We start from the raw sequence: 60,948 nt of genomic DNA on the forward strand, positions 1-60,948 counted from the left end.
ATCGTAAATTAAAAACATCTCCCACAGGAATTGCGTTGCCCGTAGGCGCATTGTCTTTTCAGCGAGTCACGCATGCGCGCCAAGCAGGCGAAAGTTGCCACGAGGCTTTCATGTGTCTCGTCTCGAACTGAGGACGTTGCCTTGCGTGGTAGTGAAGAATAAGCGGTGCTTACTATGCTTATGCATGTACATACAAAGTACTTTTCGGATGTGTAGATACGTGTGTGTGTGAATTTGTGTGCGTAAGTGCGTGTGTGTATGTGTGAGTGAGTGAGTGAGAGATGGAGAGAGAGAGTGGAGTGCTTGTTTTAAGCATATGTGTACTCGAGGTCTTCGATTTGTGTAAATCTAGTTCAGGAATGTTCTTTTCGAATCCAAAGTATGTGCGAAAAATATCAGCATAATGTCCAGATTAGATACAATTTTAGTCCAGAATATATCCTTATCCACAATGAAATAAAAACATCCAGAAAATCACGTGAAGTCATGTCCGAAACATGTCCAAAAGTCATCCACATAATGTCCAAAACACATCCAAAAATGATCCACAGAATGTCCAAAACATGTCTTTCCTGGATATCATATGGACGTACCCTGGACGGACATATGGGTATCCAGGGGACATCCTATGGATGTCTACTGGACATTCTGGTACATCCTATGGATATTCAGAATTTCGGCATGGATATCCAGAGGACGTCCATTAGACGTCTCCTGGATATGTGTGTGCTGTATGGGACAGCTCCAAAAATTTATAGTTTTCTTTCTGAGAGGTCACACAATATAAACTTTATGAGTAAAATTTGCCCCTAACTTTTAAAGTATTTTTTTTAACAGAATGTAAAAGTTTATAACAAAATACAATAACTATGAATCTCAGTACAACTAACTGAACAAAATGTTAGAAAAATAATGTCACTCATACGGTGGACCGAGTAGCCAAGTCTCCCCATTTATATAATTATAATATTAATAATAATGAATTTGTATTAAAATTGGTTTATTTTTAATAACTAATAGTTATTACTGTAAAATAACAATTAGAACCGGGGTAATAATTATTGTCATTATTATTTCTACTAATCAATTAATTAATGGCCTGCCCCTCTACAAATATTTCTGTCGACGCCTCTGCTGATAACGGATGAGCCCCCGACCCCCGAAAGAAAATCCTGGCTACGGGCCTGTAAGCAGATGTAATTGCATAATTTGGACTATCATAGGTAGCACTTTTTCGGAAGGAGAGGAATCTAGAAAACGGCTTGGTGGCTGGCGTCAGGCAAATGTCCAACGGTGCTAACTATATTTTTACTTCGTGTTTGTATGTTACTACAGGGTGGTCCGTAAGTATGGAGACTCCTATTTAGAATAGGAACGGTGGGACACGAATAAAGCATACCATCTTGAAGCACACCATCTTGGAAATATGATAGTGGGCTGGAATTTTAAGAGAAGCGCATTTTCATGCAACCTTAATCTTCAGGTGATGTTTACAAGATGACGTCTCCACCGACAACATTCAGTTTTAAACAGCTTCAGGATTAAAGTTTTAAATGGACGTTTCCATTCTTGTGGATTACCCTGTATTACATTACACGTTAGACGAGACTGGAATGAAAACGAGACCTTCCTCTCGTGAATGTTTCCAACTAGAGTCGAAAGAAGCAAAATTATTGTGTGGCGGCGATTGGCCTAATCGCCGCTACCTCTATATTGTTTACTAAACACTTATTGCGTAGTCGTAACATCGTCGCCTTGTAACCAAGGGTTCCGGGTTCGATACCCGGTGGAGGCACATTGCACACTGGTTCGGTTAGCTTATCAGTGCATAAAGTGGACTTAGAACAACATTTCAACTGTACACATATGAACGAGAACGAATGGGGAATTAATAAACTGAATGAAAAAGCAACGAAATGCTCACGCCCTGCACAGGATTCGAACTTAGAACCCACTAGGCTTCAACTCTGTGCCATGCAAGCTAACTCGGTCATGATGCCGAAACCCGCCTCGTTCAATAACGTCATCCACTCACGATACAATGCTGGGCCAGAATTATTAAAATTCTGCGCATCTCTCACAATTTGCAGGACATTAAAGGGGGAACGGTCCATTGAAGAGGAAGAATTCGTGCCATCATGGATGCACCTGAAAGCACGTGTCCCAATTGGCTGTCGAGAATTCTCCAAGGCCGAATCGTGACAACGAGTTACACTTACATAAAGAGACGTGGCGCCTCATTGTTTGTGCGTGCTGTGGGAAAAAAGTATTCCTGAAAACAGCTTTGGTGTTGCCAATTCAGAAACTCTCCCACCGGTTTTTTAAGTACGGATGCTTTTCTCGCTTGTGACAACGAGCCGAGTCGAAAGCAGCAACAGACACGACATGAACAAAAGAGCGAGTGACGTAGCTGCTTGTGGAGAGAGTGTTATACGAACGGGATCAAGGAGGTATCTGGCATAACGACAATGTGTCGGATGATATGAAGACTGGTTGGCAAAGCGCGAAAAGAAAAACCTCCTCGCGATTGCTATTCGCGCTCAATTTTCTTCACCATAGCTCCTCGCTCAATCAGTTCCGTGGACGCTCGTTCCTCGCTCAATCAGTTTCATGGAATTTCATTCCTCGCTCAATCAGTTCCGAGGATGCTCGCTCAATGAGTTCCGCGGACGCTCGCTTCTCGCTCAATTAGTTCCGCGGACACTAGCTCTTCTCTCAATCAGTTCCAAGGACGCTCGCTTCTCGCTCAATCAGTTCCGTGGCCGCTCGTTTCTCGCTCAATCAGTTCCGTGGACGCTCGTTTCTCGCTCAATCAGTTCCAAGGGCCCTAGCTTCTCGCTCAATCAGTTCCAAGGGGCCTAGCTTCTCGCTCAATCAGTTCCGTGGACCCTAGCTTCTCGCTCAATCAGTTCCGTGGACGCTCGTTTCTCGCTCAATCAGTTCCAAGGGCCCTAGCTTCTCGCTCAATCAGTTCCGTGGACGCTCGTTTCTCGCTCAATCAGTTCCAAGGGCCCTAGCTTCTCGCTCAATCAGTTCCAAGGGCCCTAGCTTCTCGCTCAATCAGTTCCAAGGGCCCTAGCTTCTCGCTCAATCAGTTCCAAGGGGCCTAGCTTCTCGCTCAATCAGTTCCGTGGACCCTAGCTTCTTGCTCAATCAGTTCCGTGGACGCTCGTTTCTCGCTCAATCAGTTCCAAGGGCCCTAGCTTCTCGCTCAATCAGTTCCGTGGACCCTAGCTTCTCGCTCAATCAGTTCCGTGGACGCTCGTTTCTCGCTCAATCAGTTCCAAGGGCCCTAGCTTCTCGCTCAATCAGTTCCGTGGACGCTCGTTTCTCGCTCAATCAGTTCCAAGGGCCCTAGCTCCTCGCTCAATCAGTTCCAAGGGCCCTAGCTTCTCGCTCAATCAGTTCCAAGGGCCCTAGCTTCTCGCTCAATCAGTTCCAAGGGCCCTAGCTTCTCGCTCAATCAGTTCCAAGGGCCCTAGCTTCTCGCTCAATCAGTTCCGTGGACGCTCGTTTCTCGCTCAATCAGTTCCAAGGGCCCTAGCTTCTTGCTCAATCAGTTCCGTGGACGCTCGTTTCTCGCTCAATCAGTTCCAAGGGCCCTAGCTTCTCGCTCAATCAGTTCCAAGGGGCCTAGCTTCTCGCTCAATCAGTTCCAAGGGCCCTAGCTTCTCGCTCAATCAGTTCCAAGGGCCCTAGCTTCTCGCTCAATCAGTTCCGTGGACGCTCGTTTCTCGCTCAATCAGTTCCAAGGGCCCTAGCTTCTTGCTCAATCAGTTCCGTGGACGCTCGTTTCTCGCTCAATCAGTTCCAAGGGCCCTAGCTTCTCGCTCAATCAGTTCCGTGGACGCTTGTTTCTCGCTCAATCAGTTCCAAGGGCCCTAGCTTCTCGCTCAATCAGTTCCAAGGGCCCTAGCTTCTCGCTCAATCAGTTCCAAGGGGCCTAGCTTCTCGCTCAATCAGTTCCGTGGACCCTAGCTTCTCGCTCAATCAGTTCCGTGGACGCTCGTTTCTCGCTCAATCAGTTCCAAGGGCCCTAGCTTCTCGCTCAATCAGTTCCAAGAACGCTCTCTTCTCGCTCAATCAGTTCCAAACACTTTCGCTCAGTTTCGCGGACGCTTGCTCAATCGATTTGCGATTATCCTTCAGCGAGCGCTGAATCCGTTTCTGGCGGTACCTTTTGCTCAACCGGTTTCGTGATAATTTATCTTGCCCCTATCAGCTCCGCGGTTATACCTTTCGGTTCGATTCTTTCCGCGATGATGCTCCTCGCGCATGATCAGTTTTTCGATGATTCCTTAGCGCTCAATCAGTTTCCTGAGAGTTGGCTTCGCGCTTAATCAGTTTTCCGATGTTTTTTTTTAGCGCTCAACCAGTCTCCAAAGGTTACCATCGAGCCCAATCTATTTCGCGATGCTTTCCTTTACTCTCATTAAGGGGATTATCCAGAATTTTCCATCTGGGGGTGTAAGTTCGTGCTAAGGGGGCTGTAAGGATAGATTTAGAGTCGAAATGACCATAAATTGAGCGTTGTGAAAACTTTAGAGGGGTGGGTGGGTTATGGATGCGTGGATATTTCACTGTTCTCCTCTTGTACCTTTCGTGTTTATTCGACAACGTTAAAAAACAGACAACTTAGAACAAAGGGACACAACGACGTAAGCTTTCGCGAAGAGTGTAGTTTAGGAAGGAGGAGGAAAGAATTTGCAAAAAAAGAACAGTAATACGAGACGCTGTGGAGATGATACGAGAAGAGCCCGAGGGCCTGCGGTGGGAAGTCCACCACTGGATGAAGGCCAACCAGCTCCGGCGTCGCCCGTTGCCGTAGGAACCCAAGAAGTAGGGGCTTCAGGGGAAAGGAAGTTTATATAAGAGACCTGGAGTCACTTCCAGTCCATCAATTGGCACGCTGCTGGAAGGAACGACAATGAAGACTCTGGTAAGTTGACATTGTTGCTTGTGCTTTGTTGGAAGTGATTGTTGGCGGAAAAGCTTCCATCGACATTGCCAAAAAGTGTGTAACGGTGCAAAGGTCGATGGCACTTATGTGCAAGTCTTCACGTTACAACATGGTGCTTTCTCCAGCTATTGTTAGATTGAAAGCACGCCAGTGTGTAACGGTGCGTGAAATTTGGGATACGTGTGCCGGCATTTCCTCATTGTGAAGTATGGCGTTTTATGACAAAGGATCTGAAAGATTGGCTTATCCATAGCCGGAAGATTATGCGCTTGGTAACAGTAAACCATTATTGGAAGTGATCCATTGTTGTGTGTGTTTTGGGATTCAGTTATTGGCAGAAACGTTGACTTAATATAAATTTTGTGGGGTCAAGGTAATTTTGGTTTGGGGGGGGGGCGGGGCAAGATCAGCATAAACAATACTTCATGCATGTAAATATACATAAAATGTGCTCTTACACGTGAATTTTGGGGGGCAGTAAGTGCCTTGCCCCCCAAAGTCTGCGCCTATAGTTATTGGTGATTTGAATGAAAGAAGATACGCCAAGATTCGTCGTAGTGCTTGCGTAGTCTAAACACGTCCCGGATTCGAGTCCTGTCCGTAGCAGGCCCGTAGCTAGAATTTTATTTGGGGGGACGGTCTCATCGCTTTTCAGTAGCCGCCATATACAGGCTAAAAAGGGTGTACGGTGGTAGAAAGAAACACCGAGATTAATTTCTCAGTATATTACAACTTTTTATGCAAGATGTTTAATCCTGCTAAGGAAGTAAAATTAATTACTATTCAAAATATATACTTGTGTGATTTCGCGGGGGACTCCAGCCCCCCGAGCCCTCCCTCTGGCTACGTGCCTGGTCATAGGTATGGGTGTTCGTTTGTGAGTGTTCCCCAAGTCACCGTGCATAGTCACAGAAAAGTGACGTAAAGATTGTTTTCTTTTTTATTACAAGTGCCGGAGGAACTAGCACACATACAAGTACGTGAGTGAGTGTGTGTTTTAAGTCAACTTTATGCACAGTAAGGCCAATTGGGACCGGACCTACAGTTTATAGTGGAATCCGGACCATTATGTGCCTCCACCGGGTATCGAACCGGGGAGCCTTGATTACAAGGCAACAATGTTGCCACTACGCTATACGGGAGGCTACCACACATACAATAACAACGCTCGAACCATGAACATTCTGAAAATCGTGTGCAAGCATGGAAGAAGAAGTCCCGGATTCGATTCCCAGTGGAAATGCAAAGTTTCAGTCTTAATCAAGAATTGTGAGGTTAATTGGGAAACTAGTTGAAAGTAATAGAATTGGACTAAGGTCTCGAAAGTAATATACATAACAGCGTCAATGGGACTCTATGCCCTTACCACATGCCATTCCACGAAGAAAACCTGCTTGAAATCGTTTGCAATACAAAGACTTGAAACAAAATGAAACTAAAACGTAACAGTTACTACAAAACGTGTAAGAGCAATGGGAAACTTGAATGGTTGTCTTTGTTTGTCTTTTGTTGTTGAAAAACAAAATCCAAGGAGATTCATCACCATCCCCAAAAGTGATTCCCCACTGTTTGCTTAAGTCCACTTTATGCTAGTTAATCGGAAGATCCGAACCGCTGTGCATTTTGTATACACCAGGACACTTTGATTACAATACAAGACGAAAGCGTTATCGTGGAAGTGAGATTGTAAAGTCAACGAGACGAGACCAATATTAACTATTGAGAGACTCGTCTCATTCGGGACTTGTAAATGTGATGTATTATAATCTATGGGGATTGCCAATCCGAGACATTAACATTAGTGCCTATATGAATAAAATAAACTAGTTGAAATCCAATAGTTTGATCCTTGTCAACCATCTTAAAGTAAACAAAAACAATAGACCATCGCTTTATATCAGTTCATGCTGCGGTGGAGAATTTCATGATAAAGAGAAACCAAAAAAGTAAACTAGAATACAGCCCATTCTCGTTTACTGTTGGGTGTTCTGGTAGCTGTTAAAAAAATCCATAAAAACACCGAAACAACCCAAAAGCAAACCAGAAAACTTCCCGTTTTTGTTTACTGTTGGGCGCTTTGGATGCTGTTTAAAAAATATACAGAGCACTCAAACCACCCAAACTAGAATACTTTCAGTTTTAGTTTACTGTTAGGTGGTTTGGATGCTGTTTAAAAAAAAAATCGTTGAAGAGCATCCAAACCACCCAAACGTAAACTAGAATATTTTCCATTCTGGTTTCCTGTTGGGTGCTTTGGATGCTCTTCATGGAATTCCCCCCTCAGAGGCAACATAATATAAAGCTATGCTTTTTTTTTTGTAACAAATAATGTAGATTTGAGATGGTTGACAAGGATCATAACTATTTGTGTGTTAGTAGGCATCTGTGAACCATCGTGGGCTGGGTTCAATGATGTCTGAAATTTCACAAAAACTGAAAATTGTTTTAGTTTATATTGTAACTTTGTACAGATATACTATAGGGGTATTGCTTAATGTTTTAAATCTTGTGTATTTCTCCAAGGATATTATAATAGTGCGGCAATACTTACGGACTTGAAAAAGTCACACCCATCCAACAAAACAAAAAAACTGTGCTATACTCAAATTTACCAAGGTGTGGTAATGCGTCACGTTTTATTCGGAGAAATCTGATTGTTACGTGCACTCAAGGGCTTTCACTCAGACGGATGTTGAGACGACGAACAAAAATTGTTAGAGCTACGATTCCAGCACCACAGTTCAAGTGAGTCTTATAGATTACTGGTTTTTTTATACTCATGAGCCCTCGAGTCTTGTCACCGCTGTGTTCTGGCTTTGTAGAGCCCTAGAGTATAATCTAGGTTTTATGAAAATCTTTTCGATGTTTTCCTCTGCTTTGTCGCCATTGTTGGTTTGTTCAAGCCTACTTTGTGCTCAGACGGGCTAGTCGAGACTGGATCTACCAGTTTAAAAAGCAATCCGAGCAACTGCCTCCAGGGATCGAACCTTTGAACCTCTTATTACAAGGTTACTGACAGCTTTACTAAGCTATCAGGGACGTCCTCTATTGCCATCGTTCAGTAACTATTTGACAAGTCCATGTGTACTGTACCGTGCCGTGAAGCGACATGAGATTGTGGAGGTGATGGGATCAGTACCACGCTGCGGTCGCCTTTCCCCCTGTCCCCCCTTCCAATTGATTAGAACAGTGTTTCTCAATTGCCGAATCGCGCCCCAGTACCGGGCCGGAAGATGCTCTTCTGAAATAGTTTTCCCTCCAACATCATTAACATCAGAATACTTGTAATTTTCTCTGAGCATAATAATAGATTTGGTTGATTGATTGATTAATTTGGTATCTTAAGTCCACTTTATGCACAGTAAGGCTAATCGGGACTAGACCTACAGTTTAAAGTGGGATCTGAACCACTGTGTGCCTCCACCGGGTATCGAACACGGAACCCCTTGTGATTACAAGCCGACGATGATACCACTGCGACATCGGGAAGGCCCTCATAATAATAAGAGTTATCAATTTTCTAATTATTATATAAGTATTGAAATTTCTCGGTGCTCACAAGGAAACATGCCAATGATTTGATGTGATTTGATTTTTGTAATTTAGCTTAGCTTTTCTGTCACTTTCGGCTAATCGCGACGATGAGGATGAGTGATGGTATGATTTAATTGACACTCACAAAGAACACACATGCTCAGGTCGGGATTCGAACCTGGGTCTGCTGCCTTCGTAGCGTGGTATGTTAACCTCTCCGCGAGAGATCGGCAAAACATGCCAACGAAAATCAGCACTTAACGAAACTAATATAATAATGTTGGCCTGAGATAACTACAACATTTCATTAAATCTAGTGGCTGACAACTAATTTGAAGCTAATTGTACAGGGTGTCTCATAAGTAATAGCGCAAACTGACACAGATGAAAGTACACGATAATAGCAGCAAAAAAGTCTCAGTAAACATGGGTCTGCAAACGAGCCGTTTTCGAGATAATCGCGAATGTGTGATTTCAAGCCGCCACTGACTTCATTGTTTGTAAACGTCGTCCTAGTTGGTAAAATGCTAATAATGTGTGCGAATGTGTGGTTACAAGCCGTCATTGATTGCATTTTGTAAACACCGAGTGCTTTACTCCTTGCGCGGTCCGAGGTTTGCTTCTTGTTTACAAAACAGAACATTTCCGAGAGGTGGCGTTGTATGGATACAATCAGTACACAGTCTAATCGTACTGTGGGAGTCACGTCAGTTGTGCTGAACTGCGTAGTGAAAATGGAACCTTACAGCAACGAAGTACATTTTACCAAATAGGACGACGTTTACAAACACTGAAGCCAGTGGCGGCTTGTAATCACACATTCGCGATTATCTCGAAAACGGCTCGTGTACAGACCCATGTTTACCGAGACTTTTTGCTTCTATTATCGTCTACTTTCAGCTGTGTCAGTTTGCGCTAATACTTTTGAGACACCCTGTATATTTGCCAACAAACCTAGACATAATTGAACAATTGCATTTTATGATTATGCCATAATATATTTATTAACATTTAATTTCAAGCGAGCATGGGAATGAATGCCAGTCATTTATGTACACACACCCAACATACCCCTACCACCCCCAAAATTTCTTCAAAACCCCCTAATATTCTTCACAAAGGACCTAATTGGGTCATTTTGGCTCTAAATTAACAATCGCGCTCAGCCCAGTTGGGAATTTCTAGACCAAACCGCTGATGAATGTACATCAAGTTAAAAAGAGTAAAAAGGTATTTGGGAGTAAAATTGTTTGGATCGGGTCATCGACTTTTAAAAAAATAATTTACCGAACCGCGGTCTCATGAAGGCGGAGAACCACTCGATTAGAGGCTGGGTGAGCCCTAGAACCACACTATTCCGATACGAGGCGGCAAAATCTGACAGACTTGTGATCGATTTGAGACATTTTCAGTGACAATAAAAGAAAGAACATCCAATGTTTCTTGCGTAAGCATGCCGACGGACAAATTGCAGTCGCAATAGTAATAAAACTGGCTAGAGACTTTCTAACGGAGCGGTAGGCGTCTGTGCAATTCAAGACGCAGCAGCAAGATGACACTCAACCTCGTTCGTTGCATCTCTTGTCGTTTTCCGGTTGCAACGACGACAGGTCAACATCTTTAAAACATGCAAGTCGAGTGCTAAAATGGAAGGAAAATATTTTTCTTACTCTTGCTGTGAAAGTGTATGGCGAGCCGGTTCTCCTAGCTACACGATCGATCATCGACGACTTTGTGTTCTAGTGGCGGATTAAATTCCTTTACTTATGGGGGAGAGGGGTGTCACAAAAATATTGGGTTAGACCGTAAAGAAACTTTTTATGTTTATTCAAAAAGGTCAAGCAACCTTTTTTCTCCGGGTGAATTTAAATTCTGTCCAGGGACTCTTTTTTCCAGAACAGTCCAGGAACTTCCTTTCAATGAAACAATACACAACTTCGACCCAATTCAAATCAGGGGTGCCCACAGAGGGGATTCATGACGCACCTGCGTCATGGGAATTTGGGAGGGGGGTGAACAAAATTGTATAGTTTACACACAAAATGGGGGCATCGTTTCGTTTGATTGACTTGATATTGATTATTGGTTATGGTTAATATGTGCAGTTTTTCTACCTACCTGTGGGTGATCGGTGCGATGGGGTTACAATGAAACATCACCTCCTATGCCTCTAGAATCGATTTGGAAGGTTTGGAACTGTTAAGAATAAGGTTCAATACACTAACAATGACGTGAGCCTGAGGAAATTATCAACAAGTTGTCTGTAACGACTGTGCAACGTCAGTAGTTATCATCATTTATGTAAAATTCTATTTCTATCAATGTCAAAGTAATATACAACATATATATCGCAAACTGACACAGGTGAAAGTACACAATAATAGAAGCAAAAAAGTCTCAGTAAACATGGGTCTGCAAACGAGCCGTTTTCGAGATAATCGCGAATGTGTGATTAGAAGCCGCCACTGACTTCATTGTTTGTAAACGTCGTCCTAGTTGGTAAAATGCTAATTATACAGTACGAAAAGTCATTGGAGATCTCATTGCTTTTATTGAACATTCTACTTACATCCTGTTTGATTGCAAAGCCACCTCTCGGAAATGTTCTGTTTTGTAAACAAAGAGCAAACCTCGGACCGCGCAAGGAGTAAAGCACTCGGTGTTTACAAAATGCCATCAATGACGGCTTGTAACCACACATTCGCAATTATCTCGAAAATGGCTCGTTTGAAGACCCATGTTTACTGAGACTTTTTTGCTTGTATTATCGTGTACATTCACCTGCGTCAGTTTGCACTATTACTTATGAGACACCCTGTATATTGTAAACAATGCCTTAAGTAAACATATATTGCTTAAATATCTCTGTATTATATTGTTGCGCAAATTTGGTGTGATCAAAATTATTTTGAGTTAATCATTCGGCATAAACGGAGGTCGATGGAATGTTTTAGCTTTTGGGGGGATGGTCCTTGGGGGGAATGGGCACCCCTGATTCAAATTGTGCGAGATAAAAGGTTCCAGTCCTACAGCTGAACCCAATAGATCCAATTACAATTCATGGGTTCCTGGAGCTTGAACAACTTTTATATTATATTTAAAAACCGTTTCAAGCCAATGAATGTTATGGTGGCTGTTTTGTCTATTTTAGCCGTAAGTGGCTATTTCGACAAGAACTGCTTTTTGAGTGACTAATCTGTCGATGTTCTTGCCTGGCTATTTTGAGAAATTTTACTGAATATCAGTTCTCATCCTGGTTATAAGGCCTTATCTTCCGTTACCTTGCTAATAACTAGCGATAGGATTTTTATGACTTAAAAATCACCAAAATATGCAAGATAGAATATGCCCTCATGACCTAAAATTTTACAAAATATCCACTATAATTTCAAAAATATGTCCTTATAACTGAACTGTTTTGAAACATCAATATCTAAATGCTGAGATAGTTTCACATATGTACTATTTTTTAGTTCACTTTACGGGCCCTGAGTTGAAGTGCACAATGAATACTTTCTGTAAATTTTCAATAAAAATGAAAAGATTTTGCTGCAGTACAAAAGAAACGTCGAGTGAACATGCGAGTAAGAACGAATCCGCTTCGAAAATGACTGTATATTTCTTGAAAAAGCAAAACTATGCTGAATATGACCGAAAATCCATCAAACTATGCTCCATCACGTAGAAATGGCCAAATATGCCATCACCCTTACCAAAGAGAATATGCTAAATCACGAAAATCCTAGTCCTACTAATAACGATGTGATTACGGACAGTGTGAACAACATAGGACACTGAAAAGGATTGGAGATTTCAAAATATATCATGACAGCTTGTTACAACAATCAGTTGGCTAAGTTGTGAGAATTCTCTAAATGTACAATGATTAAATATTTTGTTTTCTTTAGCGCGGCACTTTTTTTTTTCTAAAATAGAATATAATGAGAGTCAAATTATTGGGTAGGTTCGATCCCCTCAAGCCCATATAAGTTGGCGTCACTGGGTGTCTTATTGCTAGACTGAGGTACACTCACCTCAATTAGTACTCCGTCAGTTTGTCTCTTTATACAACACTAGCTGATTAGCCGGCGTTGCCCGGGTATTTATTTATCCCAATCTTGTATTAGACAGGAAAATAATGAATTCTAACTATAGTGTAAAATGTAACTAATTTTAAATGTGATCGTGAATGTCACCAATTAGCTTAGCGACTCCGAAAACTATGGATTCGACACTAATCTAGGTCATTTGTGGCATTTTATTTTTCACCCCCTCTCACCCCCCCCCCCCATGCTGATAGGTGATGAACTTGGAGTTGAACCGCATTGGGAGTGTCACGAAAACTATGGATTCCATTCGCAAAATAGCCTGAATGTTAGACAACCCGAGAAACACCATCGTTGTGCGGATTGCACAGTGTCACGGATGTCTGTTTGTGCGGAATTTAATATCGGTGGTTCTCGATTATTTTTACATGTCACCCCTTCCCACCCAACCCCTAGGTGTGCCAGGGGTGTCTTACCCCCCCAAGTATCTATTTCCAGCTTGCAAGTGATACGTGTACCAAGTTTGGTTGAAATTGCTCCAGGCGTCCGAGAGTTATATGCCGGAACAAACAAGTATACACACCCACACACCCACATGCATCCATTTATATATATATATATATATATATAAATAATATAAAAAAAGGAGATAGATAGATATTTGCAGATGATACAATTCATCTTACAAGTGTATCAATATACGCCGTATAAAACAAACCTTCATACTAACTTCATTGACCCTGTACATTTCTGTCTTATGACCGGCGTCCGGAAGTAATTTAGAATGAAAATCGCAAACGTTCTCTCAATTTGAGTCTCGCATAATTTGCATTAGGAAAATAAGTCTTTGGATGGGGAAACAGGAAAAATTGTTAAAATTTCGGCTTCTCGGAGAAGTAAGTATGCTTCAAGACCTATGCAGTAGGGTTGGTTGTACTTTGTATGTTTGGAGAATTTTGCTCGCAAAAATTCGTTTGAAAAACGCAAGAATTTATTTGCGATTGTGTTATGTTCACATCTTTCCTTAATGGTTTCTAACCTGTTTACATTGACTGTGTTCCTATTTTTTGAACAGGTGTTTGATGTTCTACATGAATTTCATAGGTCGCACGCTGGTACCTGTGCGTTTATTACTAGTTTTATAGAACTGGAGAGTAATATAACGCACACATTACTTTTTCGTTACTTGCTATAGTAACACGTTACCGAAATTACATGAGTAACTGTCAGGAGCGTATATTCCAGGCTATCTGCGAAGCCTGAAGCCTAGAAAGTAAAATACTGAAGAAAAATCAATTAAAAACTGAGATTAAACCTAATTTCAATAAGAAGATAATGACGATTCTGAAGTTGGCAACACTGAATTCTTAGGAGTTGGCAACAGTTGAGCTAGTCCAGATCTTGGATTCAGCACACGCCACTGGTAACTGTAAAGGTACTGCATTATTTGGCGTTACTGTGATACATTCAGAACTGGGGGATTTATTTTGCCAGAACGAAACATGCTTTGTTGTGTTGTTTTCGACATGTGCATGGAAAGTTACACAGGGAAAACATTGAAAACAGGCGACACTTGTGTAAACAGTTAAATGTTCTTGTTGTACGAAAATGCGTTACTTATGGAACCAGCGTAATGCTAACTTTTGGAAGCAAAGCCACAGAAACGCCTTACTTTTGGAAGCATTGCAAGAATTCGATAAAGTATACGTAAGTCAGTCTGCTGTGCTGACTCAACGTCATTTTTATTCAGTTCGACTCCTTGCAAGTCGATTCACTTTTGACCGTTGCATAAAAGAGTGCAACGTAATTGCTTCTGAAATGTCAACACTCGGATTAAGAATCTCTTCTTTCCTCTGCTCTGTCTGCAAAACTAGGCAGGTGGGGCAAATTCTAGCGCGGTTGCAGCCTATTGCCTACATACGCTTATTTTCGTTGTCTTTGCATAGTTTCTCATTTGAGATAACTCGTTACTTGGGACGCATGTTCCTTTTGATAGCTCTGTATTTAGGGTTTCACGATATTTGGGACAGTACTTTTCTTTGGACACGCGTTACAGGGGACAGCTCTTTCCTTTGGACAAACGTTACAGGGGCCAGCTCTTTTCTTTAGAGAGGGGGTATAGGAGACAGCTCTTTTCTTTAGACACGCATTACAGGGGACAGCTCTTTCCTTTGGACAAACGTTACAGGGGACAGCTCTTTTCTTTAGAGAGGGGGTATAGGAGACAGCTCTTTTCTTTAGACACGCGTTACAGGGGACAGCTCTTTCCTTTGGACAAACGTTACAGGGGACAGCTCTTTCCTTTGGACAAACGTTACAGGGGCCAGCTCTTTTCTTTGGACACGCGTTACAGTTGACAGCTCTTTCCTTTGGACAGGGGGTATAGGAGACAGCTCTTTTCTTTAGACATGCGTTACAGGGGACAGCTCTTTCCTTTGGACAAACGTTACAGGGGGCAGCTCTTTCCTTTGGGCACACGTTACAGCGGGCAGCTCTTTTCTTTGGACAGGCGTTACAGGGGACAGCTCATTTCTTTGGACACGCGTTACAGGGGACAGCTCTTTTCTTTGGACACGCGTTACAGGGGACAGTTCTTTCTTTGGACAGGCGTTACAGGGGGCAGCTCTTTCTTTGGGCACGCGTTACAGGGGACAGCTCTTTCTTTGGACACGCGTTACAGTGGACAGCTCTTTCTTTGGACACGCGTTACAGGGGACAGCTCTTTCCTTTGGACACGCGTTACAGGAGACAGCTCTTTTCTTTGGACACGCGTTACAGGAGACAGCTCTTTCCTTTGGACACGCGTTACAGAAGACAGCTCTTTTCTTTGGACATGCTTTAAAGGGGACTGCTCTTTCCATTGGACACGCGTTGCAGGAGACAGCTCTTTTCTTTGGACACGAGTTACAGTGGACAGCTCTTTTCTTTGGACAGACGTTACAGTTGACAGCTCTTTCTTTGGACATGCGTTACAGGGGACAGCTCTTTTCTTTGGACACGCGTTACAGGAGACAGCTCTTTCCTTTGGACAAACGTTACAGGGGCCAGCTCTTTTCTTTGGACACGCGTTACAGTTGACAGCTCTTTCCTTTGGACAGGGGGTATAGGAGACAGCTCTTTTCTTTAGACATGCGTTACAGGGGACAGTTCTTCCTTTGGACAGGCGTTACAGGGGGCAGCTCTTTCTTTGGGCACGCGTTACAGGGGACAGCTCTTTCTTTGGACACGCGTTACAGGGGGCAGCTCATTTCTTTGGACACGCGTTACAGGGGGCAGCTCTTCTCTTTGGACACGCGTTACAGGGGACAGCTCTTTCCTTTGGACACGCGTTACAGGAGACAGCTGTTTTCTTTGGTCACGTGTTACAGTGGACAGCTCTTTTCTTTGGACATGCGTTACAGGGGACAGCTGTTTTCTTTGGACAGACGTTACAGTTGACAGCTCTTTCTTTGGACATGCGTTACAGGGGACAGCTCTTTTCTTTGGACACGCGTTACAGGAGACAGCTCTTTCCTTTGGACACGCGTTACAGGAAACAGCTCTTTTCTTTGGACATGCTTTAAAGGGGACTGCTCTTTCCATTGGACACGCGTTACAGGAGACAGCTCTATTCTTTGGACACATGTTACAGTGGACAGCTCTTTTCTTTGGACATGCGTTACAGAAGCAGCTCTTTGGACACGCGTTACAGGGGACAGCTCTTTCCTTTGGACACGCGTTACAGGAGACAGCTCTTTTCTTTGGACACGTGTTACAGTGGACAGCTCTTTTCTTTGGACATGCGTTACAGGGGACAGCTGTTTTCTTTGGTCACGTGTTACAGTGGACAGCTCTTTTCTTTGGACATGCGTTACAGCGGACAGCTCTTCCCTTTTAACGCAACCTAGCCAAATTAATTTAACATGGACATGAGAATGAAAATCATTGGGAGGAGGGAAAAGTTGTGAGGAGGGTGGGGGGGAGGGATACAGATATGTACACTGGGTTTTTTGTACGGTATTTACTGCTGTAAAGTTTGACTGATTCATTGATTTTTTTATATATTACATCGATTTTCTTCCAATTTTGGCTAATCGCGAAGTTGAGGATGAGTGGTAAGATGAAGTTGATGATTGGACACACATGAACAACCACAACACAAGTCCCGAGAGGATTATACTGACGCCAGAGCTTTCTTACCCTGCAAAATGCAGTCCAGGGTGTACTGAGAGGAAAATAGGTTAACATTTGTGTGCCCTCACAAAGTGTTACCCCCTCTCCTTGCTCCCCAAATATGGTGTTGGAATAGGCCAAGTCAACAGCACCTTAGTTAGCAGTTGCAGTCACCATCCACATTTGTTGTAAATATTCCTATTGAGCTCTTAAAATGCTAACCACTGTACCACGGAGGCCTTCACAAATCTATTAAGAGTTCGTTTTACATATTGGCCCCGTCTAGTTCACTGCAGTTTTTGACACTATGTGTAGTGCAGGTGGATCCAGGTGTCAGGATGGTGCAAGGAAATGACGTTCGACCAAGTAGATGTTCAAGGTCAGAAGATTCTACAAATGCCTGCCTGCTATACTTTAAACGTGCATTTCATTCAGTGGTCGGAAGTAGCTAGCTACAAAGTTTGTAACTGTAGCGGCGCTACATTTTGAAAATTGTAGCTACATTTCATCTCAGCATTTTGGGGTAAATTTTGAATGTGGCAAAGCATCAAAAGAATTCGACATTAACGCTTAATTTTGCAGCAGGTTCATAAAGACAAAATCTATTACTCAGAAAATCTAGTTATCCATCATGTTCACGACAATTATTATCCTTGAAAGAGTCAGTGAGATATAGTTCTTGTTCAAAATACTGCATTCATATCAGTTTATTAAAATTTTCTCAAGGAAAATATGTTGATATATTAACACAAATGTAGGATTGTGGTAGGGAGACTGACAGTCGGGAGATCGGTCTAGGCCCTTCAACACAAAAAATCCTACCAAATTTTATTTGCGTAAAGTTGAAATCATTAATTTTTGCAACACCCTAATTGCAATACTCATATATCGAATTTGAATTGATATGCCACTTAAATAGGTACAGTGGGATTGTCCATCACCATGTTCGTCCACTTTATTTGACCCAATAAGAGCTTCAAGAATTAAAAGAAAACTCAAAAGAAGCTGTTGACAACTTCTGCGCCAGCGTACATAAATATCCATCGCTTAAAAACACACAGGATGTAAATGAAAAATTAATGAAAATAGTCATGGACAATTTGCACAGTAGTACTCATAGATCCCACTGTACGTTATTCTGAAACCATAGAGTAAAAATAATTTAATGAAGTAACACTGCTATTAACATTATCGAATGATGGGAATCATGATAATAAATAACTGAATCTATTTTCCAGTAAGTACAACTGTCGCACTAGGACCCTAGGGATCCTTCTGAATAAATGGTTGTTTTAAGTTTTTTTACGCGTAAGTAGCGCAAAAGTAGCCTAGCAGAGCGTAGTGAACAGGAGTAGCGTAGCGAGCTACTTTTTGGAAGAGTAGATGTAGCTGTAGCGAAGCTACTTTTAAATTGTAGCGTTCTGATCACTAATTTCATTAGTTAGCACGCACTACGTGACCATACCGCTTCAGAACGTAGGGCAAACGGTGCAGACACCAAATCAACCAACTAGATGCGAGAGTGCAGAGAGAGTCGAAATGTGCAACGAACTAGACGGAGCTATTTTGAATTGGCTCTACGTAGCCCATTACAGCAAAGTGCGTGCGGTGTGGCAAGACAGAAGGTTAAGAGCCGAATGTAGGGCAGTGAGACGAAGTGACGCACTTTTATTGTCTTTCCCGCGGTTATTAGATAATCCACACTTTATCATGTCACCGGGAGACGGAAGAACAGACCTCGGCGACGTAATAACTGGAACAAGTACAGTCGAGATAAAAAGTTCCCATCAGCACTTTTCCATACCTTCCATTATCAATCAAGATAATCTATATGCAGGATAAATATGAAACATAATAACTTTTCGCACATACCTGTGGTTTCTAACCTGATTCGTTCTGTAGCCTGGAAATTGTAAATTTTGAGAGCGCTAAGTATATTTTCCAAAATTTAGTTAAGGACCGCACTGAAACACAGCCATTGTAACTGCCCCTAGTGTGTGTAGTTTAATGGAACAATGATTTTGATATTAAACAAGAAAATCTACAAATTTAACATAATCGAGGGATCCCGAAATCGAATCGACAAATTTAACATAATCGAGGGATCCCGAATTCGATACCAGGTGGAAGCACTGTATGTCCAGTCCCGTTAGGCTAAATAAAATTGACATTAATACAAACTTTGTAATTTGTTTCGCTCAACACCATTTTGTTTACAGTGCAGAGTTTTGAAAAATATCACCCAAATTTTAACCGCGCTAAACTTGGGAAAATCGGTTTGTCGGTTGTCGTCTTGCAATATTGACAGATATCACTGAAATGCAATACTTGATCATGTCTCTAAGTTATCTGACGGTGTAGAGGTTTCAGTTCAAACCTTTGATATTTGCGGCAGTTTAGTGTGGTTACAAATCTGGATCTGGCCACACTTCTTCTCACCTCTTCTAAACATATACTATATTTTTAAGTACTATGATATCGTAGCCCAAGTAATGCTCTAAAACTTGTGCCAGTTCCGTTAAGCTCCAAAATTTGATCGACAGATTTTTGAAAAAGAAAACAAAAAAAAAGAAAGAAAGAAAAAAAAAAAAAAAAGAAGGTGGAAATATACTGAGTATATAATTTTTCTGTCTCGAAGTGAATGCATATTACCTTTTCCGGTGTTAAGAAACCGCCGTAGTGAATCAATTTGCACACTTGAAAAGTATATTTAAAATATAGTTATATTATTTTGGTATTGACGAGAGATGCAACTGCAACGCCTCTCTTGGTAAGTATGAGAAATAGAGAAGCAATTAACAAAAGCTTTGTAGATCTTGTAAGAGGTAACCGAATTTTCAGAGAAGAAAGTTAAAAGAAAATAACAACGATTTTAGGGAGAGAAAATATCTATTCAGCACCTTAGCTGGTGATTAGGCCGGGACTCGAACCATTAACCGTCGGTAGCAAGATCATGAGCCAAATAATGAACGTCCGTGTGAAATGGTGATGACGTCATTACAGTTCAAAGTTATAATGGGTCGTTGAACAACCGTCATGTTTTCAACTCTTGCGTAACACTTTTTTTTCACAATACTCAAATTGTTGGTGTGAGTGGTGTTATTTTCCAACATAACCGCACCGATATAGATTTGAAGTGTACCGACAGGTAGACTTATTAGCATCTTGATATTGTGTACAATTGGTGACAAGAATAGGCAAATTGTCCATGACTATTTTCGTTCTTCTTTCCTTCTTCATTCTATGCATTTTTAAGGAATGAAATTGTCCCGGAACAGAAGTTGCCTCTTAAGATATCGAGCTCATTTCAAAAGACATGCACCACATATTCATGCATGTGAGATTTCATGAAATTTATCAAAATTGCAGGGAAATTTGAAGATACCAAGAACACATATTAAAGTCAAACTGGTTCTTTAGTAACGTAATTTATCCCCAAACCGAACCGAAATAAAATTAAATATTGGGTCTAGAGAGTTCAGTTTGGGAACACATTAATTCCTTCCAATTATTATCCAACTTCTAAAATTATTGTAATAAGTCAGGATATATAGGCCTAATTTTATTAAATAATTTCTTCTTTCATATATATTTACGGAAAGTGTACAATTTGGTATCCTAATCTTCATTATTGCCTTCTTCACCTTCATCCCTTCAATAAATCCTAAGTAATTATTATTAATAGTAATTCAAATACTACTACTAATTGTAATAATAATAGTTAATCAAGTTTTATAACAGTGATTTCAATGTTTCTAAGATGAAGTGAAAACTGGTTCAAAAAGAGGGGAATTTTGCATCTTTAAAGTGGAATTGTGCTTTCCGGTTGCGGCAACATTGCTCGGAATTTGAGATTCCGAGACGAATAATATGATAAAGGAAGTCTGCATTCCCGATGTCACGTAGTCGGACAAGTATTAAAGATGTCTTCGTGCTACCGGTGCAAAGACGAAAAGAAAAGCATTTGTCGCTAGACGAGAATTTAGTGATTCGCACAGCTTCAAAGCGACAACCGAGACAGGAAAGTCAATTCCCATGACGGATTCCTTTCCAAAAAGTCTTTGAGCTGCTCAGTGAGAAAGTCTTGAAGCGGAAAAATGGTACAAGATTACGTGGTGAATGAAAGGAACGTGCGGAAGTACATGTAATGGGAATGGTTACCCACAAAAATTCCATCTCTCTATTTTCTTCGCTTTATTGGCTAAAAAAATATATTACCTCCTTCCTTGTGTAATTCGTTGCATTTTGTTATGAACTCTACTATACATAAGAAGAGAGAAAATTAGACGTAACCGCAACATGTCCAAGAGAGTAAACCAATTTTTTTTAAAAAAATGTTCAATTTGGTTTTCAGAACCTCAAATATCAATCATTGTTTCCGATAATATTATTGATATGAATTCAGTAGAACAGACAAGAGCCAATCCATTTATCACGGGTGTTACATTTTCCATCCATTTTTGTTACTTACATTCTTTCTCAATTGTAACACAAACACAAGTAGTACAGTGGGATCCATGAGTTATACCGTGCAAATTGTCCATCACCATGTTCGTGCACTTTATTTGACCCAATAAGAGCTTCAAGAATTGCAAGAAAACTCAAAAAAAGCTGTTGACAACTGCTACACCAGCATACATAAAAATCCATCGCTTAAAAACACAGGATGTAGGAGAAGAATTAATGAAAATAGTCATGGACAATTTGCACGGCAATACTCATGGATACCACTGTAGCCTAAGTTCTAAAAGGAGGTCCGCAACAGTCGGATAACCGTCTACGTTGTTCGTGTGCGTTTGTATGGCAGGTGAGGGGGTATAATTTTTTTGTTTTTGTTTTTAAGTTCACTTTTTGCACAGAAAAGCTAATCGGGACTGGACCTACAGTTTAAAGTGTGATCCTAACCACTATGTGTCTCCACCCGGTATCGATCTCGTGACAGATACAGATAAGGAACGACAAAATGCTATGATTAGAAAATGACTACGCGAATGATACTCATAATCATATTGAATATTCATCCTATCCCTGTGAAGGTTCCTTCTCCACCTAGAAGCATAGCGTTTTCCAAATTCTAAATTTTCAAACTGTTATTTTCAAGTTTGCACTTAACTGATTTCTATTTGTAAAATTGGTTTTGGGTTAGTATCACAAGATATTATATACGTTTTTTAACATTTAATTAACTATAAAATAAATAAAATAAATTTCTTGTTTATTTTTGAAAAAATAAATCAAAAAAACACATTTTATTCATTTTTTTCCCAACACCCAAAAGAAAAAATATTTTTTTAAATAAATAATGAACCTAAAATTACTATCAAAATATATGTTTTTTTAAATGATAAAAATATATACTAATATCGCCAAACATAAAAATTATAAAAAGTTAATAATTGAGTACATTTTTAAAATATATATAAAATTGAGTCGTAAAATTTACGAGCGTCTTGTGTTTACGTTTCTCACGGAAGATTTTCTATTCCAGGGTTAAATCCAATATGGGGGTCGATGCAGGCCATGAAAAGTTTGGTTCTCAGAAATCGAGTTGTGTAGTACACCTTTGCTATTGTTCATAATACCTGTTCGCAACTTTACTACGTCAATGAAAAGTTTATTGCTTGTTTCAAATATTTCTTTCCGCCGATAATAAACTCTTGATTAAAAAGCTTTATATTTATATTTTATATTTATAGATGGCAGCACAGTATATAATGATAATGTAATTTGTTTCAAGAATCTTTAAGAGTCAGAGACTGCTTATTAGTAACGCAGATTTCTTGCACTAACTAAATCTTGAAAGATCTTGGGGGAAATACAGCTTGGAAGTAAATTAGTTAGTAATAATTTAGAACTTAAGTATAATTGTTATAAATGAATAGTTCCTTAACGAATTGACAACCGAAAAATGGAACAGATGTTTATAAACCCTAGTATCATAACCTATCAGTTTCTCTTTGAAATTTTTAATTATTCCACACAGTAATTGGTCAAAGACAATTAAATCAAGTCTTCGTAGCAATTCAAGCTTCGACAAATGGTGCAGTTTTGGTGAAAAAAAAATGACAGTCAATAAGTGTTGACAACACTATGAGGGAAAATTTCCCGCAGAAAATAAAAATTGTCCGTTTGTTGAAACCCTTTGTGTGGACAAATTGATTTCAAAATCGAATGGAAATATTTGTGTTACAAATGTGGAACTCCCGGAAAAGAATGAAAATTGATCTTTGCTGTCAAGTTACAATAAATCACCCAGAAAAACAGCACGACTTGTACTTTTATGCAGTATAAATAACATATACAGTGTGTCAAGGCACAAACATTCACAGAATAACAACTTTTCTTTAAAACGTTTTCTTCTTTAGCGACTCATTTCAAAGCTATACGAACCCACGAGAATTTTATCCTGAAAATAAACAACCAAGCAGCATAGTCTCACAGTTGCCACTAATGGATTGGATTTGAACTTGCTGTAAAGAAAATATAGCACTTATCTGTAAATAACCAGTTGATATCCAATTAGGGTGCCCGGATAAGTTTCACACTTAAGCAAAATTCCTTTAGGTGTTATTTGTACAAGTACTATACCGAAGGCTCGAACGAGATGGACAGTCTCGAACATTGAGTCTCGATTTTACAAAGTCCATCTCGGTCTCTACAAGTCTGGAAGGGTGTTAACTTCAGTGAAACATTTCTGTGAACTTTTTCTGGCCATGAAGCATTTGGTTTAATGTGAGCAGAGACTAAAGTGACGTCATACAACAAAAAAATGCAAATATACTAGTTATCGATCTCGCTCGCAAAGGGGAAGTAATCTAAATTATAAATTCTCCAAGATCGACAGTGTTCTCAGCTTTTTCCTCTCCATTGTTCGATATAGAGTGCCTGCCGTGAGACACCTGCCTAAGAGAGATCTGCTTGTAAATCTGCATATTAATACTCGAGAAACTCGTAGATACATTGCAGATATGAAATTGCTATATAAGAAGATCATAAATGGAAACTAAGATGCAGCATCCCACTCCACGAACTCTCACTCAGAGTGCCTAGACATAAAACACGGAGCAAGGAAACTTTCCACACTACAACTCCCAGGATCTCACTCATTCAACGTTCACTATTCCATAGGCTAACGAATCAGTTCAATATAATCTCAAACCAAATACCGTGCGTCCATTTCGATCTGCAGCCGAGAGATCGGGAGAAGCGTGGCGGGCGGCGCTGACGGAGATGCCGACATTTGCGGCCTGAAATGCCCGCTTATTTTTATGGACATATGTAGACATTTATATAAATATTGCAAAACGAGCACTAACCTGTGTTATAAGAGTATGGTTTTAATTTTAGTAGCTTAGTGGCTGTATGTGCTGATGATTTTGACACTCCCATCTCCTGTGAAACACGGCGTAGAGGTTTGTTTGGATAACTTTCTAACGCTGCCCCAATTTCATCGAGTTCATCGAGGAAGCTCACGAAAACCATTGACTTTTAATGGTTTCGTCGGCAGCGTAATCTTGATACAGTGTTGCACATTCGAAACCTCCAAACGATCCCCATCGACACAAAACTCTTTCAAGGATATAAACTTAAGCAGGACGTTGCTGGTCAAAACTATGATTAAAATGTTTTATTATCTGTGACTCTTATCGTCACTTCTAAAGCGTATTTTTTTGTGTATATAATTGCAGAAGTTGGATGAATTACAGATGATGAATTATAACCCAGGTTAGTGCTCGTTTTGCAATATTTATATAAATGTCTGGATATGTCCGTAAAAATGAGCGAGCATTACAGGCCGCAAATGTCGGCATCTCCGCCAGCGCCGCCCGCCACGCTTCTCCCGATCTCTCGGCTGCAGATCGAAATGGACGCACGGTAGATATATTCACTTCATATTCATGTTTTATCAGCAACATAGAAAAAATTGTACATAAGTAATGCTTTTGTGAAACTGATCTTTTTACCTTGGTACTTTTTTGGCTTGTTTTATTTTTGTTTATTTTATGTTATCCGTTCTTTTGTTTTTAATCTTAGTCTATTGTTTTACTGTTGTTTCTTTCTGGTTTAAAATGGCTTCTGCTGTACTGGAAATTTCAATAAATAAATAAATAAATAATAATAAATAATCAAAATACAGCTGTCAACCTCCGTGGCGGAGTGGTTAGCACAGCGCGCTACCACGCCAGTTGGCCCGGGTTCGAATCCCGGCCTGTGCAAGGGTGTTCTTTGTGAGTAGCAATCAAATTCATATTTTCGCTCATCCTCACCGTCGCGCTTAGCCAAAAGCGACAGAAAAGCTACGCTAAATAAGAAAAATCAAACCAACACCTCTTTACAGTTTCGATGTAGCCACAACGCATAAAAAATGTCTTCCCCGTTTAGTAACTGCGAGTCAGAACACACATCTCCGAACAGAGCGTTGCGCCACTGTAAATTTTATCGTCTATTGGAATTGCAGTGAATATCAGCCATGTAATTCAAATACTACAAAAAACCGGTAAAACAACGCGTTTCTCCCTTAAATTATGCAACACACAACGTAACATAATCTCACCCACTTTTACTTCCAATAATGTCAACCGGATGCTGATTGCTGCGAATCCAATATAGATGAGAATTACGAAAAAAAAAAGTAATTTTATTTTAACACAGGAAACAACGGTAGAATTATGTGAACATGTATATATCTACACAGTGGCGTGCCCAAGGGGAGGGGTTGGTGGGGGTTATATCCTCTCAATTTGGCCCAGTATTCCTAGGAAAAAAGAACGTGAAACGTAGGAAAATTTATCCCCCCCTTTCGAAAATCCTGGGCACGCCACTGTAGCTACACACACAGACATAATAACGTATCTAACAGTATTAGTAACGCAATGTTCACCGTCGCGTTTCTACAACTGGGGTCGAAGGTTCGAATCCTGAATATGGCATAGATGTTAAATTGTGTTTCTTCCTTAATGTATCATATCACTTGTTCATCGTCGCGATTAACCTAGAGCTAGAACACGGAGTTAAATGACCACGCGAGACAAGAGACAGAGATCAGCATTTTAAAACCAGACAAGATCCTTCGAGTCTTGGCATAGAACGCGACAGAAAACTCGCAAATATAAAATGTCAAGAATCGCTGTTCCCCTCACGCAATGTGGCTACGTCCACCATTCAGCGTTGCCATGTCCAATCGTCGACCCTCCCTCCAAACTGAAAGCGAACCAAACGCACGACCTTAAAATTAGGCAGGTGGCAGAAGTTCGCGCTGTTGCAACGTCGGAGCACAACCCCGTGTGTTCGGAGGTTTAAGAGAATGAAATATGTCATTGTAGAGTTGGTCTTTGTAATCCATGTGATACAAACCGACACTATTTGCTCGAAAGGTCGGGGATGACACAAAAGTGCACCGGAGAGCGGTCGGCTTTGCTTTTCCCACCAGCGCAATTCTGCCCAGACGCCTATTTCCTGCTGACGATGTGACAACGTTCACCGAACAATGTGGACCCTCTACCCAATGGGAGTAGTCCATTGTCGCCCCTGCCCTCTATTAACAAATACTGACATCAGTTTTATCTCAGGTGTATTGCAAGAGATGTGCTGTGAAATATGGCAACAGCGCAAATTCTTCCATGCGCCAAGTTTTGTGTGCCCGACTATAGTTCGAATCCCACGGACGGGATGCCATATCCTTGCCTTTTCGTCAGGCTTTCCATGCAAATGGTTACGGATGTTCGTCTAACGTCATCTTCGCAACTAACCTAATGGGAAAAACCACGACGCGCTGTCCAATTGCACCAACCAATGAACGATTCAGCAGACAAATACAAGAATTGGCACTTTACGCATCGAGGGTCCTCAAACATCTGGGTTGAGAGTTGTTGAGAATGTGGCCAAGGACAAAATCTTTAATTTGCATTCCGAGACAATCTTGACATCCTGTTATTAGCGAGTGTATGATTGCAAAAATGAGTTTCACATTGCAGGCACCCGGCGATCAGGGGCATACTCACTAAGCCAGAGGGGCCTGGACAATAATGCATCTGGGTATGATTGATTGATTTGGTTCATTTTACTTCGCTCTTCTGCAACTTTTGGCTAATCGTTAAGATGAAGAAGAGTGATGACGTGATGATATTAACGAAGGGTTCGCAAAGAACACCTATGGCTAGGTCTGGTGTCGAACCCAGGGCTCCTGGCGTCGCAGCGCGCTGTGCTAGCCACTCCGACACGTCGGTCGGCACCAGGGTATGAAACCAATAAAGTATTAACGTTACAGATGACCGACAATGTACATTGGCCAGCAGTTATGCAAGCGCGTCCAGTTCTAGAATGACGTCACCAGGTATATGCACGAGTGCTCTGTGTGTTTACCCCTTTCATCAATTTCTTCTATCATTCATTCTGTCGCGTCGGCCTTCGTGGCGGAGTGGTTAGCATAGTGCGCTTTGACGACAGAGGTCCCGGGTTCGAATCCCGACATTGTCACGTGTGTTCTTTGTGAGTGTCCCTTCATCAATTTCAATATATCAGCACTCATCCTCATCTTCGCGTTCAGCCAAAAGTGGCAGAAGAGTGACATAAAATAAACAAAATCGATAATTCAATCACCCTGTTACGATTAACACAATGAGGTGGAAAAGATGCAATTTTAAAGAAACGATTTAGTCATGATTGTAAATTAAAAAAAAACAACTTCTGGGTTCAATTACAGTACAGGTTTTCCCCCTCCCCCAATCTTTTTAGCTTATTTCCTCTGCGCATTGCCTTTCAACCAAGCACGGTAAGGAGATTTGTGTAACTTTTCGCCTCCAGTTGTGGGAGTTTCAAGGTGGGTAAAGCGGTGTTGCTAGACGTCTGACTCTTGTCCGGTTGTACACGACACCTTTTGCTGTTCACATGCACCCTTCGCTCGCATTTCAGGGAGAGTCAGGGAATCGGAGACCCATTCGCTTGCTACGTGGCGGCAAACATTAGGCTTCGCCGTGCTCGACCTTGTTGGGGGTGCCACCTGTTTCGAAAACGACTTGGAACGAATTATTTCGCGGAATATCACGAGAATTTTCCCTCACCACGGCAACTGGGCCAAGCCGATTGGTTCAGCGGTTCATGTGACCTTCCCTGGCTTTCGACGGAGAAGACTAAAATAGAATTTTGATATCCAAGCAGGATATCTAGTCTTCTGTGATTATAATTACGCCTTATTCTTCGGATGCTCAATTGTTCGCTTCTCCGGGTGCTGATTTGCAATTTGCAAGAGAAAACCCGAGGGGTCACCTTCAATGGTTTTTATTCAACTCCTTTGATGTCATAGCAACACGTATCGCGCTGAGAAGAACAATGAGCGTGGTCACTGACGCTTTTTTTGGATGAGGCTACAATTGACGGAAATTGCAATGTAATAACTTGGATAGGCCTCCGAAAGGAAAAGAACTGGGATTGATCACGTGGTCTCTGGTTTCGACACCATCCATCGGTAACCGCAATGTATTTTGACGTCCTGGGAAGCAGGAGCGGTCAAGGTCACGTGGTGTTTGCGTCAGGGAAAAGTCTGAACTGTTCCGAAATGCAAAACCCGTTTCGTTCGGAAGGTCAACTGCTTTCTGACCGCTTGACGGAGAAAGATTTTTATATAAAGACTTCCTATTCATTTAATGCACTGTGTGTGTCTGCGAGCAGTCATTTCCTCGAGCACTTCAGCATGAGGTCTTTGGTAAGTCTTGAAAGTTCTGTTTGGTACACGTGAAATATCTGGAGCGTCACATTCCAAAGTTTACATGTTTGTGTGCGTGCGTGTCTGTTGGTGTAATGGTAACTTCGTCGCCTTGCAATCAAAGGGTCCGAGGTTCAATACTCAGTTGAAGCACATAGGACATAGTGATTCGGAACCCACTTTAAACTGTAGGTTCAGTCCCGATTAGCCTATCTATGCATAAAATTGACTTAAAACAAGAACTCAAGAATGTATGTATGTATCAGTCTCTGGAATGTAACTCATTTTCAATTACTCTTTTCGAAATTAATCATATTTACAGTTACTCTTGTGGAAATTCATGTAATTTACAGTTACTGTTTTGGAAATTCATGTAATTTACAGTTACTATTTTGGAAATTCATATAATTAACAGTTACTATTTTGGAAATTCATCTAATTTACAGTTACTATTTTGGAAATTCATGTAATTTACAGTTACTATTTTGGAAATTCATCTAATTTACAGTTACTATTTTGGAAATTCATGTAAGTTACAGTTACTATTTTGGAAATTCATCTAATTTACAGTTACTATTTTGGAAATTCATATAATTAACAGTTACTATTTTGGAAATTCATGTAATTTACAGTTACTATTTTGGAAATTCATCTAATTTACAGTTACTATTTTTGAAATTCATCTAATTTACAGTTACTATTTTGGAAATGCGTCTCATTTACAGTTACCCTTTTCCAAATGCATCTCGTTTACAGTTACTCTTTTCGAAATTAATCTAATTTACAATTACTCTTTTGGAAAACAACTAAGTCATTGCAGTTAATCTTTTGAAAATCAACTCACTTTCAGTTACTCTTTTGGTTGGTTGAATGATTGATTTGGTTTATTTTAGTTCACTTTTCTGCCACTTTTGGCGAACCACGATGGAGATGAGTGATGATATGATGAAATTGATGAAGAGACAATCATAAAGAACCAGGGCCCCGTGGCGTCGTGCTTACCACTCCGCCACCGAGGTCAGTCTCCCTTCATGAATTTTATGTACTTTTCGCTCATCGTCGCGATTATCCAAAAGGGACATAACATCGACGCTAAATATCCAAAGTGCCAAATTATTGTGTTACTGGTCAGTTCGCAAGTTGAAATCACCTTTTGGAATATCTAATCAATTGTTTAACTTCAAAATTTTTCGAGGCATCGGAAGACACCAAGCAAATTAGTTTCCTAGAACGAAAGAACTACATAAACCAAGTAGTATTCTTACTACTTTTATAGTCTACTTCCTCTTCGTGCAACAAACGATTTACGTATGTACCAGTGTGTCAATTAAATCTTCGGGTTTTCCTACCGTGCGTGCAAAAAGTCTCTCCGTAGTTCTTTCAAGGAAATCTAGCAACAGCAACTTGTCCTTGACAAGGTAATTACCCACATTACACTCTAAAATGTGTATTTGTACACTTACTCCGTACATGTACCAAAAACATTACGTTCATACAAGGAGGAAATTCCATAGTAAAAAACTAAACGTTTTCAAACTCTGACCTTGTGAATTCCTCAAACTAACCACACGGATATTTTTAATTTTACTTTACAAGGTTAGTATTAACATGTATTTAACCAGTTATAGAGATTTAGGCTGTAATTATTCTTAAATAATAATAAAAATTAGATACTCTTATGACATAGCTCGGAAAGCATTAGAAAATATACATTTGCTTATACTGGGGTCGGCGTTATTCTCACCCTCCTCAATAGCATAAAACCACGGGCTAATTTCAGGAAGATGTTCGTCTGATTGGCTGCTTTGAGCGCCTCCTGTGACGCGCAGGGAAGGCTATGCAGCACGTGGCCAATCGTCGGCTACTTCCCCTAGTGACGTAACAAGCTAGGTGAAAGGGGGTGGGGTTCACGCCGGAAACTATAGCCTTTCTGGTATAACTAATATTTCTGTGAGATGAACAGAAAAACAGTAGAACTTCTGATTTGTAAACAATGATAAAATATCAAGCTTTCATAAATTTAACAGTAAAAATAACCAGTGCCGTTCTTATGTTCTAATTAGTGCCATTAAAATGTCTCTGACAGAATATTTGTAGTACATATCACATATTTTCATACAAACATTCAGTGGCGGTGGTTAGCCACTTTTCCCACCCACACTATGACTTTTTAATGAAAACCCTTGTCTACCAATCAGTGATGTGCGTTTACGCGTAAACAACGATAGTCTACATTCTACACGTAGACTATTTTATACACGTAGATGACGTAATCTATGTAAACAACATGGCGAAAGGTGATAACTTAGCAAAGGCCGCCGTGGAAGTAAAACAAAATTATACTGCGTATCAGTTGGGATGTGTGAGGAGAACTTTCCATACACTCCCTTCCAAATTCGAACAATTTCTCACCTAAGAAATAACCTTACATAGGATTCTAGTATTTTATGGGAAAAAGACTAATGTTGCCTCACGACTGCCATCTGTTGTTCTTTTTGCATACTATATATCTTCTTCCATAGTTGATGATAGAAGAGAAGAGAAATTTTATTGTAAATAGGATTATTTTCAGTTCGTTAGGAACCAATATAGTTGAAAATGTCACTTTCCTTTTATGAAAGCCTTGAAAATTAATTTTAATGTACTTTAGATTGCCTACGTAGTCTATGTAAACTACAACCCAATGTAATCTAAGCGTAGATTACGTGTAGACAACGCACGTAGACATAAACTTATAGTGTACGATGGCACATCACTGCTACCAATAGAAAGCAAACTGTCCTTGCCCTCCAAGTTTTGGCACCCAATTGCCGCCATTGTAAACATTATATAGTCCGTTATGAATCGTTAGGTTGGTCACATATAGCCCGACTAACTTTAAATACTTCTAAAATTTTGACATTTTGTTTCACTTTTAACGGAATTGGCCCTAAGCTAATTGTCGACATCTTTAAAGACAGCGACGTGCCTCCCCGATGGCGTTGTGGTGATAACGTCGCCGCCTTGTAATCAAGGGATGGAGGCACATAGTGGTTCCTATCCCAATTTAAACTCTAGGTCCAGTCCCGATTAGTCTATCTGTGCATAAAGTGGACTTTAAAAATCAAACGTTTGCTCCGGTAATGTCGATATTTTACTACGATTGAAAACCTACTAGTGATGACGTCGCACAAAAAGTCCCTGAGTAGCAAGTGTTGGCCTAGGCCAGTACACGATCTTGGAACCGGCGGTGGCAACATCGTGAGTCGATCACTCTGCCATCTGGAGGGCGGCGCTAACTACTGAAACAAGATATCATCCTTCCTTTACTAACATCATGGACACTCCTGGTCTCATAACTTCTTGACGAACTACTACAGAACGAAAGGTTGGAACGTTAGCTGCAGCAGAGCTGAGTCACGGTTTCCTCCTCTGTGACATTTCGCAAGACGTTTCAAAAGCGTCTGATAGCGCCACTCGTGATTTGGAATCAACGAAGTGTGAATGTCCACTCTCTTGCTTCTTTCGACCAATAGAAATCGCAGACGCTCGGTACAAGGGGAAAACCGGTTGTTAGCACTATCAAAAGAAAAAAACTGTTTCTTGAGCTTGCATCATCTCAATTATACGACATATTTACAAACAAAAGTTACCACAAATCTAGGGTTTTCCTAGCTGCAAATTGAAATCAAATGTCAGTTTCACACGCACATCTGACGTTCTTGAAAAACAAAGCTTCAAGTTAAGTTTTTCCAAGATGAAATATATAGGTGAAGCCGTAAAATAAATTTAAAGAATACCATTATGACGTCACTTCAGGTCCCTGGATTTTTATGAAGAATAATATAGTTTTGACAGTTTGATGGAATTAATTTCACGCAAATGTGATTCATCATCGTATTGAGATTCGTTCGACTTAGTAATTTTTCTGTCGCTGCCCTTTTTTAAATTCTAGAAGTAGGGAAATTTTGCTCCTCATCTAAATTCAACTGGCAACATTGCCTAGGCATGATGGTTAGTCCATATGCGCTCCTAATTGTAATAGAGAAGGTTTCAAAGTTGCTGTGTGATCATGTAGGCGTCAGTGTGATGACCGCGTTTGTGAAACGATTTACACATACTATTTCGTGTATATTACGCGAAAACGTCTGGTTGAATCATCTTGTAATGATGTAAAAATCTAACAATGGATTGTCAATTGGCACAAAAGTAAATTACGACATGCTTCCTTTAACGCTAAACAATACAGTAAAAGGAAAGAAAGTATAGTATAGGCACTATCTATATGAGGGACATATATTAACACAGAAAGCTCAATGAAGCACACAAATATAACACTCGAATTAAATATATTCTAAAACCATACTTCACCAGACTGACGCTACTTTGATAAGCGCCGGAACAGATGACAATTAAAATATTCAACCATTTCCCAAATGATACAAGAACAGGTTAAAAACCAAATTGTAAAAAGAAGTTAATAAAGCAGGAATATTATTAACTAAGTGAAGATTTATGACACTGTATTGGACCCTCAAAATACCAATGTACAGTAGGATCCATGAGCATTACCGTGCAAATTGTCCATGACTATTTTCATTAATTTTTCTCTTAGATTCTATGTGTTTTTAAGCGATGAATTTTTATGTACGCTGGTGAAGAAGTTGTCAACAGCTTGTTCTGAGTTTTTATTTCATTCTTGAAGCTCTTATTGGGTCAAATAAAGTGCACGAACAAGGTGATGGACAATTTGCAAGGTAATACTCATAGATCCCACTGTATAACTGGAGTTATAAAGAGATCACATATAAAGATAAGCTTTAACTCTTCCCTAAGTTGTGTAAAAAAGTAACAATAAAACGTCATTTATCTTGTTAATAAACAGATCGGCTTCTCGCTTCAATGCGTACCTTGAAACTTGAAATTTCAGTCTTTCGAGGTAACAAGAAACAGTTGTTTTTTTCTAGTAACAACTAGAAACAACTGTGGATATTTTCTCGAGTAAGTAGTAACGAAATCAAGATGTACTTTAAGTTTTCACATGGAAGGATTTGTTCCGCAGTCAGATGTTTGAAATATCTTGAAACTAAATGTTCTCTTGAAACAGTGGACGAGTTGATGATTAGTAAAGTTGAGATAAAAATATTATGTCGCCACAATCGCAAGTTCGCAACTGTACGTGTGCGCCGTGTATTTATTTTATAACACTCAGGACATCAGAGTGTATACAGGGTGGGCACAAAGTCGCTTTCCCCAATAAATACAATGATACTAATTTTGGGGGAAGCTACTTTATGCCCACCCTGTATATGACAATATTCTTCAGTCATCATGGATATGCCACAGCTTATTGATTCAACAGTAATTAACACAATTACGGATTTCTAAAATAAAATGTTAAACTTTATTCGTAAAGTACAGAACTTTACTTTTAGGCTAATCGGGACTGGATCTACAGTTTCAAGTGGGATTCGAATCAATGCGCCTTCATCGGCGATCGAACACGAAACCCCTTGTCTACATCCTTACCACTACGCCTTAAGTGAAGCCCATATTATACCTTTCGAAGAGTCAGAATCGAAGAAACAAATAGAGTGAGATTTGTAAAGATGGAAGTGCGATAGAAAGAATTAAATGAGAGACAGCAGGAAAGGAGAATGAGGCAAAGAGAAACAGAGGGAAAGAATGCGAAAGAGAACCGGTGAGAACAAAAGGTGACAGAAAAAGAAAAATAGGAAGAAAGGAGAGAGAATGAGAGAGAGAGAGAGAGAGAGAGAGAGAGAGAGAGAGATACTCCTGCGACATATTAAGCCTTACAAATTTCTGTAAGTTTTAAGTACGATAAATCACCTAATAATATTTCGCAAGCAAAAAAAAATAATAAAAAAAGCAATCTATAATACAGGGATTTTGAACGTACGTAACTATTGTATAAAAAGCAATAGGGACAGGAAACTTAAGCTGGTATTAACTTTGTCCATGTGGATATTTTGAAACATTTAACAGGAAATTCGTGTTCTATATGGACGTTCAGTATGCGGAAAAAGTTACCAAGGTGTAAATAAGTTATTGTACAAGAAACGCTTTGTGGAACCCTTTGTGAAACTTGTTAAAGAAATATAAAGATTGTAACTATTCGTGGAAAGAGTAATCATAATTTCAATTTCAACAGACTTATATAATGATTTTTCCAACTGACGTTCAAGTATGCAATAAAAATTGATAATTATAAGGAACTGTACATAACTCTGATTTTTTGGTTAATTGGTCACTTTTAGTTACGTCAGAACGAATATGACCGAACGTGACCGAACGTTTCCGAAAGTGTATGATTGCTTCACCCAGCGGCTGCTCAAGGGGTAGAGCCGCCGTGCCATGGCACTACCCTCAGAAAAAAACGCATACCTCGCCAAGTATTGTTAAATGAATACATTGATAGTTTATAGACAAGGAGATTCGAATCTTGCAATCGGTCAAGCTGACGTGACGACTGCCCCAACCTCTTCACTGCAACGCCAGCTGTTTCGTTCGTACCCTCGTGAGGCAACAGTCCGTGCCGCCCATGAGCTGGCCTAACCCATCGACCTAACCAAGTTGATACACGTGCAGAGGGTTGAAGAAGTCTCCGCGAGGAACATTTCCACCATGAGCCGAGAACAAAGTAGCAGGGGGCGGGGTTAGCCCATAAGAAACCGTGCCCGTCTTCGCCTGGCACTGCGAGGGAACTTTCGCAGTGTTGACACAGTTGCCACCTTCAGAGAGAAGTCGCTAAATACGACTGATTTGTAAGACGGGAAGTAATTTCTGCCTACTTTTGGAGAAACGAACCTAGTATTTTTCCAAAGTTAAATGAACATTTTTGATAATAGATAGATGCACCAAGAGCCAGACTTTTTTAAAAATATCCTATGATGATGCGAGTTTCCTTTGGCATTTCGACAATTTCTTTTCATAACAAAGATATTTTCGACATCCAGTTAGAATACGTGTGCATGGGGGAGGAGAAGGTGATAGGATTTGTTTTTCCTTTCCTCTTGTAATTGTTATATTTTTAGGGTAGTGTCCTGTAGTGTATAAATATAGGTTAGTGAGTGAAGATGAATCGGATTAGTACGTTATTACTTAAACACACGTTGTTTTCCACGTTACCAAACGAGGATAAACATCTTGGACAGTGGCGCAACCTCAAGGAGGGGGCGGGAGGGGGGACATTGCGGAGTTTTTTTTTTTTCGATTTCTTGATCACGTTGGCACTACCCATCATAGTTGACCCCGGCCACCACTGGCTTCACCTGTTGTGTACACATCTTGGCGCACGTCATCATGAGATTATTAGGAAAGAGAAAAGTGCAAATTCGGTTTACACTGGGAATTGTGTAGCATTGACTCCAACATATTTTCATGTTTAGAACACTTGATAAAGGTTTTCACTGTACTAAGCGCAAAGTCGTACAACCTTGAACCTAAATTCGACTTGTGTAAAGAGCCTCTTTAGAATAATAGGTTGCGCAAGGTCTTCTGTTTGTGTTTCCCAGGACAGTCATGTCCGCCCGCCTCATTACTCCCTTCGTATAATTATTTTTTTCTCTCACGAGTTCGTAATGCTGAAAGAGATTGCTTATTAGCATTTGGTCTTTCCATACAGTTCGTCTAAATGTTCAAGAAAAATAGATAACAACACGCGTCTGTACAGTGGGATCCATGAGTATTACCATGCAAATTGTCCATCACCATGCACGTTATTTGACCCAATAAGAGCTTCAAGAATTAAAAGAAAACTCAAAACAAGCTGTTGACAACTTCTGCACCAGCATACATAAAAATCCATCGCTTAAAAACTCTAGGATGTAAGAGAAAAATTAATGAAAATAGTCATGGACAATTTGCTGAGCAAAACTATTGAATCCCACTGTACATATTAATACGTGTTTATTTTAATCTTCAAATTTTCATTATTGAACATACTGGTAGGTAAAATACTTGTAATTTACCGAGGTGTCAAATCTGATTGTCCAGGTCTTGTTGCAGTGTTCAAGAATTGAAAAGTTGGTAACAGGGATGAATTCAGTGGGTCAACCGGGAAGTGAGAATCCCCTCTGAAAATTTCAATAGAGCTAAGGAAGCTCAATAGCTAAGAAATCTGGCAACTATGTTCACTTTGGCTTTATTTCATTCACTTTAAGGGAGAGGGGGAAAATTTCCCCTAGGTCCTTCTCTCTGAGGCAGCTGGGAGCACTGTTACCAACTTAGTTCTTTTGGAGCCAGATATGGCTCTTTCGTTCACTCGTTTGGCTTTGAACTGTGGCACGCGCCCCTTGCCCCACTATGATGTCATCACTATCCCCGGCCCACATAGACCAACTTTTGCCATGCGTATACATTTTGCACGTGACGTAATATTGTTATATTGGATGCGTCGTCCTTACCCATTTACCTCCCCAGCTACTTTTATATAGCGCCTTCACTGAGGTGGAGATGACAGTGTTGTTATCCGGTAATCCCTTATTTTAGATTCATACAACCATCGGTGGATTATTGAGATGGGTGATGCCGTCAGATATAGACGGTGAAAGAATAGATAGTCATTACTTTAAAGTTACCGGTAATAGTCCACCCCCTTGACAACTAAAATTACCATGGGAGACACTTTATCCAGCCTTCGTAAATCTAGCTCCTTGAAAGTCAACTTTAGCTCAATTTAAGGTGAAATTTAGCTCTTTTATGCGCATCAGGTTTGGCAACACTGCCAGGGTGGCCGTAGGAGAGGAGAAATGCATTAAGCTTATGGGATTTCTTTTTTTTTTATTCGTTTTCTTGGGGATATCAAACTTCCGATGACGGGGAGAAAAAGATATGATCGGGTAGAGCATCCATTGAAGATGAAAGTTGTGCTAGAAAGAGTCGAAACTCCCATTTGTTTAGCCGCAAATTGAATTTGTTGTTTCTCCATAAGGAATATATGGGATTCTGTAAATACTTATTCATCATATTTTTCAAACACTGTATCTAGCTTAATAATCAACTTTAAAAACCGCTTCCACTTGCAACATGGGGAGAAAGAAATTCATACTCTGAAAGCGTGGATTTTCTTTAGTAGCAGTTCCCATTCCGACGATATTTCAATGAAGATAGTGATTGCTGCTACAACCTCTTCAAGCATTCCCATTGGATGGCAGGCAGCTGTTTGGGGTAGTAAATAATGTGTGGTGGTTAGGTTAGGCTAGTTGGGTTTGGTTCTCTTAGAAGAAGAAGACGAAAATGGTTGTAGCAGCAATACCGACATTAAATAAATGCATGCCTGGCGCGAAATTGTCACACCTCACCTTAACGTAGAACGTCCTTTTTTTGGCAAGTGAGTCAACAGTTTTCTGCGGAATGGTTGTGAAGTGATTATGCTTTCGCCACGAAAACAGCCCAGTCAAGGTCGGAGCTTCCCCTTGCCTGCTACATTTCTTCTAAGCTGCTCAGTCGACACTTCGCGCCTTCTACAGTCACGGACATTGCCGGGTTGTAACGATTTCATTGAAAGTCAATGTATTCATTACAACCCGACATGACTGTACGTATGCGGTTGATTTCTTCTTCTTTCTCTACCCCTTATGCCATTACAGAATTGGGGATGCCTCAACCCACTGTTTCCATTCTTCTATCTTCGTGGCCATCTTCTTTATTTCTTGGAGTGTCTTCCCTCTTTTCCTTTCTAATTCTTCCACCATATCCTCATAAGTCTTCCTTGGTCTGCCCCTGGGCCTTCTTCTTTCTGGTCTTGCCTCCAAGAATTGCTTGGGTTTCCTTTTCTCTTTCATCCTGGTTACGTGGCGAAACCATTTCATCAGTCTTTTAATTAGATGGTTTTCAATTGATGTTTGTTCCATCTATTCCCTTATCCCTTCTGTCTCTTCTAATTTTGCCTACTATGTTTCGGTTGCACTTCATTTCTACAGTTGTTATCTTACTAAGTACCTTTCCTTTCGTTGGCCAGCTCTCACTTCCATACAATAGTATTGGTTCTATCACTGATTTATATATGTGTAGTTTGGTCTCATTTTCCAAATATTGTCTGGTTAATTTGATAGTATGCATCATTTGCTTTTCGGTCACGATTTGAGACTTCTGGCTCTATTCTCCCATTTTGATGGAAGTATTGTTCCAAGGTATTCATAGCTTGGGACCTGCTCAAGTTCTTTTCCATTACAGTTTATGCTTAGGTTTCCTGTTCTGCTCATCTTTATTACTTTACTCTTACTTTCATTAACCACCATTCCTTTTTCCTTTAGTGTTTCTGTCCATTCTAGTACCGGTCTTTGTAACGTTCCCTCTGTATTTGCAATATCGTCTGCATACAGCAAAGTTTGACAATACACTGGCCTCATTCTCCATATTCATACCTTGGTTTTCTCTGTTCTTCGATTACCTATTTTTATCACTTCATCCATTACTGTTATAAAGAGTAATGAGCTCAAACTGTTCACTTCTTTTACTCCTTTATCCATCGTAAAGGTTTGTGATGTTTCGCTGTTCAGTCGAACAACTCCTCGATCCTGGTGATTTCGTCGGTTGAAATTGTTACTCATTGGCAACACTGTAGGTGGGTGACCAAGACCGGGATGGGGCTATAATGCTATATTTATTAGTTTATTGACTCGCATAATCTCAATCTTAAAATGATAGTTAATTATACCATAATTGCACTTAATTTAATTACGTAGGTAAAAAAGGTAAAGGTAAAGTGTTCCCCTGTGCATAGCACCACGCCATGAAGGCGTATAGGGGTGTGGGGGTAACGCCCCACACTTTCTTGATCCGGTCGTGAGTGGGGGTGATGTGATCAGCATCACGCCCCTGACCGCCTTTACCCCCCAGGGTTTCCCCCAGGTACCCATGTTATTCGACGCTGGGTGGGCGCCAGGGCCACTTCCACCGTTAGAAAAGTTCCCGGATTTGAACCGGCCGGGGATCGAACCCGGGACCTTGAGCATGGTAGTCAGACGCGTTACCGACTGAGCCACCGCGGCCACTATTTAATTACGTAGGTTAAGGGGTAATTTTAAAATTAGTACTGTTATATTTGCATTATAATTTGTTGCCTATGACATCCCCCAGTGAAGTTAACCCCCCCTTTCCCCGAGGAAACTGATTGGATTCAAAACTGGTAGGTAATATCACATCAGCATTCTAAAAGAAAATCAGTGAAAATGTCCTGTCACGTGATGTCAGTAGAGAATATTCTCCCGTCTCGAACATTGTGTGATGAATTATAAATAAAACGTGACAGAGAAGAAAGCCAACTACGACACCAAGAAATCACTTTTCGATAAATCGATTCGTCCATTCGATTCAAGATCAACATTGAACAGTCACAATTATTTTGCAAGGACAATATTCCAAGGCACAGACTATGAACTGCAAGACGTTATCTAATCTTTCGTAAAGGTAGAAGCAAAATACGTCTTTTTGTACTCGTTATCTCATTCCCAATCTTAAAAAGGCAGACAATAATTAGAGTTGCACACTTTAAAACAGACAAGTTGCGAAATTTGTCAGGCACGAAAGGGAATATAAAAATGAAACAAAAGAAGGTGCGCTGATGCTTGCAGAGCCACCTACCATGTGATTTCACATAGTTGTTATCCACTCGGGAGCAGAAGACAGTGCCTGGGGCTATTTTACGTTGATGGCCTTGTATAAAAATCGTGAGTGGAGTGCTAAAAGCTGCTGCCCACTGTGAAGAAAGGGTTTTATTTTTTGCTCGAATATTTTTTAGATTCGTACACATCTCGAAAAACAAATGCCGGATGACCTTGAACAGCTCACAGCACTTATGTCTTAACGTTTCATGCCGCGCAGAATAAAGCATGTATTTAAAGACAAGATCAGGAAGTCTTAGCGTGTGTAAGTGCACGTTAGTATTCTATTTATGAGCAATACCTTCCTGTTATAACAATCTGAAGAATTTATAGTTTTAATCATGATTTGCTTCAAGTAGTTATCGGTGAATATAGCTTCAAGGTCATTTCGACAGTAATAATTGCTAAGAGATGCAAATTGAAATTGCATGAGCCAGCCACAGTGATGTAGTGGTTTGGTTAGCACAACGTACTGCGACTGCATTGGTACAGTGCCATAATCAGTATTCTAGAGATGGTGACTATATTTCTCAGGGTGTGGAATTATGTCGGATATATACTGTACATTCGTGTGCATCAATTTGTTAACTTCAAGTTGGTTATTGATGTACCTTTTCTCATTTTATAATTGACATTATACTGGTAATATTTTTGGTCACTATAGTACATCCTTCCACTTCCACAATAATTTCACGTAGCTCGTATTTAAGAGCTTCAAAACGCTACTGCACATACAATTTTTATATTAGATCATCAATAACACATCATATTTAATTCGTAATTGTATTTTAAGCGATAAGTACAAACTAGATATGCATCAAATAAACGCCCGAATTAACATAGAGTGAGCAATACAATTTTCACAGTTCCCATTCTCTTTGCTCGTTTGGCGCCCCATTTGACTCCGCGCCCAGGGATACCACATTTCTAGCTTGGGCACAAAATATAATTATACAAATCTAGTTTGTTGTATTGACGCAATTGCGCAGTTGCTGACTGGACGGGTCGAATTGTGAAACAGGGGTGACGCCTGCAAGTGGACCATAGACGGGAAGCAGGTTCCGTGAAATCTTCTGTTGGTGGTTAAACGTTGAAGTTTCAAAATTATTCAGTAGTTAAAACAGGGCCGACATTATCCCCGACCTCCATAGTATATGGGCCAGGTGGCCAAAATCAAGAATTCGGTATAATTTGGGGGTACTAATTTTCCTTTATGCCACAGTTATATGGGTGTGTAAGGATACCAAGAAACCATGCTTGCCATCTCAAAGTGGTAGCTAATAGAAATGGCGGCCAATCCAAGATGGCGGATGTTGACATTTGAAAAAATTACTACTATATCTCTGAAACCAATGGCCAGATCACAACGAACTGTTTTTTAAATGAAAGCTTAATATGTGTTCTATATTTAATGTCATATTTAGTGTTTCCATAGGAGCAACCGTTAAGTAGTTAATCGCGGATTAGTAAAACAAATTCGTAATTTTTATTATTAATTTTATATTTATCATTAATTTATTAATAATCTAGGCATCAGAGAAGGAAATGTTCCAAACAAACATTGTAGCGTAAACGCTTATCTTTAATTTGACATATTACACTTGTTGGTTTTCACCTTAGAATTCATATAAAACAAATGTATTATGTAGTGTGTGTATCGAATTCTTCTAGCAGCATGTGTCCTTAGTCCTATTTAATTACACGTATTGTAACTGGTATTGACTATTGAATAGTATGTTATTGTTATATACATGCAATAACATTTAATAATAATCATAATAATTGATATTAGTATTATTATTATTATTAATAGTAATAATAGTTGTTTTTGTTGTTGTAGTATTAACTAGCCATTAATTTGGTTTAATTGTTACCGATGTTCATGGAAGAATGTTGATTGATTGAAATTAAAATTTTGTATGCGTCAGCACTTGGGCTATTTTCTTCATTCATATTATATGAGGCCAAGTCCCTTACAATGTATAAAAAATCACCTTGCGTGTTTCTAAAATCTCCTTACCCAGGGTAAAAACCGAGGCGGTACTGGAGCATAGGAGATATATTCCTATGAGCAATACACAGGAGGCCATACATGCAACCATACAAAGGTGTCCTCCCCGGTGGCTTAGTGTAACGTCGTCGCCTTGTGATCAAGGGGACCCGGGTTCGATACACTGTGGAGGCACAAAGTGGTTCGGATCCCACTTTAAACTGTAGGTCCACTCCGGATTTTCCTATCTGTGCATAAAGTGTACTTAAAAAGAAATTCTCAAATCAAACAACACTACAAAGGATTGTGCTGGCTGTAGGTTCAGATGCCAGAGCCTCGTTGGTCTCCAAGACTGCAGTTGCTGAGGTGAAGTACGTGGAAATGAGGTAAACATTAGGGAATGTTCAGAAGAACATCATAACATACGTGTATACTCGTTATTAGTTATCACAGCCGAAATGTCTGCTTTCAAGAAAGTAAAAATCTCTAAAAACAGAAGACGGACCAGAGAAGTTATAGGCCTATTATATGTGGGGGAAATGCATTCACCAAAAGACATAGACAGTTTTGTACAATACTGCCTTCAGCAGAAATTTTGATTGAGAATAAAGATGCATGATTTATCGGCTGAAAAATGTCATCGCATGTGTCGAGCCAATTTCACTAATATCAAGTCCTCAAGAAGACTAAAAGCAAATGCTTCATCCTCCCAATTGTTTTCTGAAAGTCGTCCTTGCTCATCAAAGCATGCCGAGAAACCATTGAAACGGGCACTCACAGATGGACACATCGTTTGAGTCTGTGATCCTGCGCTTGAGTTGGATTACGTACATCCAAATTCACCGGCAAGCGGCGTGCTTCCGGTCGCTACACGGGCCGCTTATGAGCGGCACAATAGCTAAATAAAGGGCACTTTAATTGCCAATTCAAAGTTGTATTTTACATGACTTAGCCTTTGTACATATTGAATGCTGTTTTTCGGTCTGCAATAATCACCGTGCATCTGTTACACATAAATAATATTCATATTCACAGTATAAATAAAGTATAGAATATATTTTAACGCTTACATCATTCATTTATCAAAATATGAACACGATTGATTTCACAGAAAGCTGAATAAACTATTGAGACTTGTAGATTATCATGTTAATATACAGGAGAACTTCACGTGCAAATTAAGAACCATTAATTTGATAGAAAGCGTATTTTACCGACATGCTGTATTTTCTCAAAGTGAGAAACGAATGCAAGTAGTTCCTCTTCTGTGTCCAGCAGAAACCCTTCAAGCACTTGCAATGTTTCCAACTTCGGCATCTCTCTCATCCCAAGAATTCGCTGCAAGAAGTCCTCACTCCTTTCAACAATGTCAGAGACGGTTAAATATTCCAAATTCGGGGCACATTCCAAAATAGAAAGGACAGCTTTTCCTGTTACATTCGCAAGAAGTTCAACGGAGCTCAAATTTTGCATTGTGTCACATGGAGGTTGTTGCGGCTCCGGACTGTTGTCTTCCTTCACCGCTGAGGTTATGATAAAAAAAACAACACTCGCGTAATGATTATACGTGGCTTTATTGTATATAAAGCATGAGCGAACTGTAAATATACATAAAAATACATGAAAGTATGTAGCGTTGTGAAAAGTGATCTTTTCGCGTGCAGGTATCTGTCTCTGCTGTACGCTCGACGATGTTCTATTGTTTTTAGTAGTATTGAACGCCAATAGATGGCGCTGGTTGGCTCTTTACTTGTTATTTTGCGACTGACGGAACAGAGGTAGACCGCCATTTGGAAGACCACTCCACAAAATAGTGTGCAATTTCAATTTAAGACGACAGAGCGCTGAACACAGCTGCATGCCAGAAATATCAAAGGCGTTTTCAGAGTGAGTATTGTCAATGCTTACTTTTCTTAGTATTTTTCTTATTTCAGCTGACAGATCCCGAAAATTCTTACTCAGAATACCATAGCCGAGGCTAATGTTCATAGACTCAAGGCATCCAAAGTGGTTGAACGAACTCAGCGAAAATGAGGTCGGCTGATTGCGATGAAAATTTTTCATAGCCTACTTGTCGGAGTTTTGGGCACATCGTAATCATCATGTGAAATACAGGCTCTCGCATCGCTCGAACTTTAATTTTTGTGAGGTTTAAGGGACGAGGTGCAAAGTCTCTATTTGCTTTCTTAAGCTTGTACCACTTATTCCAGAGCTTCCATAAGAACCAGTCAGCACACTCCCCAATAGACTCTAAGTTTGGGATGAGTTCCAGTATCGCAAGTATTGGTTCGAATTTGGGTTCGTGATCAATTTTGATGTTCAGCGATTTTAGCGTGGAACACAGCGGACTCCTTGTCCTCTCGTAGAACTTCACAGGTTCCCCTTCAGGCAGCAGCTGTTCGAGCGAAGGGAAGACACCAGGAAGGTCCCAGACGACACTCTTCCATACCCTCTTATCTTCGTCAGTTTCCGCCGGATGTCGAACGAAATTTTGAGTTAGGAAATGGACTCCTTTAACGGTTACCTCCTTGGAAGATACGTCAAGGCTCTGAAGACGGGTGCAGCTCTCGCCAATGAACTTCATAATGATGTCATCGCAGATATACGTTAACTGCAGATCCACAAGGTTCTCTGCAGAAGCTAAGGTAACTCCGATCTGCTCATAGATTCTTGGTGTGAAATGAAATCGGACGATCTCAATGTGTCGGAAGATGTAACAATCAAATTGCAGCGTGCGTAAGTGTTTCCCCTCAGCGGATGCCAAATCAAAGAAGTTTTCAATGTGCTGCTGCTCGCATTGGTCGCCCGTTCTCCACACCAACTTCCTCCATCCTGTCGCGAAGAGAACCTCAGCCAACAGGAGATCTAAGGGGTAACTGCCCCACCCATGTTTATCCGATTTTTCCAGAATTTCTTCTCGTACGGTGACTGGAAGTTGGGTAAGGAAAGTCTTAATAGCGCTTTTATTTTTATCAAAATCGAAGATGTCGTCGAGTATTTTGTTGCACGATCTCGCGATTATCTTGCACTCTTTCGAGTAGCAAATTTCCTGTAGTGGTTGAAGAAGCCCTGGAGGGATCGAGCGATAAACTGAGCTATCATGGTGATGGTAAGGACACCTTTGTAATTTGATCTTCTCGTCCATTCTGTGCTCCCTGTAAATTAAATTGTTCCAAAATGAGTTCAATTATCCAACAAAACATTATGTTTCTTCGGAAACCTTAATCGTCATACTTCATTAGTGCTCGACATTTGAATCAAGTCCAGATAAGTGAGTACTTTCGTATGCAGGGTATCTTTATGGCATGTAAAAACTATAATTCTCCCCTCTAGTAACCACACTCAGGTGATATTTATACCCAAATAGACAGACTGAGAATATTATGACTATCATATTTTTGTAACATTCATAAATGTAATTGTTTTAATGATAAAAATATCTGATAAGAAGAGAGTAATTTCATCATCACTGTTACTGTTTTAAGAATGTATTATGGGATATATATATAATATACGAACTCGTAAGTTGATTTCTGTATTTAATTTCTTAAAAGAATTTATATATTTTGTGCTTGCTGCTACTTTAAAACCTAACAGCAACAATATATATGGCAGGAACATAGACGTAAAATTTTCAACCTGAAAATTTCCACTCTGTGAATCGAACCAGGCTCTCACTCATGGGTCAAATGACCCTAACAACTGGACCACTGTGGCTATCCTGTATGATATGTTAAACAATATATTAGATAACTATGAAAGTCCTGTGTGTTCGTGGACGTGGACGTCACACGTCGGCATGACAGTTGCATTTCTGACTAGCGTGTCAGTGATAATTCTATAATTGCTTGTAAAAGTGCGCATGCGTGAATAATTTAGAGGAAAATGTAGCAATATGACTGAATTTATGATTAACATTGACAAAAAAAGATTTATTTTTAATGCGTATCCACTGGACATTTTCGTTATGGTCGATCTATACACTTTTGTGATAAATTATAGATCTAAGTGTTGCTTGTCATATTAAGTAACCAACGATTATTTTACGACTTGTTAATCATGAAGGAACCTAAAATATAATGTATCTCGTGCTGTAAGTCAAACTGCCCCTGGTGGTTGGAAAATACTTAGTACTTACCGCTATTTTCGAAGGTTCCTTGCAGGGAATAAGGTGGTATTATATGCTAAAGCTATTACTACGCAACGCTGATTTGTATGTCTTTCAAACTCAACAATGCGTTCTCGTTCATAATGAGATAAAACGGAAAAGATATTTCGACAACATTTCCAATAGTTACAGTCCCCAAAAGTGTATTGCAGGCTCTTATGTACTTAACATTATTTGAAAAACTAGAATTACGAACAACATAATATTTGAAAGTGGCTGGCAAGGTGAAAACATGCAACATAAAACGATATTGGAACAAGGACAGTAATATCTTATGCACCTGTACTTAAATGAAGGGTGTATTATGTACTGCAAGGAACTGGTCCTACGTCAGTACATCACGGTGGCGAAGAAGGTTATGTAGCATAATCGAAACAAGCGTATATGTGCTCACGCACTTGAACGTAACGACCCACGCGCGTCGTATAGCCTGACCCACGAATCTCTGCCGCGATCGGCGCAGCAGTTGCTAATCTGTTCGATAGTAAAATCGCTACAGTGCGCCGAGGCACAGCTGTTCGTAGAACAAGCAAATTAGAGAACTCAGCTCTAACGTTGCTACTGCTCTGGCCACAAGCTACAGCCGTCTCACCAATCTGACGCTTCGTCGCGCACATGCTCGCTCACAAGTCTACTTCGCTACACTTTTGTAGTGCAGGTGCATCCCAGTGTCAGGTTGTTGCACAGTGGGCCAGAATTCTAAAAATGGCGACATAAATCTGGCTAGGTGATAGAAGATATTTCACAGTGTAACGCAAAATAATGCATAAAAAACATAAAACGATTGAAATTCTGTGAGCATTCACATGATGGCAGTGCAAAATAATAAAGTAACGTCATTTGTAAATAGAATTTCTGTGCTCGTGTACTGACAGAAACAGCAGTTTTCAATATCACATAAAATCAGGGTTGTTAAAGGTTCAGGAATTTTAAATAAATTGAATTCCGGTCCAGGAGAGAAAAATATGCAAGCGTAAATGGGTACTGGACCGTAAAGAACCTTTTTATCTGTAAAGAATTTCAATTCGGTCCAGGAACATTTTTCTGGATCAATTGAAAAACGGTCCAGAAACCGTTTTTCCAGATGAATTTAAATACGGTCCAGGAACATATTTTTCCGGATCAATTTAAATACGGTTCAGAAATATTTTTTTAAAATAAAACAATACACAACGTGGACCGAATTTAAATTGTGCGAGGAGAAAGGTTGCGCAACCCAATAGAACCCATTAGATTTTATGTTTTCCTGGACCCTTAACAACCCTTCCATAAAATCAGTTAAATGCTGTGCTTGTAGACATAATTAAACAACGAAATGGAGCCACGGTGGTTCAGCCGGTAGGGTATGGCGTCCGACTGCCAAGCGAGAGACCCTGGTTCAATTCTCGAGGTGGGTGATGTAAAGTCGGAATTTTTCCGGCCTTTTCCCTGCATAAAAGCGTCTCGGAGGTTTACACAGCATCTAATAAATTGGCACCTTGGAGAGGGGGGGCACGGGACGTGGTGACCCGAGATCGTGAACGTGTGGAGCCTCCACACACCGCCACCATTTTTTCGGCGCAGTGTGCACGGGGAGCCTCACCTAACTTTTATCTTTCATCGAGTGATATCTGGGTGTGCAGGAGGATGGAGACTATAACACGGAGGGGCTATAGAACATATCCTCACCTATCGTTGTGGGCGCACCCCTGTTCCCAGCAGCACGACTGGATACAAATAATTCTAAGTCAAACCTCCCTGAAGGAGTGGTTAGCACAGCGCACTACGACGCCAGGGGTCCCGGGTTCTAATCCCGGCCTGGGCAGTAGTGTTCTTTGTGAGTGTGAAATCAATCATTCGTCAAAATCATCATTACATCACTCAACCTGATCTTAACTATTAACCAAAAGTGACACAAAAATGAAGCAAATCAATCAGTCAATAATTCAAAGGGAAGGCGACCAATGCTGCTGTGTTAAAATTCAGGTTTTTTGTCTCAATATCACAACGGTAAAGCTACAATTGGCCAAAAAAGAGGTTCCGGGGGTCTCCCCTTGGACATAGCTAAAATCATATCGCCTTCATTTCTAGTAAAATATTGCATAAGTTTCTTCCTTAGATTTTAAATTAGGCTATATATTTATTTTCTTTTTATTTGGCCTCCCTATTGCGTAATGGTAATTTCGTCGCCATTTAATCAAGGTGCCCCGGGTTCAGTACTCCGTAGAGGCACATAGTGGTTCGAATCTAACTTTAAACTGTACGTCCAGTCGCGATTAGCCAATCTGTGCAATAAGTGGATCTAAAACAAACTTCAATTTTCTTCCTTACTCACTGATATTTTAATAGTTTCATGTACGTTGTAATCTGTGTTTCATCTGTGCTTCAACGTATAGGAAATAAACACTGACTCAAACTTCTAATTTTCAAATACCCTAGATGTTAACAAATAATTTAGAATGTACCGTTGAACTGCTGTAAAACATATTTTTACAGCGAGGAGTGCAGATTGATAGTAAATCAGGGACGGCGACAGGGGTGGACACGGGTGGGCAAGCGCCCACCCAAAAAATCGTGTGCCCACCCGATTGCCCATCCAATCAAATTCACTAAGTACATATACTTAGAGATATGTGAATGTTGCAATAAATAAGTGTACTGGTGTTCATTACATGTATATTTTACTATACTAGAAATGTTCACATATCATTTCATAAATAGCCGATTTAACTTTGTCATTAGAAAGCAAAAGGAATTACTAAAGATCTTGAAACAAGAAAACTGTGACCAATTGAATACTTCTATGATTAGAAGCAGGTAGTGATCTTAGGAGGCGAAATATTATGCAGGATATGGTCAAGATGAGATCAGGATTTAGGGTGACCTTGAGGGCTGCAGCTCCAGGCCTTCACTGGGGAAAAAACTGCTTCGAAAAGTACCACATAAAGAAAAGATTAGGTACTTCGGATGTGATGAAAAATGTAGAAATACGTATAACTAACCACCTCATGTAGCTTGGCGAAAAGTTATAACTGAAATTGTGGAGGGGATTGGGGTGGGGTCTTGGTGATGTAAGCTCCGGGTCTTCACATATATAAATCCCGGCCTGCGCATGAATAAAATAATCTCTAAATAAACAAATAAAAGCCTCGTGTCTATAAACACCAATGCGATTCATTGTTTAAAATTTTTCGTATATGATCATAGGTCAAGAAAAATACTACTGTTACGCTTTACTTTATTATTATTATTTCTTTAGAGTGGGCGAGAAAGGGGAATTTTGGCTCTTGCATAGGGAAATTGTGCATTCAGATTGAGCAACACTGTCGAATGGTACAGCCATAAGTATTTGAGGGGGGAAATCTACACATTCTGGATTTCTTGGTCCACCTGGATAATATGTCATACGAATGCATCGCTGAAGAAATAATCACATGTTAAAACAGCCAACAATCATTCTCAGTGAGCGATTACTCTATCTCATGTCTTGGAGGAGACTCTGTGAAGGTCAATGACATCCTGTAGAGTGAACTCAGGCGGTTGACCGTTGCTGGGATCAGTGGCTTGTAGATGTGATCTTGCCTTACCCTTGTCTATGAGATTCTACTGATGCTAATGTCATGATGAGAGTTTAGAACAGTGTTGCCACGTATAGGGAATTTTGCCTTTGCGCAGGGATATTGAAGCTAAAATTTAGGTGGAAAGGGTAAAAGGGGAATTTTATATCAAAATTGCAGGAAAATTGGTAAATACTCCAAGTGGACTATGATTGATTGGTTGATTAATTGAATTAGGTTATTTTACGTTGCTTCTCTGCGACCTAATCGCGACGATGAATGATGTGATAAAATTGATGATGGAGCACTCACATAGAACATAATCAATCCTATTATTTTTGTAAGTTGATATTCTCTGTCACAGAAAGTAAAGAATAGTAAGAATGGGGTTGGTTTTAAGATCACGATCCCCCCTCCCTCTCGTAACTGTGACCTAAACCTTATATAAGACAAGATACAAGGAGTTAAAAGATGTACAAATTCAGTATGAGAACAAAACCGTCACAAATATCCAGTTTCCGAACTGCCACACTTTCTGGACGCCGAATCAGGAACGAAGTTGACAGGCGACCCAATACTTGGTAAAGAATGTAATTTCATTAGCAATATGCTTACAGGCCTGGGAGGTCCTCCTTTCATAAGTACAGCATAATTCACACATCGTGGAAAAATAATTTCTTCAAAAACAAAGGATAATTTTTTTTGTTGTCCAGACAATGAGATGGTATTTGTTATTTTTACCTAGAGGGCAATGTTGAAAACCAGTTTTTCTTCCACCGACCCAATTTGATTTCTCGTCTTGTTGCACGATTTACGCTGCACACGAGCACTTTCATATAATGATTTTTAAAAAATTGTATCAATGTTCTGCTTTATATTAGTAACACTCAAACTAAATCTCACTGCAGAGCAAGCTTTATAACTTTCATTTTCTCTTTTTTCCAGATCGTTTCGTTGTTCCTGGTCGCTTGCGTCAGCTCGCAGGTATTGTTGCCGACCTTCGTTCAACCAGTAGAGGTAAATATCGTTCATATCCTGCCTCTGGTGTAAGGAACTTATGTAGCTGTTTGAAGAAAGGGAAATTCAGGGTGTTCGGTGGGCGTTCAGTGGCGCCGCCAACACCATGGAATGAAAACTAATAGATTTCAAGACATCAAACGATAGACCACGACCATTTAGTGCTTCCTTATCGATTTTTTTTTTTTTTGCTTTCTTGCGAATGGCAATCATTCTGATTGAATTAATTATTATGAATTAGATACGTTCACAGACAGAGTTATTTAACCTGTAAATTCAGATGGCGATTCATGTGTTGTGAAGTAAATATACAATTTTCTCATTCAAATCTGACATATTGCTACACGGAAGTTTTACTCAAGGTTATTAGAAACATAGATATTTAGTAGATGGATTGTTTCCTTTGTGATGACGTAACGACGGTAGAAAGTAAATTCATCCATGAAACGAATACGAAATCTATGCCCTAGTATTGCACTATGCAGATAGGAAAATAGACAACTCAACACACGAAACCGAGTATACAATTTGCGCATTTTCTGGTGTCAGTTGCCTTTCTCTTTATAAAAATTAAACCTATACATAGAGTTTCACATTTGAGATAAATTGAATGTAGCTATCTATTATACATAACTTGATACCAACATTATTGTCCGATGTTCAAAATGAGCAATATGAGAAATTTTTGTTTCGATATTTTACAATATAAGCATTGTTTTATAACTTAAAGTTGCCGTCTAAAACCGTTTGATGGTGCTAGTGACTTCCACATTCGGTTTTCCATTCGCTAAGGTAAATGTTGTTACCTAGAGTTTGTTCTTCTTTAGGTATTTAAGTTAAATATTGCGACACTATAGTTTCACATTCTAATGATACATTAACCTTGCTATAAGTACGCCATTTATACAAAACAAAAAAGTGTCACCTTAGAGAGAGGGCGGGGGTGATTTTATTGTTATTTCACTTCTTTTCACAACCTTTATCGTGGTTCGAGATAAATAAAATTTCTCTAAAATAACACTTGATTCAGGCACGTAGCCAGGAGGAGGGCTCAGAGGGGTGAAGCCTTCCCCAAAATCCTACAAATATCTAATTTAAATAGTGTATAGTGGTCATTAATTTTACTTCCTTAGCAGTATTAAGCATATTGTGTAATAAGGTGTAATATACTGAGAAATTCGTATTCAGGGCTTCTAACCCCCTACACTTTTTCGCTTTTATATGGCTGCTGCTGATAAGGGATGACCCCTCACCCCGAAATAAAATTCTGGCTATACGACTCTGACATGATTATACATTATGCTTTCATATTTTGTATTTAGTACTACGAAGAAATAATTTTGTAGAAATCTATTGCCAAAAAATATTGGTCGCAATGCAAAATGCTAACTTAAGACTTCCCTCCTCAAAACGTTTAACACGGATAGTTGGCCATGTTTGATGTGTGATTTTGAAGACAAATAAAATGTGATCGAATTTTTAAAAAGAAGGACGAGAAAGCAAGAGAAGAAGAAAAGGAAAGGGTAGTAAATTAGGAAAAAGGGTTAAAAAGAAGGTGAGAAAAATGTAGACGAAAAATGCCGAAAATAGAGGAAACAGAAAAGAACCCAAAAATAAAGTAGGCCTATTTGTCGCCATACACGTGCACCAAACATTTCAAAATATATGCATACAAAAATCAGAAAACAAAGAACCAAACTAAAACAAAAAATAAGTTAAGAAAGTGCAACTGTAATAATATAAAATATAATATGAAGATGAGCACTGTTGAAGAAAATGTACCTAGGTGTTGTACTAAGAACATCAAAGGTAGTTCGACAGTTATGGCTGACATCTTGAGGATTTGGAACGTTTATTTTAGTGCTGGAAAGAAAATGACGAGGTTTCATATTTGGTGTGAGTATTCTCTGTGCAGCCTGGGTAAAATTGATTGCATTTTGGGCGGTAAGTCGGGGTCTATAAGGATGTGAGGGAGGAAAGGGCAATTCGGTAATTTGACGAGAAATTTCAGATAACGAAATGCTAGGGTTTATGGAAGGCAGAGGCTGTTCAGAAGAAAGCACACGTTCTCATGAGAGCACGTTCAACTAACACTTCAACTACATACGCATTGTCTTTCCTTCCCTAATTCTCTAGCTATCGACTTCATCTGTCTTATTTAACTAATAAAAATATTGTATATTACCTTTCGGGAAAAGGTTTATTTTGTTAATACTTTTTCACAAAATCAAATTTTATACACATTAGCGTTTCTTATTTAAGAGAAAAAAAAAATAATAATTTAAAAAAACTATATTTCTTGATAGTAAAAAAAAACCGACCCCGTGGCGGAGTGGTCATCACTTCGCCCTACGACGCCAGGGGGTCCCGGGTTCGAATCCCGGCCTGAGCATGATAGTGTCCATTCATCAATTTCATCATATCACTCATTCCCATCTTCACAAATTAAGCAAAAGTGCCACAAATAGCCAAGCGAAGTAAAGCAAATCAAATCAAACTTATTTAAGAAAACTATAACTAACTATTTCTATGGAATGGCTGTTCAAATTCGTTGAACGTCTGCTGGCATGTCTTATATTAAACTTTCGGAAGCTGTCAATAAACAATAACCTGAGCGCAATTAATAATTTCACAAACGTAGATGGAGTTGAAAGTGAGGATCTAATGAAAGTATTGTTCTAAAAAAGCGAAAGTTATGTCATTAGAAAAGAGATAGGTGGGGCAAATCACCCCTGGCAGAAATGATGAAAATCTTCTTTTACAGAAAAATTAATTATATTTTACTTCCCACAACATAGTAACAATATTCTGTATCACTAACTTCGTAGCAACATCGTTGGTATCTGCTAACCTAAACAGTATAACAGTAAGGATAAACATAACCATAACTTGTTATCGTAGAATATGGTTCTAGATCTATTTACACCTTGCAGTTTCAAACTTATTCTCTTAGTTAATTTAGCACTTACCGTAAGGCAGTGTTTTTCGAATTGGCCTAGGTTTGTTTATTTGACTGCCTGAAAATATAAAATAGGGACGTAAGTAATGAAATATAAGTTATAGGGATTGTAAAACTGATAGTAAGCAGAATTATTTGGCTTTAAAAATGTTACATAAGATGTACAGTATAGTATAATATGAAAAGATAAAACTACCTCCTGCACATTACAATCTGTCGTGAAGGAATGGGGGGAGGGGGTGGATGTGCCATTTGTGGAGGCGATGTGATCAGCACCAAACTCCGGCCGCCTTAACCCTCCCCTTCCGCAGGGTTAGTTACTCCCAGATGTCCATTTGGTAGAGGCTGGGTGGACCCCGGAGCCAATACATGCAAGGACATTGGAAGAAAAAGTTCCCCAGCCGAAGTCACCCACCCCTGGAATCGAACCAGAATCTTCAAAGTGCCAGTGAGACCCCTTACCAACAGGACCACCGCATCTTGCACTCACTCTATATATTTATACACAATTGGATGCGAACAATATATGATTCAATTACTTGTATATGAACCATTTGCACTTAATAATGTCTGCACAATGTATGTAGTATAACAATCACCATTTATAAATGCATGCTTTAACATACAACTTTGCTTTTAGCGGAAAACCCGCCGTAATATGCTGTGGTTTCTGTTTTTTAAAAGAAATTGCCCGCCACTTTCTTAAGTGGAAGACAATCAAAACTTTGTATTTATTTCCATGCATTTACTTTATTATTGTTTTATGTTTTAAGTGTTCGAAAATTTGATGCATGTACTATTGCTCATGATATTAACACGATTTATTATGTAAATATTTTAAATGGTTATATTAATAACAATAGAAGGATGCCCCAAAAGTTAGAGTACACGAGAACACAACATTAATTGTAATATAATTTTCTTTAATCCATTTCTGACTCTTAATGTTTTGTTAATGTTATTTCACTCTAGCAACATTTTGTTACTGGCACATATCAAAGCAGTAGTAAGAAAGTACATTATGTACAGTGGGATCCATGAGTATTACCGTGCAAATTGTCCATCACCATGTTCGTGCATCTTATTTGATCCAATAAGAGCTTCAATAATTAAAAGAAAACTCAAAACAAGCTGATGACAACTTCTGAACCAGTATACATAAAAATCTATCGCTTAGAAACACATAGGATGTAAGAGAAAAATTAATGAAAATAGTCATGGACAATTTGCAGGGTAATACTCATGGATCCCACTGTACGTACATTATACAGATATAACAATATTCTTTGCAAAAGACTGGAAAGATATTACACACTAACTACAAAATCATTACTTCAGAGAGATTTTAATTTGGTGTTTCATTCTAATTTACTAACAAAGTATAGTGCACATGATTTCGTAAATACGTAGTTTTCAAACAAGTCATCTGTACAGAATTTTAATAGATAGGTGAAAGATAGTTATTTTTAGATCTTTATATACGTCCCTCATACATTACGCTGGCTGAATGTTTTCCGCTAAAATAAAATTCAACGTCACATGAACAATATATTTTCAATTTGAAATCAATTTCCATCAGTCAAGCTAATCTACTTGTTTACGCCAACAACAGTAAGTTCATAGGAAACATTATATCAAGTTGTTAGGTATTGCATGAATCACACTTTATCCTTCCCTGTTGTATTTCTCATCCAATATTACCTGGATACATTTACGAAGAAACTTTTAGCCACGCGACAAAAAACACTGGCACGAACCGTCTGATAAATATTTAAGTATTAATTGCACATATCTTGTACGTAATAGTTATAAACAAGATAGAGAGAGACAACAACGTGCATCTGCTTTTCAAATAATTCTAGTTGTATTGCAACCCGATTGTTTAATGCAGTTGTAGTGTACACATATATTTATGAACAAATGTATATATTTAATATATTTTATTCTAATATTTCTGTATAAAAATTACTCTCTTCAATGTTACTGTTAATGTTCTTTACAAGGATATGTCCAAAGTCCCATTATGTGACTGTGAACAAAATAGCTGTAAAATATTTCTCGTTGTGGCTTTTAAATATCTGTTCAAGTATCGAATTTATCTTATTAGTAGATATATTATACTCTATCCCGGGGATTCTGTGGAGCAAGACCGCACATAAGAGAAAAAAGGAAGTGGACAGAGTGAAGCAATACACGCTGTTTCAAAGGCTGATGACTGCAGTCGCTTTACCTTCCTCCACGCAATCCCGTTCCCTCGTACTTGTTCATTGGTCGAGCCCTCTCGTGTCAGAACTTGTGCAGAAACTTACTTTCGTTCGTTTGCTCCAGAGATTTCCGGGACAGAGTATATGTATTATTCTTTCGTTAAAAGTATACTTTATTCGAAGAAAAAGGCTAGGCAATACTGGATCTGCAGTTTGAAGTGAGATCTGCATCAGTGAAATATGTGTCCGCTAGGAATCGAACCTTAGAACTATTGATTACAGCGCGGTAACATTAATTTTTACGCCACTGAGGATTGTTAGACTTTGGAACAAATTAATTTTGCAAAAATCACTTTTGTTTTTGTCATTTCTATAGTCAAAGGGACTTTGGACTCATCCTGGTTCAGCTGCTCTTCCATGTCACTGTTGAAAATCTTTCACTTGTTTCCTGCTTTCTTTCCAGGAGTTCGATGATAATGTCCCCAGGGAGAAAAGAGGACTTATTCGTGACTTGCTCTATAGTATACTTAGGGGTGACTCTCCGAATGTTGGTGTGAACGTGAATACCAGACGAGGCACTGCAGTCAATGTGGGAGTGAAACCTGATAATGTTGGGGTTGATGTTGACACCAAGAGGCATCCTGCTGACGCTGCGATCAAACCAACCAATGTCAAAGTCAATGTCGGTTCCAGAATCAGCAACGACGTGAATCCAAATTCAGGCTCCGACATCGTTGCCGTCGGTGTCAACAAGGACGCCAACAAGAATGGCAATGTCAATGTTGACGTGCTGCGTGGATTTGTCGACGTCGGCGTCAACAGAAGAAACGACGTCAAGGCCACCAATGTCAAGGTTGGCGACAACGGCGGCATCGTCAACGTCGGAGTGAGAAAACCTGGCGACGTTGGCGTCAATGTCTTGAACGGGTTCGTGGACGTTGGGGTCAACAAGAACGCCAACGGACGCTCATCAACAGGAGTCAGAGTGGGCAACAATGGAGGCATTGTGAACGTTGGCGTGAGGAAGCCTGGTGACGTCGGCGTGAATGTCCTCAGAGGATTGGTCGACGTTGACGTCAGTCACACGGGAAACAATCCCAAGAGCAGAAACGTACTCGTAGACGTACTGAGGGGTTTCGTCAATGTCGACGTCAGAAGAGACAACAACGGCAGACCTACGCGTGTCAAAGTCAGCTTGGCCGGAATGCCCATCGTCAACTTGGGCAACTAATGAGTGAAAAACTATGTTCGACCTTGAGTGACGTGTGAGTACGTAATCCTTGGAGTCACCGAGACGGATGTCTGAAATGATCGCTTTGATACCTGCAGATATTCGAACTATGTATATCTATCCTGTCCTAAGTAGAAGCCCGCGAAAACATCACTATATGAACATTACGAAGTATCAAAGAGGCAGGACTTATGCAACAAACCTACAGCTTGGGGGCTACAATCTTTGAGGAAAATAGTGTTCGAGAATATATCGAAGGTGTAAAGTTCTTAATACTTGATGTTTTCTTGGGCAGTTACACATTGCGTGTGCAAGTAGTTTTGGATTAAGAGGCAAATTATAGGAATTTGACTTTAGCTTAGAACTTCACAGAGGAAGCATTACTTCTCATTGCACATCCCATATTTGTAACACTTCATATTTTCACAATAACATCTTGTGATCCTTGACTGTGATGTTTTTCTAATTTTCTAATTAAAATTGAATTGTGGTTGTACAGCACCAATTTTGGCATTTTGAAAACTCAAGAGGTTCATCAACACAACAGGCATTACACTGATCATTACATCATGCGAATTAAATTCTCATTACACTTGAATTATACGCAGACGCTCATTAGCATTAATTTCAAGTTATAATGATCAACTGGGGTAGGATAGAATACACGTTTCCTTACAGTATTACAACAACGCTTTCCACTTCTTGCTCTATTAATTTCTGTTTCAAATTGCATTTGGTCTATAAACATTAAATCATTTTTAACAAAAACGAATCGAAATCAACAAGCGTAAAACTGTTAAACATTATGTTCTCTCGAGGATAAAGGGTCCCTGTAATCTCTTTGAAGAACACTATCTCATTCCTGTGAGTGTAGAGTTTAGTCACAATCCACTTCAAGAATGAGGCAAATTACGTGGGGTCTAAGATGGCATTTGTGGTTGTAGCATAGGGACATAGTACTCTTTACAGCAATCCAATACACAACTTGTAAGTAAACTGTTGACATTTCTTTTCTTGTTGTTTTGACTGTCATTGCAGGTTTCTGCCAATTCTTACTTCATGCACAGCCAAGAACCTGTCTATCAGCAAAGAGGAGTTTTCGATCAAATCGTGACAATCATTCAGTCATTTGTTCCTACAGTAAACGTTCAAGTGAATCGGCCAGGAAAACCAACAGTTAACGTGGAGGTAGTCCGACCGGAAGAAGGAAAACCACCAGCAATCAATGTCAATGTTGAAAGACCTGGAAGCAACACATCCAGCACAGAAAGTAGCATCCAGAGCACCTCACAGTCGCCAAATGACAATGTGTATTATCCATCGAAGCCTACGAATGTCAATGTGGATGTCGGTGGCGGGCAGGTTCTGGTGAATGTTCACCGTCCACAGAAAACGAAGCCTGCTAGCGTTCTTGTCAAAGCTCCTTTCTTTGGATTTCTTTTCAATTCTGCACATAGACCTTACTACTAAATTACACATATATTCTTTGTACGCATACTTCTTCCTAAATCCATATTGTTATTGAATAATTGCGGAAGTCAAGAAAGGGTGATTCGAAAAGTCATTATAAGGTGCACCCTAACAGGGTAAAAGAATAATTTTCGTCTCTGTAGAGGCTTGTTTTGATTACTCGCAGTTTATCCCTAGTTAGCTTTAGAAACGACAAAATGTAAATTCATCAGCAAGGATTTCTTATCTACTGCTAATCAATTACTATCTTCAACGGTAGATCATCAGAAATAAAATATGTTTCCAAAACAATGAAATCTGATTGTTTCTAGGTTTAACTTTTGATATACTTCTTTGACTTCTCGGTCAATTTCCAGAAACAATTTTTGATTTAAATGCATTGAAAATGTCGAAACACTTTTAAAAAGTGCAACAGTATTCCAACATATTCCAACACATTCCCAAAATTTTGAAACATTGTGGAACAAACTTAGTGATCGAAAGGAGTTTCTGCATTCAATTTTTTACAACCGCACTTTACAACTTCTTCTTGAAAGAAAGAATTCTGCTTGTATTATGCTCTAAAGAAAGAAAAATACAATGTGTATGATTGACAAATAGAATAATTTAACTGTTTTACTTATTCAATACAGTTAACATAACAGTGTTCACAATTTATTATTTTCTTAAACTTATATATTTTTCCATGACAAACTTATAGTATTATCACGACATTGGCTCCATTTCATAAATCCGTGTACTCTGAATTTCCTTAATCCTTATTTGCTACAACACACAAATACGCAGTTATTTCCCTGTGATATGGAAGAAATGGTGATGTTAAGTAGTATTGTGCAATATGACAAGTAAAATACTTTAATTTATGTAGCTTATTGGTCATATTTTACTGAAAATGTATTTGTTATGACATTAAAAATTAAAAACACAGAGCTCGTGTTTTTATTCTAGGAGTAATCTGAAATACACAATATTTATGTATAAAGTAAATTATTGATATTAGATATTAACACAGGAAATTACAAAATTAAATATTTGTGAAACCTCAGCTTATATTAATCAAAAAGATAATATTTTTCGACTTCTCTTCAAAAGTAATGCATTACTTACATTAACCCTTTATGTCTATGATAAATGAATTAACATTGATGTGAAACTGAACGATCATATTAAAAGTTAAACACTGATTAATGCAAGATACCTTACATTTTAAAACATTTACAAAGATTTATTTTTCCTTATTTGCAACTCTCGTATTTGTAAGAGTTAGTTTCGTATGATTATAATAAAATGCAAGAACAATGAAACTTTAATTTAATTCTTGATAGTATCGCCTTGATCACGGTACTCAACCAAAACAATACAAAGTGAAAGGACTTGGGAAGTAAATCAAGTAAACAAATGGACATATTTAAAACATCATGACAGGAAGTTACAGCGTGAGAGATGTGCATACAAGAAACAGCCAGGTGTAATATAGGGTAAGTTACATGTACACCTACTACACACGTGTTCCGCTATGTAAGAGCTATCATAATTGTCAGTATTTATCAGAATGGATGAGTCAAAGTCAAATCTATATACTTTTTCACTCTGGGCTGCTTGTTTCTCTTATTTGTACTATCTTGTAGTGTTGCCAGTCACTTTGAAATAATTCGCACTGTTTCTGCTGTTCATATTGTGACCACTGATGCATACAACTCAAATATGTACACTGATGAATATTCAAGAGATTAGTGAACGAAACTAGCATGATGCAAGAGAAGTTTAAATTTGTAAAAGAATAAAGATCAGAAATAGAGATGTGACATCTTAGAGGGGATATGCCAGTTTATTTTAAGGAAAACAAGGAGAATCACCAGAATTGGAACGGGTTATAAGCCCATCGTGAAAAATTGAAATCCACAGTCATGCTCATTCAAATATAGTGCACTCGACCAGTGCTCAAGATCACTTATAAATAGGACAATACATCTAATGACTTAAAAATTGCTTTCAAAATGCCTAATAAAAATGCACTTTTGTCCTAATAATAGTAACAACGACACATTAAAAAACATTTCGCTATTATTAATTCCTTAAATGAGTTAATTTTAAACAGTAATTTAATAGATGAAAGTGCAAAATATTTAAATTTACTATAACTCGTTCTGGAAATGGCGGGAGGTTGGGGTCATATAAAATGACTCTGATTTGGCAAATGTATTCAATTTAAAATCAGTTGACAACATTATATTATCATGTATTATTATTGAAGACATGAATCGGAGATGCCTTTCACAATAAATCTGAATTATAATGAACAGTAAATACTTGACGAAGTCAAATAGAAATCTACTAGAGCTCTCGTCACGAAAACCGTCCAGTCAAGGTCACG

General features: G+C 39.4%; 1 protein-coding gene across 2 annotated transcripts; it reads left to right on the forward strand.

Annotated features, from left to right (window-relative positions):
* The first annotated feature begins 4,820 nt into the window (after nucleotides 1–4,820).
* LOC145989965 (uncharacterized) lies at nucleotides 4,821–59,503 on the forward strand. Of its 2 annotated transcripts, none has more exons than XM_083125517.1 (3): nucleotides 4,821–4,939; nucleotides 50,639–50,710; nucleotides 56,337–59,503. In XM_083125517.1, the coding sequence occupies exons 1-3, from the start codon at nucleotides 4,928–4,930 to the stop codon at nucleotides 57,102–57,104; spliced, it is 852 nt and encodes a 283-aa protein (XP_082981643.1). In that variant the 5' UTR covers nucleotides 4,821–4,927; the 3' UTR covers nucleotides 57,105–59,503. The 2 variants fall into 2 exon arrangements, with proteins under 2 accessions (XP_082981643.1, XP_082981644.1); XM_083125518.1 differs by lacking the exon at nucleotides 4,821–4,939 and adding an exon at nucleotides 28,329–28,393.
* Nucleotides 59,504–60,948: the final 1,445 nt, after the last annotated feature.

Source organism: Lepisma saccharinum, chromosome 7, assembly GCF_977018435.1.
Source record: "Lepisma saccharinum chromosome 7, izLepSacc3.1, whole genome shotgun sequence".
NCBI classification, from domain to species: Eukaryota; Metazoa; Arthropoda; class Insecta; order Zygentoma; family Lepismatidae; genus Lepisma; species Lepisma saccharinum.

Coding starts and splice junctions, on each gene's coding strand:
- LOC145989965 (XM_083125517.1), top strand. Junction 50,711..56,336: donor CCTTCGTTCAACCAGTAGAG/GTAAATATCGTT, acceptor CTTTCTTTCCAG/GAGTTCGATGATAATGTCCC.